We start from the raw sequence: 71,312 nt of genomic DNA on the forward strand, positions 1-71,312 counted from the left end.
AAAGATGGAAAGAGCTTTAGGATTTATCTAGTCAAACTCTCATTGTATAAAAGAAATGCTGTGGTGTTTGTCAGGATCACATAGTAATGAACTGTAATCATCACCACAGTACCTTGCACTGACATAAATATTTATCAGATACCCATTGTGTGGCAGACATTGGCCATTTCATCCAAGTTATAAACCCAACTATTATTCTGCTTTTTCTTGTTTTCTGGTACTTGAGCTCAAATTAGGGGACTTTTGCTCACCTACGTTGCTTACTCATGGATGGCCACTCTACCACATGAGCCACACCCCCTATGACTTTTGTTGGTTAGCTGAAATAGGATCTTGCTGATTTTTCTGCCAGGGATGGCTTTGAACCATTATGCTCCAGATCTCAACCTTTTAAGTAGCTTGTATAGGCATGAGCCACCCGCATTTGGCTCTAATTAACATTCTTGTTTCCTCCTGTCAATTTTGCTACTCAGATATTCCTCCGATAACACATCTCCTCCCCTTGTTCCCTATCTTTGCCCTTAGCTCCTAGTTCAGGTCATTTCATCTCTTATTGGGCCACAACGTCTTCTTAATTTGATTCTTGATCAAATTAAGATTTGATTTGCCTAAGATATATTTTTTGTAATGTAAGATACATTTTTGTAATATTTTGTAATGTTTGTAAATTAAAACCTATTCATCTCATTTCTCTTTAAAATCTAAGAGCCCATAGTATCTACTAGATAAAATCTATGCTCCTTAACTTGTTCTACAATGTTTTTCATGGTTTAGTGGCTCCAGGCTTCCCCTGTCACCTTCTGCCTCCTGCTTTGTGTCAGGCAATGCAGAGCTGTGTTCCATTCTGTGTTCAGATCGCAATGTTGTTCTTTTCTGTACTGGATCACCTTTTACCCTCTGCCAGAACCCTAACTCCCCTTCTCCCCTCACCTGCCTTGTCCTTTGGAAACAGAAGTATCCACTTCCTTGTCTTCAGGTTGCTTTGCTCTCTCCTTTAACAAATCAGTTCTTGATCTGTTTAATTTTCAGTTCTGGAAAATAAACTGAGGGCCTTGTACTCTATTGACTGCTTGAGCCATACCTCAAGTCTTCTGGCTTTTAACTTGTTTTTAAGTCTTTCCAGAACTTTGTCCAGGCTGACTTCAGCCATCATCTTTTTGTTTGTAGCCGGGATTACAATTGTGAGCCACTGTGCCCAGTAATAGGAGAAAATTCAAAACAATCTTTCTACAGGCAAATAGTAGAGTGCCAGCCCAACATAACATAGGTGTTTTTTTTATCACCTTATTATGGAGCAAGAATTGACTAAGGTCTTCTCATGTCTAGGAACATTATAAATATTCAAATACATAGAATATATTCCATGTTTAATATAGATACATATATTCTGTCTATTCAAATATATAAAATCCATAATACAATTGGATTGTTCACTTAAGAATTTCTGACCAGTGACCTGGCACAGAAGAGCATGCCTATCATCCCAGCTACACAGGAGTTATAAGTAGCATATGAAAAAATTGTTGATGACATCTTGAGGTAGAGACCAGATTGCATGCAGTAACTGAGCTCCCAGAGAACAGGAATGGTCAGGAGTTCCAATGTGGACCTCTCAGCTACCATCTTGGGAGGATTAATCCCAGATGGCACTGCTGAAATGACCCTTACTGTGAGCACTACTTCCTGACAGCCTACTCCCCTGTCTATCAGCCCTGGCCTTTCCTTTATCAGTCTCCTGACTGACTAATACAATGCTCTCTCAGGGACTCAGACAAAACCCTGAATCTTCTTTCCTTCTATGTCTTCCTCAAGTCCTCTCATCTCTTCTCTCAAACATTTCCTAACAAAGGCTGATTTCTCCCTCTTTATATATTAAGGGTATTGGCTAGGAAGTTTCTCCGAAAAAAAGCCTGTTTACAGGTGATTTTCCAGGCCATTCACAGATAAGACACAATGAGGCAATTTGCTATGTTCAGCTTTAAACCCACTGGCTGCTGATTTTCCCACTGAGGGGAGCTACAGCTTTATTTTGCATGGCAAAGATAGCGCTCTAATAAAAGAGATGCTGGATGGTATTTACTCTTATCAGGCTTTAAAACTTATTTCCACATCGTGACTGACTAGAAGCTACTCTGACAATAGTATGTCCACACTTCCTGCCTTCCACCTGGGTTGGTGCCTGTCTTCTGTGCTCTGTAATAAACAGAGTTGGGAAGGTACCTTGATCCCTGCACTCCCCATGCTGTGCAGCAATGATCGGTTTTTATGCCTATTTGTACCACAAATATGATGTTTTTGAGAGCCAGAGACTTACTCATCTTTGCATTCTGTACTAAACAACACTGTCTGGCATACCATAAATGCTCAATAAATTATTGCTTTACTATATTTTACTTTCCTTCCTTTGATGTCTGGAGAATGGACTCTTTTCCTCAACAAAGTGGCATCCAATTTAACCTTGAGTATTACTGCTGCAAATAGCATCTTTTCCTGATGTAAGGGATGGATGGAGTGCCGGGAATTACTCTGCAGACAGAAGATACATAGAATTATATCTAGCAAACCAACAGCCGATAGCTCAGACAGGCTAAGTGGCCAGCCAGAAGCTTGATGGCTTAGCATCAGCTGGAGGTCTCTGTTTACATGTCTGTTAAGAACCTGGGTATTTTCCATTCTCCTCCAGAGTCCTGGCTAATGAACACCTTGTGGAGATATCACGGGTCCTACAGTCTAGATTTTTAAAAATAAAAATAATAAGATAAAGTCTTAGGCATGTATGAAGTGTTTAGAATAGTGAGTCTTGTAGTCACTTTCATTTTTACACAGGAGATAAGACAGGCTGGTGTGCAAACTGGCACCTAGATATCTGTTTAATCTCTCTTCTTTGAATTGCAAACATTAGCAGGGGTTAGATCTCGTGGTGGTAAGGGACTTCCACTAGCAGGACATCTGCTGGAAATCTCATGCAGAACATCTGATGAATTCTTGCCTGCCCTTGCTGACAACTTAATCTCTCAGTAGATAGCAAAAAGCAATGAGGGAGAACTGCTCCTGCAGGCTTAATTATGACCAGTAAAGATGACCTAGATAAGGATATGTATTTCATAGAAAACTAGAAAGAAAGTAACTCTGCCATTCCTGAAAAAAAAAAAACTAACAAATGACAAGGTGGCCCATTAATACAAAAAAATAGAACAATTGTCTTGGTTTCTATTGGGAAACAGGTAATGTATGAATGCATTAATTAAAATATTTAGATTAGTGTGTCCCAGACTGTAGGAGAGCAGATTTCTAAAAGTCAGAACAAACGATGGTGATCTTTTGACCTTCGAAGCAAAATAATAATGGTGCTTAGCTCTCTAATGGGATGGGCACTTCTAAGAAATGAAATTCAAATAAAATAATCATGAGTTATCCTGACAAAAAGAGGAGAAGGCAGCTAACAAAACCCATGAGGTTTCATAAAGAGCTCTTTGATGAGCTCAGATTGAATAAAGACCTGTACAAAAGATATAAGGAAGGGAGCATAACTGAGAACAAACCTGGAAGTCCAGCTGATCCTGTAAGGACAATAACATCAGTGCTCAGAATTTACAGGGTTTACTGTCTGCCGGGACCTGCTGGCACTGTTATACATATTAACTCATTGGTTCCTCAGAAGAACAGAATAAAGGAGTATAATTGTTACCTCTTTGTTGTTGTTGTTGTTACATATTAAGGCTCTAGGAAACAAGCTAATTAAGTTACTAGTCCAGGGTTCTGTTTTGTTTTTTAATCAGTAACTGTCTTGAAATTTAAATCTAGATAAGCAATTCTGAGAGTTAACTCTCTTATTGCCTATGTTCTGGTTCTTTCAGGAGACTGTATGGCAGGTTCGAGTAGATTGCATAGGGCTTTTTTTTTTTTTTTTTTTTTTAGCAAAATAATAGTTGTGAGTAGCTTTTAAGGGAATCTTCCCTGTAGAAGGCAAAAGAGGAAATAATGGGGAAAATAAAGGTGATAAACTGAGGACAGGTGTCAGAGGAAAGGCAGCCCCATTGACTCTTATTTTGTTGTCATTTTCTCCCAAGAGGAGGTTTTTTTAACTTGGAAAAAGCAAGTTAAAAATTGCTGTAGATTTGAAGCCAAAATAGAAAGAATAAAGCTTCTAGTTGCTCCAAAATACTAGCTGTTCTGGGATTTTAGGAAAGTTTGGCCAGAAAGAATACAGGAGTCATTTTGTGATGAGATTGAAGTATAAAATAAGAGTGTCCAGGTAGGTGAGGGTATAAAGGGCTAATGGTCACAGAACCAGACACCTACAAGACCATCCAGTCTAGCTTGTTATCCCAACTTACCCATGTAGATCTAGATCTGAAGATGATGCTCAGTTCTGGTTATCATGTGTGATACCCAGTATATACCAACTATATTCTATTCATGTCAGAGAACTCAAAAGCAGTGGTGCTGAACAGCCACTGTGGTATGTGAAGACCTCTTGGTGGAAACAGCGCTGTCTCATATGAATGAATTTGTAAGGCACTTCACCTCTTCCTTTTGATCCCCAAAACACTCTTCAGCAGTACACATAGGTAGCCTGTGTGACAGAGGTTTACAGGAAATAACAAACATGTTGGCAGAACTGGAACTGAGTTGAAACCAATGGCTTTTCCCTCTATATCAAACTCCCTTGCACTAACTGTCTTCAAAGATCTGAAGGACCATCATACAGGAAGAGGGTTATATCTATTTACTTGGTTCTATCTGAACTCCCAAGTATATAGAGTTTTCTAGCATCCTGGTTCAGATGGAGCTGGAAGGATGACATGAAGTCACTCTACCAAGGAGAGGGATTTTAATTAGCAACATGACAAAAAGACATAAAAGGTTGATACAGGATTAACAATCATACCTTTCATCAGCTCATTAGAAATGGCAAACTGAATATCAAAGAAAGAATAGAATGAATAGCTCACCACTACATTCACCTTTCTGTTTTTACATTTTCCTGCAGATTGTTTTTTGTTTGTTTGTTTAAAGTCACCAACTGGCAACAATCCATAGACCATTATTTAAAAACACACACACACACATTAGGGAGTTTTAGCTGTTTTTTTTCTCTAATATAAAAGATATGGTATAACTTGAAGTCACATATTTTGGGTACTTAATTATACCTGTCTTATAATTTAACTAACCTCTTGAAAGTTTATCCAGTGCCAAGTAGTGCCAAGTGTGTTAGAATGTGTTATCTTCTTTACAGGTTAGTCACTTCTGTCCTCCAAATAACGATAGATAAATAGATAGATAGATAGATAAATAGATAGATAGATAGATAGGCAGACAGATACATACATACATATATATAACTAGATGAATAGATATTGATATATATCATATATTATATATGCATATATAATGTACATCAGACCCCAACATGAAGGTTAGGTGGCCAGATGTGCAGATTTGAGGGAATAATTGGGTCTTTGCAATTAGTTCCCTTGTAAATAAAATGCGAGAGATTCCATCATCCCTGTACCTTGTGTGGATACAGTTAGAGGATACCTGTTTATGACCCAGGAAACTGGGCCTTACCAGACAGACGATCAGCCAGCACCTCTATCTTGAACCTTTCAGTCTTGAGAGAAATGAAAAATAAATGTTTGCTGTTTAGGAACAACTCAGCATATAGTATTTAGTTATGGCATTCTGAACAGACTAGGACAAATCTGTACATGCCTTCTGTTATTAAATATTAATTAAAAAAACAGCTCAAGTGTCTTTATAGACTCCAAGTTCCTAGATGGCAGGATGTGGATTTTTAATTCCTGAATTCCACAGCAACAACACAGTACCTCTACTGTATTGAAAACGATTAGCAAGGGTCTATCCATGCCAATGATGTCAGATGATAAGGGCAAGGTTCACCAAAGCACACAGACAATATCTGTTGATAAGTTGATTCACAAATCAAATGACAGCATTTGGAATCTATATCCTGGGTAAAATAATGCTCTGTCTGAACTCATATGCTACCTGAACATTCAAACAGGCAGAAATCATCAGCAAGAAGAGTCTTGTGTGTGTGTGTGTGTGTGTGTGTGTGTGTGTGTGTGTGTGTGTGTGTATTTTCCTGACTGAAGCCAAAGAAGAAAGCTCTGATGTGTTGTTCTTCTCAGACTCTCCCTCCCTGCCAAGGAGAACAGCAAGAAACTAGCTTGTCCTTTATTTCCTGTGTTCTCAGAGCAGCTAGCAGTGCCTGTGGACTACCTAGCTGCCTAAATGACAAAACAGGCTCCCCTCTGGGTCTTCTCAAGCCCCTGCACCATTAAAAAGCTGTGGGGAAGAACCCACTGTGAGCCAAATAGTAGAAAGTTGATTCTGTAAGAAGAAGTAGAAGGATTTACGATAATACAGAGATGAAGGAAAGACTCTAAAGGGACCAGGAAGCTATTTGACTTCAAGGCTTAATTCACCTAACACTCATCATGGACCACTGTCCTTGTGCGGAAGGGTTTGCAGGGGGCGCATTGGTGTTTTCCTCACAGGGAAAAATGCATGTCACCTACTGAGTGAGAATGCCCAATCCATGCTGTTGTTACCTTCCCACAAACAGGACAGTTGTGATGAAGCAGTGTTGTGAAGGTTTAGGCCCAAGTGTGGCTGCCCTGGCCACCTTTCCCCCCCCCCCCCCCCCCCCGCCCCTCCGCCCCTCTCTTCTGGTGCTCAAGGTACCTGTGCTCCTTTAGGCAGTGCCCTTCCCACTGCATATTCTCTCTCTCTCTCTCCCCCCCCCCCCCTCTCTCTCTCTCTCTCTCTCTCTCACACACACACACACACACACACACACACACACACACACACACACACACGTGTCAGGCATCAGGCTGGGGGGACTGTGGGCGGGTGAGAAGGAAAGTGAGAAGAGCAGAATCTATCCATGACAACCTGAAGGTGGCAATAATCACATTCACTTGGAAAGTGCCTGAGAATGAACTGCATGTTCTTGTGTGGATATGTAAACATATGCAAATGTAGGTAAATAAAAGACCCTCTGAACCCTCTTCTCCATCTGCATATGGCCCCTTGTGGTGAAGCTAAAAGGAAGTGGACTAGAGTCCACTAAAGTGCTGGGTTCTGTTCAGTTCTCCCTTTGGGCTGAGGGGGTATAGTGTTGGCTTATTGTCTTGGGGATAAAGATGAGATCACAGTTAATGAATACATACTGGCTTGATTCTGTTTTCTCTGATGTAGTAAAAGGCAGGCTACAGGATCCCTGTCCCCTTCCTACTCCTATCCACCCTCACCTCCCCCAAACCCTGTGCTTGCTATCTTCCCCCTCCCCCCCTGCTTGCTATCCCCCACCCTCTCCCCCCTGCCCACACTAGGATGTGATGACAATATTAACGCATTCCTCTGGGTGTCACAAACAGGTGGGAACTGCCCTAGTCCCCCATGGTCTGTAAGATGAGAAGACTGGACCTGAATCACTTTAAGGTGTCTCCTAGAAGGTCCAATTGGAATGTCTTGAATTTATGCTGTGAAATGTAATACAGCTTTGCTGCTATGACTCAGGCACAGCTGCAGGAAAGAAGGAAAGAAAGAGTGAAGAGGACTTTGAAGCCTTTCTGGAAATCAGACCTTGGTTCAAATCTTAGATTTTTTTTCTTATGCTTGTTAATAGCTTGTATGTGGGGGGAAATGTCCTAACTTATTATCAGAAAGCCTTAGTTTTCTTTCCTATAAGAATAAGTGCCCCCTGAAAAAGCTAGCCTCTATCCTGGATACATACCCATAATGCACATAACCAACAATAGGATGTACTATGTGTCTACCTGATGGCTAAGCTGTAGAAATGGACAACCTGTAGACTTTGCTCCCGAGTCTCTTGGGAGTAGAAGTCACATACTCTGCTCAAGATGTTTTGGGAGCACAGAGCGGGCAGATGTAACTCATCCTCCCAGCTCAACAGACACAGAGGATGATTGCGATGAAAGAGACAAGCTAGTCTTCAAGAACAAGTTAGCATTGGCCATACAAAGGGGAGTCAGAGAGAGCTTTCTAGGACAAATGAGTTGCTCCCATCCAAAGACAGACAAGGGCCCCAGAGATGATGGCTTGCTTTGGGAGTATTTGTTCTTAATTACATCTGGAGCTTAGCTTACTTGGCAAGGTGGAAGAAGTAGATTCAGAGGAGGGGAAGGTGGACCTGGGGTACCATGCCAAGCTTTGACTTCACACGAGGATGGTTGGAAGAATGATATGGAGAGAATGACATGTTTTAAAGAATCTCCTTGACTACAGGTAGAACTGTTTTGGAAGTGAGTCAGGATGAAGCCTGGCAGGTTTTACAGGGGGCTGAACAATAGTAGCCTCCTCCTTTGTCCCGGAGAAGCTGTTGGATAATTCAAGTCCACATCTTCTGCCATTTCTTGGCACAGGTGTGACAAAGGTGTGTCAGTTTTTGCTGTGGCCCCATCTTTCCATGGGCCTCCGTTCATCTTCTTGTCTCTTCTCAGATAGCTGACTTGCTTCTGCTGCCCTTGTCCCTTCTCATGGCAAACTTCTGATACATTAACTTGAATGCTGTGTCTATTGTTGAACTCATTAGCCTCTTAGAGAGATTTCTAAGCTAAAAGGGGAACACAAGAGAGGGCAGGGTTTACTGGGGAGTGACAGATCTTACTAGGCACTTACAGGCACTTGAGAAGTGCAGAGATCTGTGCCACCAACTGCAGGTAACAACTGGCCATTGGCAATAAAGCAGCATGAACTCTTCTGAAAATCAGTGGTGCCCAGACACAGAGCTAAGAAGCAGGGTACCCTGTGTAGTGGTGCACTAGCCAGGGGAGAGCATGTTAGTTTGTCCTTGCTTCTAGGAGTACACACATAAGACCATGGACATTGAGACCCCATGTCTCAGTCTGTCTACAGCAGTGCTGCTGTGGCAGCATCTTCCTAAGATGTTTTCCTTTCCTAGAGGAATCTCTCCACCAGAGCAGAAGAGACAAACAGACAGACAGAGACAGAGACAGAGAGACAGAGAGAGAGATTGTGATCTCCATCACCACCATGAAGCCCTCACACTTCTGATGTTTGGGAAATGTTTAAGGAAGATCTACATTTACATTTCTGAGGTAAAGAGAGCCTGAGGGGAGGAGGAAGGAGGATGTGACTTTGTCACTTTTTCTTTTTCTTCCTTTCTTTCTTCCCTTCTTTCTTTCTTTCTTTTTTTTTTTCATTTTTGTTAATCATGGGGCTGGAACTCAGGGCCTGGGCATTGTCCCTGAGCACTCAAGGCTAGTACTCTACTACTTTGAGCCACAACACCACTTCTGGTCTTCTATTGGTTAAATAGAGATAAGAGTCTCTTGGGGACTTTCCTGCCCTGGCTGGCTTTGAACCGTAATTCTCAGATCTCAGCCTCCTGAGTAGTTAGGATTATAGGCGTGAACCACCAGCACCCAACTTTTTGTCACTTTTTCTAAAGCATGAGAAATAAATGTGCAAGGCCAGCTGCCAGTGCATTGTTATTTCTAAACCTCGAGATAGAAAGTGGATGGCAAGGAGACTGGGGAAGGAAATGTTCAGGAAGCCAGGGCTGAAGCAGAGCTGGGGCAGGGTGAGAGATGGAAGATGTTGAGTGGAGACCATACCCAGGTTGAATAGTCAACAAATTATGAAGTGCTTCAGAAACTTCAGAGTACAAAGAAATCACGTAGGATCTCATTCAAGCGCATATTGTGCTATGACAGTCAATCTGGAGTGGGATCTAAGTTTGCATTTCCTGCAGAGGATGCTGGTATTGCAATAGTCCTGTGGGCCCATGATGCCGTGCAGGCCCAACAACAAAGGTGGAAAGCTGACTCCCAGTGTCCTGCTCTTTTACAATTCTGTCTTGGTGAAATTTTACCTTATGTTTACGTCTCAAAAGGCCATAGGCATTTTCCCAATTGCCTACAGGGTGGACTCTTTTTTAAATCCTAATTACAGTGTATTTTCTTCCAGCTATAACTCATTTTACAGCTCCTACATCTGTCAGCTCATTTTATCTTTACATCAGACCTGTGAGCTAAGTAGGGCAAGTGTCATTACCTGCTTTTTCTCAGATGAGAAAATAAAAATCCTCAGAAAGCTGGTGAAATGCTATCACCTGATAGAATGCAGGGCCCAGGCCTCCCAGTGCTCTATTTGGACACCTAATGCTGATATGTTATGTGTTTTCTCGGGAACTGAAAAATGGCCTAGTATCCAGGAGAACTGGTTATCTGTTTTGTAAAAGTTGTGAATCCTTGAACTCCCTTTAAGTAATAGTAATAATAATAATAATGTAGGATAAATTTGGAAGGCAATTCCTGAGATCTCTCAAATATGTACATTGTATGGCATACATTATATGATGTGATATAGAGAGAGTGGTAATTGATTTGAAGTCAGGACCTCATGCTTGGTGGGCTAATTTAGTACCAATGCCTCCAACCCTGTATTTTGTTGGTTTTTTTTAAGATATGATCTCAAATACCTCTAGACTGTGATCTTCTTACTATAGGCTTCCTATGAGTTGTTGGAATGGCAGGTGCATGCCACCATGTCTAGCCTCCCTCTGGGGGTTTAAGTCTCATGTACTGTTCTGCTCTCTCTGGCCTGAAACCATGATCTTTTCAGTCTCTGCCTCCCATGCAGCTTAGGATGATAGGCATTATGGTTGAGAAGGTTCATGTTCATAGCCAGGCTGACCTCAAACCACAATCCTCCGGATCTTAACCTCCCCAGTAACTAGTATTACAGGAGTTAACTACCAGCACATAGCTGACACTTGTATTTTAAAGATCAATTTTAGAAGATATGTATTTAGACTCCTTTGCATTCTTTTTACAGGGCTCCTTCATTTCAGCAAATTCTGTGGACAAGCTTGGGTCTTGAAAACCAGTAGGTACTGAAGTGGCAGAGTCTGACCACTAGAGGGACCCCAGGTACCAGCTAGATTCTCTCTCTCTCTCTCTCTCTCTCTCTCTCTCTCTCTCTCTCTCTCTCTCTCTCTCTCTCTCTCTCTCTCTCTCTCTCTCTCTCTCTCTCTCTCTCTCAATTGGTGTCAGAAATGGAACCTCCCATCTTGGAAAATTCAAGTGCATTATCTATTATCTGGTAAGAAATCCTTAATTGTTCTACAAACCAGGTCATGCAAAGACCAAAGTATATGAGTCCTGCATCCAATGGATTTAAATCCAGAAACCAAGAAATTAATCAAGTAAGATGATCGAATCAAACTATGCATTCTCATCCAATTCTTTCAGTTAACATTGTCATAGGATTTCAGAGTTCTGGTACCAAATACTCTGACTCGGAATATCTTGGGTTCAGCCAAAGACTGTTGGAAATGTCCAGGTGGTTGTGTTGCGCTGGCGCTTGGAAGAAATTGAGAAAGCCTCTAGACCAGCTTCAGCTCAACCCAAAGCCCAGAACTGCCTTACTACCTTGTGTTTATGTGCTACTGTCCAGCCTCAGCTCAAATCTTTTACATAACTGTGAACTCATCATGCAGATTATTTCTGCTCTCTTTATGTCTCCTTCACATTTTCACCAGTTCTGTTCTCTCATAGCAACATTTGTAATTTGTATGTTTATTCCCTTCATCTCTGTTTTCCATGTTGACTTTTTACATTGTATGAGGCCACAGACCACATCTGATATATTCACCACAGTAAAACAAGAACACAGACCTTTGTAGAACATCATGTACTCCTGAATATATGAGTTGGGGAAACTCTTGTCTCCCTCTCACCTCCCCGTTCTCTCTCTCCCCCTCTCCCTCTCTTCCTCCTTCTCTCCCTCCTTTCTTTCCTTGCCCCCTTCTTCCTTCACACACGAGTATGACAACCTAACAGTCAGTGCAAATTAGTCACCCTGTTGTTTCTTACCAGCCTCCATTTCCACCTCTAACATTGCACATGTCTAATGCTTCTTTCAGAGCCCAGTTGCTCATTCATTCCAGCTAAATATTTTCTATACTTTTCCTGTGCACATCTTCTACCTACAACTGACTCCTCTCTCTCTTTCTTACTCTTTTCCTCTTTCTCTTTCCCTCTCCCCTACTCTCTTTTAACTCCTCCTTATAGAAGTAACACGGGCTCTAGATTGTCATCATTTTGCCTACCATCTTTTTGTTGTTGTTGCTGTTTCTTTGTGTGTGTGACAATCCTGGTGCTTAAACTCAGGACCTGGACATTGTCCTTCAGGGTTTTTGTTTTGTTTTGTTTTGCTTTTTGCTCAAGGCTAGCACTCTACCACTTGAGCCAGAGAAACACTTTTAACTTTGTTGTGTTGTTGGTTAATTGGGAATAAGAGTCTCACAGGTTTGCCTGACTAGGCTGGCTTTGAAATGTGATCCTCAGATCTCAGCCTCCTGAGTAGCTGGAATTACGGGCACTTCAGCTTTGCCCACCATCTTTTAAAAGCTTTGTGTTGTTAGTGATCCTGGCAACACAGGATTCCCAGAGCTGAGCCTCCATTGGGAATATGCCGTGTCAGGGTGGGAGTGGCCCTGGCCCTCCCCTGTCCTGTACTGCATCTCCTGATGCAGTCTGAGACTGCATTAGCGTTTTGGCTTCCACACACTTTATTGAATCATCATTAGCTTGTAGCCAAGTGAAACCTCTAAGTCTTTTTTTTTCTTTAAGTAAGAACTGTTGAGCCAAGTCTCCCCTAACCTATCTTGTACAAATTGATTTTCTTAAACGTAGCTTTTTTTGCATTCATCTCTATTAAATTTTATTTAATTTCTACAATTTTGCTAGCCTAATGACCTTCCCTCCTCTGGCTCCTTCCACACCCCCAAGTGCTCTCCACAGAACCTCCTGCCAATCAGTCCTGTCTGTGAAGTGAACCACCCTTCCCCAGGGACTGAAAGCTTCTGAGCTAATCACAGACAGCCCACTTCTTTTTGTTTTGTTTTAGTTTGTTTTTACCTCTTTCTCGGGTCATAGACAGGAGTGAGCCAACTAATTTGCACAGCACTTTCTCCTTAATGCTCCACACCCATTCCCTCTCCTCTGGGTAATTGACTTCCAGTGCATTGCCTTCCGGAATCTTCATCAATCACCTTGGATGACTTCCCTGCCTCTGTACCTAGGGAACATTCTTGGATATGGAGGTGAGATGGAGGCTGAGTAGGATTTTTGTTGCTTGGTCTTGAAGTTAGCAGCCATTGTCTAGGAAGACTTGGAGGGCTTTGGAGATGCTTGAGACCCAAATATTTTCAAGGTTGTTCAGCAGAAGACTGGGAAATCCTGAGATCCATGGAAGGAAGAAGGTAGATGGAGCCTCAGGGGTCCAGTGAGATGATGATGTCTATGATTTTGGACTTAGTATGCAAAAAAATTCTGTGACTGTTGTGAATTATGTGCAGTGCTTCGAAGGGTTAATCTGTTCAAATACCCAGAGCAGCAGAAAGATAAATTGCCACAAGGGGGCAACAGGACCCAAAGGGTGAAAGAAGAAAATGGAAAAGAGAGCTTCTGTTTTGAAGGGCGTGGGCTGGGAGATGCAGGAAGTTGAAATTAGAATGGAGTGGCAGAGGACCCTAAAACATAGACTGAAGTGACCTTTAGGCTCAAAGAAGCGTGAGCTCCTTTCTTAGAGTGATAAAGCCCGAGGACATGTTTAAGCTGTAGTTTTAATTCTGAGCCAATGGAAGACTTTGTCTTCTAGACTTTAGGGAGTGTCCTTTGACACACTTGCTTTTGAATCGCTTTTTGCCTTGCTGTCCCAAGCCCAGCTGTTGCTTTCCTTTCTCAAAGGAAAGAAAGCATTGTTTCTCCAACATGTGGCTCAGGCACATTGGTGAAATTGTCCCTCTGTTGGTCAAAACTTGACATGGAAAATTGACTCCCAGTTCTACAATGACCAAATGACCTGAAAGAGATGTCTTGAAGACTTAGGGGAAAATGTTGTAGTCTGTGCCAATTATTTGTCTGTTTTCCTTTATCCACTGGCATGTGAATCCTGCAGTATGCAAAAAAAAAAAAGCGCTTTATATATAAAATGAATTAATAAATTCAAGTATTTAATCAGTGTTTACTCAGCTCTGACTGTATGATGACCACAAAAAAGAAAGAAAGAAAGAAAAGATCTTCTGCTCTTGGAGCTTATATTGTCTGATAATGAAAGGAAGGGGTGGACAGGTAATGAATTTTTAAGCTAATAAGTGAATCACCAAGACAGTGCTGGCATGAGATGCATGCTACAACAAATATAGCCCAAGTGAACTGCTAGAGGAAAATGGGGTACGCAGAGAAGCCAGCACCACTTCCCATCAGATACCAGGGAAGGTCAGACTTTGATTTAATATTTGCACTGAGATTCCAAGGATAAGAAAGTATGAGTCATCACGCTAAGAACACAACAAAGAGAGTTCTGGGCAGAAGAGATGTCAAGTGAAAGGACTCTTAAAGTAGAGAAGAGATTTTCCCATCCATCTTTTCAGAGAAGAGAAAATCCCCCACGGGGAATAAAGCTTAGTGAACAGGGGGAGACAAAGCCACAGACTGATAATGGAAGGCCTACAAGTTGGTTCAGAGCACTTGGGATTAGCCCTAAGTGCAGCAGGGAGGAACTGAATGCCAAAGTTGAAGTGTAATATTCTTTTTTCTTTCAGAGAGATTCTATACCATTGGCTTGATTCCCTAAGTGATGTAGACCCTGCCCCCTTCCTTAGTAATAACTGATCTATCTGGAAGAAGAAGACAAAGAAAAAACCAGAAGGCTGGGCTCTGGCAGCTCATGTCTGTAATCCTAGCTACTTGGAAGGCTGAGATGTGAAGATCATGGTCCAAAGCCAGCCCAGGCAGGAAAGTCTAGGAGACACTTATCACCAATTAACCACCAGAAGTGGAATGTGCTGTGGCTCAAAGTGGTAGAGTACTAACCTTGAGCAAAACAAAAGCTCAGGGATGGTACCAGGCCCTGAGTTCAAGCCCCACCACTGACAAAGAAAGAAAGAAAGAATTGAGGGAGGGAGGGAGAGAGGGAGGGAGGGAGAGAGGGAGGAAAGGAAACTAGAAAAGCAAAGGATGACATTTGATCCTACATATGACGTCTTCTTCCAGGACTCAGAGAACTATGGGGGGGGGGGAGTGTTAATAATTATCTTTAAGCAAGAGCAGATTTGAGATATTATGTGGGAAATCCTATGGCATAGGCAACTTTAAATGCTTCCAGATGTGGTAGAAGCCTACCAAGATAAATGAGGCAGAATGGCAGGGATGGGGAAGTCAGGGCTCTCAGTTTGGAAATCAAGTTTATAAACAGCTGGACAATGAATAAGAAGACATCGTTGAGGATTGCAAGGACTTGGCCCTCTCAGGTACAAACAGTACCTAAAACATTTTCTCAAATTTAAGTGTGATGCTAATATATATCTCTAAGGCACAGTCTCCCGGTTTCCCTAAACATAGTGTCCAGAAGCAGTCGCCTGGAGATTCCCTCTTCCCTTCATCAAATGGGTTTAGGAGAACTAGTATGATACTTCTGCTGAACTGTCCTCTAACCACCCCCTTGCCTGCTCCACACCTAGATGTCTAAAGATGATTTGGAAGGACTTGGACTTGTTAATTAACCTAAACAGTCACATTCATCTGCAAGGTGCATTACTGTTAATTAAAACTGCGATTCTCCTTGTGCCCAGACGGCGGGCTGCTGTTGTCAGAATAATTAGATAGCATATGATGGTTTTCATGCAAATCCCTGGCAATTAGAGTTGGCAATGAATTGGATTTGAAATCCCAGGGAAGCTCTCCATCAGAATTCCTCCAAGAGTGGCTCCAGGAGGGAAGTAAGGGTAGAGAGGAGGGAGGATCGGGAAATGGGGGTGGGTGAAACAGGGTGGGGACCAGGCATCTGTTTCCTGGAATCCAGCAGTATTTAATGTGAACTGTCCAAATCCGGAGCACCAACGTGGTGTTTAAGCTTCCCTCTAGGAAAAAAAATCTTTCCTTAATATAAATTGACCCTCCCTAAGGCATCCAGTGTTTCCAAGAGCTTGTCTCTTTGACTCTCATCTTCCTGAGAGTTTTTGTTAGCCAGGAGGCCTTTGCTATATGAACTCATACAGAGTTAAAGTCTTTGCCAATACTGAGATTAAATTCTGAAGGTTCTAAGGAAATTGGATTTGTATTCCTGAAGAGTTGCAGAAAAGACACCCAATGCTGGCTACTGGAAGCATGGTTGGTGGCATACAGTGGGTTAAATGGACAGGATTAGTTGGTCCACCTTCCTCCCCTCCCCCAAGCTGTAAAGAAGGACTGAAGTCACAGTTCCATTTCAGGAAGCCCTATCCAGTTGCAGCACACATAATGACGGCAAAGGGCCACTCTTGTTGGGATTAGTGTGAAGCCAGCATTGGGAGCAAAGAAGGAGGAGATAAAAGTGAGGACATTTATCTCTAGCTCACTGTCCTCTTATCTGCTGCCAGCTTCTTCCTTGGCCTTTGCTCTGTGATAGATTTGAGAGTCTGGGGTTCTCCCCACCTGAAGAAAATGAGGAAGGGAAGCACGGGGTAAGCGGCAGATAGGACAACCCAAACGGTATTAAATTAAGGTTAGCACTTGCATCAGGTCCACAGTGGAAGATTCAAGGAGTCACAAACAGCTTCACCTCCCCCTCAACTAGGTCAGCCACTAAATCCAGTCCCTTGTAAGGGAGGAGAGCAACATCTGGTGGGATTTAGAAAGCAGTCAGGGCCCAGAGGGACGATTTTGAAAGGAGGTTGTACAGGGAATAAAAGAAAAACAAATAAACACCCACCCCCCCAAAAAATAAAAAAAACTGCTAGGACACATTCACCAACGGTGGTTGGAGACTTGAGCATAATTTAGAATTGTAAATGATTCCCTTTTTTTTCATTTTTTTTCTCTCTTTTCTGTTTTAGAATGTCTCCCGCGTCTCAGTCGGTTCCTAGATCCCGCCTTTCAATTTATAGGGCACCAATCAGAAGCTGAAGCTGGTGGTTGCTAAGAGACAAGAGGTGGGAGATTTAGAGGCTTTGTCAAGGCACCCACCCAGGAAAATTCCCTGAGCCTTTTGCACCCTCCTGCTTAAGGTGGCCCAAGACATCTCTGCTTCTCTCCCACACTCTCTCATTTATCCCAATCACAGAAACAGCTTATGGGAGAGCACAGGTAAGTTGACACAGATGCAGGGTACCTGCATAAGTTTCCCCAGCCTTCCACTGAGTTGGCAAAAGGACTCTTGTGACATTTTCATGTCAGAGGTGAGTTTGTAGTTGGCAGTAGTAGATGTGACCCCAATGAAGAGGGAGTCCTCATCACCCCTGCCATAATAAGCCGAATTAGGTCGGGTAGAGGTTGAGGAAAAACCTCCAATCAGGAGTAAGAAGCTCAAGGATTAGGGGCATATTTGAAGAGGAGAGAACCTAGACTATAGAAAAGAAAGTAGATGAAGAGCTTTGGATGGAAAAGGAAAGCCTACTTCAGGAGCCAGGAGGTTTGAAAGAGAAATTCAGGGAATCCTAAGCATAAGATGAATCCTTTAAGAGCCTCCCATTTAAGTTTCTCCACTCTTCAGGGACTGTGGATCTCTTCTTGCTTCTACTCATCTTATATAGAAAAGCCTAGGCACAAAAACTAGAGCAAAACAAACTTATGTGGCTAAGAAGTGAGACATCAATCCTGATTCCATGCCCTGAGAATAGGGATAGGTGCAGAATTACTTGAGGAAGAGGAGAGGCCCTGGGAGAGACCAGTGCAACACCCAGGTATGTGTGGTCTGACTGAGCTGCAAGCCCATGTACAGACGCATGCGTGCATCTAATGTAAAGTAGGTTCTAATCGACTGTGAGACAGATATATACACACATGAAGATATGTATACACACAGACACACAGACATACACACATACACACATGACATGAAACTCTTAAGAAGTTGGTTTTTAAATTACCTTGCTAAGTAACTTAGACCAAGAAATGTTCCCCAAGATGCTTTGCCCACATTTCTTCCCCCAGCCACCCTGATCTCAAAACAAAGCCAGTGAGAGGATTGGAGATAGAACACACAGGCAGCAGGGGGAGGAGGGGTTTAGACAGTTCAAGCAGGAGCAATTTATTGCTTTAGGCTTAATGGTCACTCTTTGTTTTCATTTTTGGGTACTTCTTCCTATCCTATTTTCTCCCTGCAACAGCCTCTTTCTTTAATTTATCTGTTTTAGCCATGTCTTCCTTCTGGTTGTTTTTTTTGGGGGGGGGCAAAGGGGGAAGGAGTTAGCTTCTTTCCCCAAGCAGTAATCTCACAGTTCTAGAGAACATCTGTGTGCCCTGAGGGTATTTATATGTCATCCACTTTCTCCCCAGGCCAGCTAAGAGAAACAGATGCTACCTGCAAAGTCTAGCATGAAAGGCCTTTCTCTCTCCATTCTCCTTTCTCTCCTCTCCATCCCTAGACAAAATAAGAAACCATTCACTTCATAAAAGCAATATACACTTTAATTCAGGTCGACAGGGAGGAAAAGAACTAGCATTTGCTTCCAAAGGGGTCCAGATGAGAAGATCCTCTTGCAGGGAGAGACATGGAGGGCAAGGAAGTTTGAGTGGCCTGGTGGCAGTACAAGGCCAGGAGCAGGGGCGTAGCCATGCAGTGTACTATGGCCATGGCTTCTGCCAGGTGTACCATCAGGTCTAGAACCTTCTGGGCCAAACACGTTGTCAACAGCAAGACTCTTGACCTCACTAGATAATCAAATCCCAGAACCACCCCATGAGGCCACCAGAAAATGAACCAGATCCACAGGATGTTGACCCAGGGGCCTGGGCCTCTGCCCAATGCTTTCTTCAGCCCCTTGACCCCCAACAAACACAGTGGCAATACAGTGAAGATGGCAAAACAGATCACACTATGTATGGATTGCAAAACCCCCACGCCCCTCCGGGAAACCAGTGGACAGAGACTGTCACTGGCCAGGGTGATGGGCAACCCTAAAAGGGCAGCTACTCCCCAAATTCCCACAGTGAGGCCCAAGGTGAGGCCTGGGATCTGGCTTACTCCCAGTTTGGGGCCCAGGCAGGCATGGCTCCCTATCACCAAAGCCTGGGCAAAGGCTGAGCTGTACCAGACCCAGGAGCCTACATGGCACAGAATGGTGCTGTGGGCACTATTTAGCCCTGGTGCCAGAATAGGCACTACAATGCTGAAGAGAGCACTGCCCACTGTCAACTGAGCTAGAAGGGGCCGGCCAGGGCAGAGCTGCCAGTGGGAAAGAGGTCGGAGAAGTGCAAAGAGCATAGCAACACTCGTCAGCACACCCAGGACACTGGCAAGGATGAAGAAGGGCAGTGAGGAGTCATCCAGTAGGCTACAGGAATGGCAGGGGGCCGCTGAATCCAGCATCTCCAAGTCTTCAAGGGACTGGTAAGAGTCGTTCTCTTCATAGCTGTAATTCCAGAAGTCTTCAAAAGTAAACTGACTTATGTTCTTGTCCATTGAAGTGGAGGGCTTCACCTGGAGGACATACCCAGAGAGGACGAGCAGAAAAGCTAGTAATCCCCTGACCAGCCCCCTTGGGTGGAGGCTGGTTGGGAGGGTAGGGCATAGGGAAAGCTTGGGTTGAGAGATCAAGGGAGCTGCAGAAGATGGTGTGATATAGGAGGGGAATGGTGGAGAAGGACAGGCCAGAGAGGCTGAGGAGGTGGCGTGCAGTTAGAGTCACAAAGAAGCCAGGACAGGTGTTGTGAGAGGCCTAAGAAGCAGAATGGCAGGGTTGGGTTTAAGGAGGCACCTGCATGGAACTTGCAGTGAAGGAACAGTAGAGTGGGGAAAAGTGGAGAAAAGGGGGAAAGATGTTTGAAAGGGAGAACAAAGGAGTGGAGGAAGGGATACAACCAGAATAAAGACCAGAAGAGTAATGGGAAGGGTAATAGGGGCAAAAAGGGAAGGGGTGACGTATGGTTCCCACACTCACCGGGTAAAGACAGTTCCCCATGGTGCTGCAGGCTCTGGGCAGGCTGAGAGAACGGCCAAGACAAGCTGACAGCAGCTGTGTGTCCGAGATAAGTGTCTGGGGCTAATGAAGGCCCTCAGGCTCTGGGAAGGGCCAGGGAGGACTGGCTCAGGAAGTTTTACCCCCCACGCCTACAGCCTGCCTAAGCCTCAGGCAGACATGAGGGCACTGGCCAAGGACTTCCTGTTTGGAGGTGAGTTTGCCGGGTCCTGCTGGTCTCAGGAAAGGAACAAGGTGAAGACAAGGATGGGCATTTCCCCAAAGGTAGAAAGGAAGAAACCAGGGGCTTTCCAGCAAGTGGGGATTCTTGGAGCACAAGGAAGGAAAAGGGTCAGGGGTGACTTGGGAGGCAGAGGTTAAGAGAAGCACTGGGAAATTGGAGTGCAAAGGCAGCTGATAATTCTTACCGCTCTCCATCCCTTTGAGCAGGATCCAGGGAAAGAGTTCAAAAGCCACTCTCGTTTGTGGCAAAGGGTGTTCATGGTGCTTGTGGTTGGATCTACCCAGCTTGAGGATTGTGCGTGCTGTGGGGAGACTTTGTGTGTATCAGAGTGAGTGGGAGAAGGTACCTGTTTCTCCATGTGCATGTGTTGTGTATCAGTGTTTGCACATGAGCGGTAGCTGCTAGGTGGTGTCTGGGTGGGTGCATTCTTATCTGGAGGTATGGGGATGTCAGGCAGGGAGGGAGGGAGGAAGGGAGGGGGGAGGGCTGTCAAGGCTGCATTATGACGCTACTTCAGGGAGAGTTTGGGCATTTGCCTCACTACCTATGGGCTCAGTGAATGCATATCCCGTACCACGCAGAGCACATGGTCTGACACATTTAAAGTAGGCTCTGGGGGACAATGGGACAGCATATTTTAAAATGGGACTATTGCCCAAGGGGTAATCCCTATTCATATTTCTGTTGGGAGACATAAAGGCTCAGGAACTGCTTCACTGGCCTGGCATCTTAGTCATAGGAGAATGTCTTCTAGTGATTGGAGCTGTTTTGGTTTGGTTTTTTCCCTCTGGCCAGTATAAAGGGTATGGAACCCCCAGGTGGGCTTTCCTAAGCCAAAGCACCTTCTCCTTGAAGGCCCTTCACCCAGCTGCTTTCCCAGGAGCTCTGCTGTTTCCTCACATCCCCCCTCTCTGCCTCTCATTTAGTTTTTTCATTTGGGGAAATGTAGCCTGGATCTGAGGAGAATTGAACCAGAGGGTCCAAGTCAGCACAAGGAGACAGAGAGAGTTGGAGTTCATTCAGACAACCATGGGTGCATTAGCACCAAGTGTGTTAAGTGCCTTCTGTATAGTTCATTTAGGAGCACTAAGGCAAAGCACTTAGATTAAGGTCCAAAGGATGGGTACCCTGTAGAAACTCACTCCCTTCTCTTTGGGGGCATCAGCTCAAGTACGGGGTTCAAACATGAGGGGGGGCTAGAAAGAATTCGGCCGAGTTATGGTCGCTCTTTCCTTGCTGGATGAGCCGGGTTTGTCACCTCCATCTCCATCTTAGTCTTAGCATGGGCCAGCACCGCCATCAGGCTGGATGCCCCACCACAAACACTCGGGCCCCACATCCAGCTGTTTGATGGAGTGAAGCATGGCAAGAACGCAACACCCCTTGAGTGCCGAGGGCAAGGGGGAGCAGAGAGGCCCCTTAGATCCAGGCAGGCCAGCAGCAGCCGTGAGAGCAGGAGAAAGGAGGCAGCCGAACCACACGGATAATCCAGATATATTGAGGGTGGCCCCTCTGAGATTAGCACAGGAGAGTTAGAAAGATTATAAAGATACACGATCCCCTCCCTGCTCCCATCCCCCACCCCTTACCCACAGACAGACACACACATCACAACAGCCCCAGCCCCACCCCCCGCCCCCAGTACAAATATGGCTTCTGTGTAATATGGACAGAGTAGAGTGGTTCAGCTCGAAGAGGAAAAGTTGTTTTCCCTAAAGCGGGTGCTGGGAGACAAGGAGCCCAAACAGGCCTGGAACCCAACAGCTCCCTTTCAGCTGTAAAAGGAGGGGAGGGGGGGTCCTGGCTTAGGTGAGGGGCTGTCTGTGGTGTCCACGGCCCAAGCCAGGAGCTGGAAGATTCATAAAGGTATTACCTGAACTGAAGGATTGGGCAGCCCTGTTGGGCTGCAGCTGCCCCATTTCGTACAAATGCCTGTTGTCAGAGCAGGGAGGACATGCTGGAGGAGGGGGATGCCGGGAGCATCCTGGGTCTGAGCTGGCCAGGAAAGGGAGGGTGAGCCACCTCATCTCCATAGCAACCAGCTGGGCCAAAAGAAGGAAGACAGAAAACCAAAAAGCAGAGATGGACAAGACCCAGCCTTCTACTCTCTGGGCATAGGTGATGGGAATGGAGAGTCAGTGCCGGGGAGAGGCCTGGAGGCTGCATAGCAAAGGCTTGGTGCACTGACTCCACAGCTTGGAGATGGGAGGTAGAGGGAGGGGCTGAGAGAGCTGTGTTTCACCAAGGTATGAAATGCACAGCTGGGCAAAAACACACCCGTGGGATTTCTTTTGATCAGGGTGGACATTGGAAATGGCATGGGAAAAATTAGGATAGAGCAGTGTCCCAGATGAGGTACAAACCCTGACTAGGAAGCCTCCACTTCCAGGGCCCTCTTTTGCACATCCCACACCCCATCCACCTGCCCAGGACCTCTGGGCCCTTGATCATCCTCTTCCTATACTTTTCATTCACATAGATCTACACACACAGGTGCACACACATGCCCACGTAACACACACTGACACACACACACACATACACGCAGAGTTCACATTATTCCCTTAGTTTTGGGCAGGAAACAGCTCAGTGCAGTGAAGCTCCGTTTAGTATTTTTGTTGTTATGTCTGCCTGGCTGCTGAGGGAGGAAGGACTCGAGGGTGGCGGAGGGAAGGGGCAGGGGCACAGGGTGGCACAAGGTGGAGGAGTCGTTGCTGAGCAGTGCCATGAGAGGAGTGGTTGCCGTGCAACAGTCCAGGGGCTTGGGTAAGAGTGAGGGGTCCCTCAGCGGGGGAAGCAGATGCAGTTGACGCCCCAGAGCGAACTCTCCCACGGCTGCTGGAACTAGGAGGGTGAGCTGAGCTCTTCTGGTCCCCAAGAGCAGTTGTTGTGCACACTGCCTGTCTTCGATCACCATAGGGAGGCAATCGGTGGATGGGGCCATCTTCCATCCTCCTTCCTCTCCAAACTTACCCTTCCTGGGAGGAACCCGTGTTCCTCTCCATGGTGAAGCCCTTGGTCCCCCTAGAGCTGCATACCACCTGCAGGTCCCATCTCCTGGGGAGACCTTCCTGTCACTCCCTTCTTCCCATTGTGAGGGAAGAGGAGTTCAGAGTGAGTGAGACCCTTGCTCCTGCCTGTGGCTTGCAGTGTGTGGCTGGTCCCTGTTCCCATCCCTGGGTTACTGCATTAACCTAGGAAGCTGCTTTGCCGACTGTCGAGTATTGAAGAAAGGCTGGGGAGAACCTTCACCTGCAAGCCAACCCTGCTCTGTACTCCTTGGACCCCTCCAACCCTCATTTCCCTCCTCACATTCTAGATTTTGTTGTTGTTGTTGTTTTCTTTCCTCACCCCAGGGCCCCTGCCTCTCCAGCCTGGAGACGGAATTTGATTTGGGATTGTTACAAAAATAATAATAACCCAAACGCAGAGAAGCCACGGAAAGGGCTGAGGGCAACCCTCCCCTCCCCCCCCCCGCCCTCCTCCCCCCATTCCAAACCGAGTACAAAACCGCACCCAAAGCAGACATTCTGTACAGGGGGGGCTGGGTGGGCTGGGGAGCAAGCGGGAGGGGCGGCCCTGGGGTCCGCTCTGTACAAGTCCGGGTTGGTGATGTCCCCAGCAGTCCCCACGGGGCCCCTGGGGGAGGGCAGCAGGAGGTGGATGAGTGCCCCTAGATGAAATACTCCTTCTTGTCATCTCCGCCTGACTGCCCGCCTTCTGCATTGATGATGGCCGTGTCAGCATCCGGGGCATCGTCTGAGCCCTTGGCCTCGTGTGTCAGGTAGGTTCCTGTGGAGAGACAGAGGCTCCATCTTTCAGAAGCAGCCTTTACCCACTTCCCTGCCACCCACTCGCACCTTGCTCATGGAGATTTGCTCTTGCAGTACAGCTTTCTTCCACCCCACACTACCTAATTTGCATTCTGCTGCCAATGTCTCTCACCTGACCACACCCCCATGCATAATGAATCCCACCCTTCATCAGAATCGCATCTATAATATGGGCAAGGAGGGGATGGGGAGAGATGGGCGTGTACTCATGCACAAGCAAGTGCAATGCAGCAAAGAGCAGCCTGAGCAGCTAGGCTATTGACTGGAAGCACTCACAGAGAAGGGCACCTTTGAGGAAGGAATGAGAGAAACAACATAGATACAGAAAGGAAGGGTAGACATAAACAGGAGAGAGAGAGAAAGAGATGGTGTGGGAATGAGAAGTGGAGAGACCAGAGAAGGAAATAAAACAGGCTAAACAGACGGAAAGAACGATAGTACAGGAAGCAATGGGCTGGAGACTCATTTCGGGAGCTTTCTGCCTTACAGCAGAGACCTGAAGGCAGAGCAGCATGAGCAGCTGAAGGAGTGGGAAGACTTGATTTTACTTGGATGATCACCGAGTGATCAGGCTTGGCTGTGGGGTTGGTGGTGCTCAGTGATCACAGGGTTGGCACTGAAGGGGTTGGCTGTGTGTTTTCTTTCTCTCTCTTTCTCTCCTTCCTTCCTTCCTTCCTTGCTTGCTTCCTTCCTTCCTTGCTTCCTTCCTTGCTTCCTTCCTTGCTTCCTTGCTTCCTTCCTTCCTTCCTTCCATACTCCAAGGGTCAGACTAAATCTCCAGAGGCCTTTCATGCAAGCCTTCTTTCTTCCTGCCCCTGATTGATGGCTCTACCCACCCACTTGATGCCTCTGACCTTTGTGTCGGATCAAGTAGTGGCCAAGGAAGATGAGCAGGATGAGTAGCAGGAAGACAACAAAAGCCACAATTCCACCAATGATGGCGTGGTAGGTGCTGGAGAACGAGGGCACCGGACTGGGGTCTGGAAGAAGAGGAGAGGATGCATGGTCAACTCTGGGGAGAGCCCTCATCTAGGATTCTGGCTTGGCCCTGGATCATTTCACACAGCAGAGAACAGGTACTAACATAGGAAAATGGGACAGCAGCACTCCGCAAAGGGAGCATGTCCTTAGTAGACTGTGCTCTGCTCCCGAACGTGGTAATTGTTCAGACGAATTGATATATTCATGCATCCTAAACAAATTGCCTCTCACTCAACTATCCATGTTGATTTCTTGACACCAGAGCTTGACTTCCATTTAAAACAATCACTTAATACCTGTAACCAGTATCCCTCCCCTCCTCCCTCCCTCTTACTCATGGGTGATCAGAATGTTCCTTTCCTATTTTACTCTCCCTCTTATTCTCTCCTCTGTTGGGTATTCTGGGCTTGTTCCTCTAGGAGGTAGCTAAGTTTATTTATCAATTGCCCTGAGAGCAGGTAGAGAAGGAGTTGAGAAAAGCCAATGAGACCATAATTAAAACTCAGATAATGCCTTACCAAAAATAAATACATAAATGCTAGACCACGATGCTCAGTGTCAGCTCCTCTGAGAACAAAGTGACAGAAGGCTAGGAAATAGGAAATCAGAACCTTCTCCAGACTGAACCTAAAAGTGCCTCCTCCAGCCCTGCCTTCAGAGTGCTCAGTCATTATTAGTTTTATTAATTATTATTAGTTTTTCTTCCTTTAGTTTCCTGGTCTACCTAAACTCTCTTGAGCACTTCTTCTTTTTATTACCGTATTTTCTTCTGGTGGGAAAGATTCGTAATAGATCAACAAAACCAAATCCTCTAGCCTATCCCAACAAGGATGCCCGACCTCTGACAACATCTAAAAGTTTGTGTACCAGGACTGACTTGCTTCCTCCCATGTTGGTGGTTATCTCTGGATATATAGCATCTGTCTTAGTGATAGTGAATAAACCCCACAGCACAATTTAGACCAGATGTGACCAGCAGATCTCCAACCATAGTCAGGGGCCCAGATAGCCAAGAATAAGTCACAGGCCCAGGACACAGTTCTCCAAAATGACATTACTTCTAGACATAACTCCCACCCATGGGAGAACTACCGTTTTTCCTTGGACTCAGCTTGAGTCTTGATGTCTCATTGACTTCTTCTGTAATTTTTTTCCTTTCTACCTTATGTTTCCTTAGGTTGACTGGGCCAGCTTTTTAGCTTCTTTCCTCTCTACGCCTTATTTGAAAAGAAAACATTTGTGCTTCGGGATTTTTTTTACACTCTGCTTGACAGGGAGGGAAAAGTTATCCCTGGCACCCCAACAATAGCAGATCTTGGAGGAAGCCCAGTACGTTCATCCCCTGTCAGTCTCCCTCCTGGGGAGTATTTAAGATTGAGTCCACTTTGAAAATTAAATCTATATAATTATTGCACAGCCTAAGGAAATGGAAATCCCTTAGAAAGACACAATCTTCTACTGCCAAAATGACCTCGGGGCTCATCAATTACAAGCCCCTGTCTCTAGGTGGAAGTACTTTAATTTTATTCTGGGCAGGTTTTCACTCAGTATATTCCTGGAATAGGATGCAGTCATACCTTCCACCACTAGAGGACAGCATTGGTAACCAACACAAACAGGACTCCTCTGCTTGGCTTTTTAGTACCAGGCAGAGGGGAGATCAGCAAGATCACAACCAGAGGGCATAAAAACTTTCTCTAATTGCCAATCACCATCAGAGTTAATCTGGAAAGATCTGGAAGCAGAAACCAGACCTCGGTGCTTTGTCATTGTTCCTGGCATCTTACAATAGCCTTGTTTATTGTGCCAAGATGGCTTCCACATGCTGAGGTTGAATCCTAGAGTCAGAATCGCCAATCTAAACATTCTGGTCTTAAGCACAGACCTCTTATCCTTAGAGCCTGGCTGTTTCCTCTACCCCAACGCACTGTCATAAAGGACATTTCAAGTAAAGAAGCCTCTGAAGTTCTTGTGACAAGGTACTTCCCCTTTGTGGCAGGACCCTGATACCACTGGGCTCTTCAACAAGAACAACAACAAAAAAATCTCTGCTAACTCTTCATAAATGGCCTTTGTGCTGAACAGTCACTTCTCCACAAGCTCGGTTTTGTGGTTATGGCTTTAAGAACTTCTGAGGAGCATCTTCTGCTTCCTCGGGAAAGAATAGCACAGAAGAGGCAGTGTTCATGTCTCAGCAAAGTGCAGGCTTGGACCCAGTACAGTGTGTAGAAGGTCTTCAGAAAAGAAATTGACAGCAGCAGCATGAGTGCCATATGGAGGAGGAACAGCCCTTCAGCAAGGGAAATGCCTGTACATCATCCTCATGATGGTCCAGAGCCGCTAAATGCTTATTATTAATACTTGTTGTGAGGTAACTGCAAGAGACAAGAGATGGTGCTGGCAGAGCCCTTCTTCTAGACAAAGGCAACGGGAACCCACTTGCTATTGATTCTCCATTATTACATGTCCTAGAGTGAGTCTAGGCCAAAGTGCTCCAGCCTCCCGTAGTGGGCACTTTCCCTATGTTCCACATCCAGTCCTGGTAGGGGAGTTCCACTAGGACGTGGGGAGAGGGTATGGGATGGATGGGGAAGGGAGATGCTGTACCAGGAGACCTGGGAGGCTCACCGTTGACATTGAGGGTGAAGTAGGCAGTGTAGCTGCCCATGTTGCTGATGGCCGTGCAACCATAGGTGCCGCTGTCACTCTTGTTGAGGAACGGGAAGAGGAGGGCGCTTTCTTGGGTCATCTTCAAGGGTGGTTCGCTGCCCTCCTTCACCCATAGGTACTGCTGGGGGCTATTGAGGTAGAAAAATCAAAAGTGTTCAGGAAAGTATAGGCCAGAGCTCTAGGAAACAAAAGCAAGAAAGCAAGAAAGCAAGAAAGAAAGCAAGAAAGCAAGAAAGCAAGAAAGAAAGGAAGGAAGGAAGGAAGGAAGGAAGGAAGGAAGGAAGGAAGGAAGAAAGAAGGAAAGATAGAAAGAAGGAAAGAAGGAAAGAAAGAAAACTAGAAACCTCAAGAAGTTATAAGAGCCAGAGATACTAAGTATCCCAGGGAGAACTCATGCTGGAGAAGGTAGAGATTTCTTAATATCTATCTTGCTGCAAGTTTGCACTTTTGGGGAACCAAAGGGGTTAAGCTAGGGAGTGTCCTTGCTCACTTCTGCTGCTTTGCAGAAGACATAAAGTCTGAGCATCACTGGACATAGTCAGGAGTGGGAAGTTCAGCTCAGCCAGCACAGAGGAGACAGAAACTGAAGCCAGCACAGAGCAAATGTTCAGTGAAGATGACAATCTGAGAGTACTGAAGGTGTATTAGAGGCCAGCAAGTGAAATTTCTCACGTCGGATTGCCACGGCCTTCGCAGTGTAGCATCAGCTTCTGACCTTCACGGGGATGTGGCGGGTCTGGCCTGATCATGGCAGTTGGTGTGTCTGTGGAAAAGAAAATGGCATCAGGACAATGCTTAAGAGATCTGTAACATCTTGAAATCACCAACTAACACACTGCAGCTTCTACTCCAAAATGTCTCAGGAGCTCAAAATATGAACAAATATGTTCCTTCCTTTCCCTCCCTCCCTGCCCCCCCCCCCCAGCTCTGGAGAGCAAAGATGGTGAGTGTTATCAACTGGTTGTATTGTAACCTCTTAGTAATAGAATTCTGGGAAATCTGTCCTTGGTGGGGCCCATAGGATGGCTTAACAGAGCTTAGAAGTGGTTCCCTGAGGCCTAGCAAATGACCTGGCACACAGACAGTGCTTAATACAGATTTTTAATGGAACAAAGAAACCTGAACTTGACATTTACTGAGTTCACAACATCTCAGGTCTGTCTACTCTGCAAGGGAGCTTACAACTAGAAGCAGCTCTTGAACACAAAACAGCACTTTGAATGGCCAATGCAAACATGAAATGAGAGCTTTGAAATGGCAAGAGAAGGGGGTGTCATATTCTGGCTGAAAAATTTGAAAAAATAAAATAAGCCCTGACACAATATAGATAAGCTCTGAGAAGGAAGAATGGCATCTGCCATTGATGCCAAAGGGCTGTTTCTGAGGCTGGGTCCAGATGGTAGCTTAAAACAATATAACCAGATGCTGGTTTAGAACAGCAGATAAAGAGGCTGTGCTGCCCCTCAGGGTAGAGCCAACCTTAACAACCAGCTAATGAACGCACTGCAGTCGAATCATACAGGACAAAGAGTCAGACCAGGTGAGAGAATGGCTATTCTGGGCCTACACAGCCATAGAAATCTCTAACACAGTGCCTGGACTGGCTGACTGTTGACTGACTGCTGATCCTAGGTGGGCCAAAAGGGACCCCAGAGAATAATTGGTAGATGGATTGGTGCCTGCCAGAGGATACTTTGGGGCTCTGACAAGGAAGTGCCTTTTTTTAGCCCTAGTCATGTACCAAGGCTCAAAGGCAATCAATCAAGGCCAGGGGTCTTGAGATCAGAACTCATCATTAGAGAAACACCTCATAGCAATATACAACTTTGAAGTTTACAGAATTCTTTTATATAGATCATTACATGTATCCTGGGGACAACTCAGTGTAGTACATTGAAATCACAGAGAGATTCAATGCTTTGGTCAAGGTAATACAACCATCAATGCTGGCTTTGTGGCTAGAATGTAGGCTGTCTGCTCCTAGTTGACTGGCTACAAAATTGAGAGTGGGACTGCCCAAACCTACCCCATATTCAAATTTGAATAACAGGCCTAGCCATTGATTAAATAGCCTTAGAGTTAGGAATGTGATCGGCCTGGGTCTTCCATACGAAGGAGAATAAAAAGTAGTTAGTTTTGAAACCCAGCCAACCCTTTGACAAATTCAGGCAACAAATTCTTTATTTTCTAATTCTATCCTCTGTCTCTGGGCTTTATTTCTTTTTCTTTGGTTCCCTCACCCAGATGGGTACTTTTTCATAATTTCCAAATTGTACCAGATGAAGTGTTTCAAAGTTTCCCGACTTCCTTCAGAAATTTGTTGTTGAGGGCTGGGAAGGTGGCTCAGTGGTAGAGTGCTTGCCTTGCATGCATGAGGCCCTGGGTTCGATTCTTCAGCACCACATAAGCAGAAAAAGCCGGAAGTGGCACTGTGGCTCAAGTGGTAGAGTGTTAACCTTGAGCTGAAGAGCTGAGGGACAGTGCCCAGGCCCAGAGTTCAGGCTCACAACCGACAAAAAAAAAAGAAAAGAAAAGAAAAAAGAAAAAGAAAGAAATTTGTTGTTGTTTTGGTTTGTTTATGTTAAAGGCAGAGACAAAGGTTTGAAAGAAAGGTTGAAAAAAGTGCTGACAGTGGATATTTCAGATTTGGTGAAAATTCCAGGAAAAATCAGGGAGCTTGATCCAGGTACTGGTACCTCACGCCTGTAATCCCAACTATTCAAGGGCTGAGATCTGAGGATCTGTGGTTCAAAGCCAGCCCAGGCAGGAAAGTCTGTGACACTCTTATCTCCAATTAAGCATCCCAAAAAGCTGGAAGTGGAGCTATGGCTTAAGTGGTAGAGTGCTAGCCTTGAGCACAAAAGCCCAGGGACATAGCCCAGGTCCTGAGTTCAAATCCTCTGACCCATACAAAAACAAACAAACAAATAAATAACATCATGGATCTTGGAGAAATAAAGGAGAGTCAAGTAGGGAAAAGACCTAGGAAGATGTGATGATGTCAGAAGAATTGTATCCTAAGGTCATGGAATCATAGACGGAAAAGAAGCCTTGGTGAGCTTCATGTTCATCTGTCTCACTTCACTAATAAAGGACTCAAAGTCAGTGGGAGAAATGGATTGTCTTCACATCACAAGCTAGTAGCTGGTGGAATACAGAGTAGAAACTATATCCTGGGACTCTGAATTTGCTCTACTTACCACTATAATTTAGAATCTAGCTACATTCCACTGGTGTAGCCCAGAGGTTGCTAAACTTATCCCCTGGGCCAAATTATATCAGCTATAAGCTTGTGTAAATAAAGTTTTATTGGAACACAGCCCAGTTCATTTGTTTACATATATTGTCTCTGACTGCTCTCCTAAAACACACACAGAGTTAAATATTTGAAAGTGAGACTATATGGCTCTCCAAGCCTATAACATTTACTACTTGGAGAGTTGAAGATGGTCTGGGGGCATGGTTCTAGTAGTAAAATGTCTGCCTAGAGAGAACTGGGCATAAAACATCAGTTTGAATGGTCAGTCTAAACATATCTGAACTTTGAAACAGAGGTGGAGGTCATATTTTCATCAAGGAAAGAAGAGAGGAGAGGAGAGGAGAGGAAACGAGAAGAAAGGCGAGGAGACGAGAGAAGAGGAAAGCAATAAGAACAGAAAGAAAAGAGAAGAAAAATGAAATAAAGATAAGGAAAAATGAGAAGTACAAAATGTCATGTCAAAAACGAGCTTTACAATGTCAGTGGGGGGGGAGGGGGGGAAGGATTGGGTGGGGGGGAGGGGGGAGGCTGGGAAGGGAGGTGAAGGGTAAACAAAGGAGGAGGCTGCAATGCTTGGTAAGAAATGTATGCATTATCCTGCCCATGTAATTGTAACCCCTCTGTACAGTATGTTCTCAAATAAAATAAAATAAAATTTTAAAAAAATAATAATCTTGTACATGGATTTTTTCCATTATTTTTTAAACTATAGCTTTGTTTTTCTTCCACCACTGTGTAAACCCAATTTATCATGAACAGTAATAATAATACAATGAAGTCTGTTAAATAAATTAAGAGAATATGGGTAAAAAAAAAAAAAGAAAAGAAAAAAGAGAATAAAGGAAACCCTTGGGCTTCTGTGGGATTCCTGCCATGGACAGGGGTTGGTCAGAAGGATGCTGCAAGGAAACAATGTCATCTGACGTTGATACCAAAGGCTGATTAGGAGGCTGAGTTGAGACAGTGGCTTAGAACAATACAACCAGATGCTGACTTAGATTAGCTCTAAGTCTCACTTTTATCCTGCTCACTTATTTGTGCACACTGGTTCATGTGCAGTCAACTGCGTTTTTCCTTCTCCCACTGCCCATCTTATATCTTATCCTTTTGATCCCCAAGCCCAGGACATACATAAGACTTCAATACGCTGAGCGGTGGATCTGTCAGCTCCTTTTAGAGATTCGTGGTTCACAGAGCACACGATATTTGCTCCATCATCCTCCCGGGTAACCTGGAATGTCACTGAGCTGCTCACAGTGAAGGTTTTCCCATTGGGATCTTCCTGTATTCGGGTTGGTTCTCCTGTGGTGCAAAAACAGACAGAAACACACACACACACACACACACACACACACACACACACACGGATGGACACAAAGTGAGTCTTCACATGCAGAGATTGTGTGGGCCCCACTGTAGACACAGATGGTAAATTTCAACCTCAACAAATTTAGAAAATTGTAAAATGGATTTGTACATACAAGAAAAATGTAGGCCCTGGCACACACCAGTGTACACAAAGTCTCCATCATTCACTTTCTACTTCTGTACCATGTAACCCTTTTTCCCAGAACCACCTCCTCCTGTGACCTGGGGGCAAGGGGTCCTCACCGTGGAGCTCTTGGTCACCCTTCCTCCAGGTGAGCTGGGCTGCAGGTTTGCTTCCAGAAGACTGACAGTTCAGAGTGGTTGTTTCCTTTTCTCGTAATGATGATTTGTAGCCAGTGATGATGGGCTTCTGTGGGATTCCTGCCATAGACAGGGGTTGGTCAAGATAGAAAAGGAGAGGCACCATGAGTCACATTTCAGCTTCAGAGATGCCTCCCTAAGCATTGGGATGCCTGAGTTCTGCATTAGTATGGAAAGATGAGTTAGAAGACTAGAGAAACAGCTCTCTCTTTGATCTCCTTCTTGAGCAACAGAAGGGAAGACCAAAGGGAAATGGTGTGAGAGTAGGAAAATATACATTACCTGAGCCCGGAGATCTGACTGGACTTCCCAGGTAAGAACCTGGATGGCTCAAAATAGTGTGAATCTCAGGGAAGCAAAGAAGGAAGTTGAAATGCAAAATGAAAATGTAAGTGTCTAGGCAACAGAAGAACCTTGTCTTGGAAGATGTAATTACACATTGCGTACAAATGCCATGTTTCCCTTCACATGATTTTTGGAGCTAAGTAAAGTAAGCATTATCATTCTTTCTTATATTAGAAAGCTTAGGCTCAAAGTAAAGGGTCTCTCACAGATCCACCAGGAAGTATAACAGGAAGGTTTTGAACTTGGTTCTCTTTGCATTTTTATCCCACAACAAGGAAACACGGACCTAACTTTCACCCCTCAAATCTTGGAGGCTTGCCTGGCTCTGTGTGAGGTTTCAGAGGTCAACTGGGGAGGTTTTTGCTTGCAAAGGAGCATGTTGTGGAGATGCAGGGTGGGGGATTGGGAGCCTCACCGAGTACAGTGACAAGAGACTTGGCAGTCCTCACAGGCATGGTGAAGATGGAGCAGGTGTATTCACCCTCGTCTGCCAGGGCCACGTTGCTGATGCTGATGCTGAGCTCATGGGGCGTAGAACTAACCAGCTGAATCCGATTGTCACGAAGGGCTGGGGGAAATTAGAGAGAATTGGAAGCTAGGTTTCTGTTGGCAATTTTCATGTTTCATTTCTAATCCCAGGCTAAATGTCTTTGTGGAGGGAAGGAGGTGAGGAAGGGATCTGGGTAGGTGGCAAAACATTGCTCCTGATTTTGAGCAATTATTAGGTCATTCCATGGTTGTTCTGGACCATTATCAATAGCAACAGCAGAGATGGTCTAAAGTAATGGATCATGTATACTTTCTTGTAAGCTACCCAGGCAACCGGACATCACCTGCCTGTTTGGGGCTTCTGTAAGGGTGTAAGCTACTCCAGTATCCTATCAGACTATTCAGGACCTAAGTCAGAGCTGTAGAACTGAAGTTTCTCCGGAATCAGCTGAGGAGCCTATGGCTCATTGCCTCCTCAAATAGCATAGCTCAATGTTCCTCAGTCTGCACCACAGAGAGCGTTTGTTCCCTCTTAATTTCTATAGGACCCTCCCTTCTTTTTGCTCTTGCAGCCCATGGTTCCCAGGGAGACAGGGTAACTCGTGAGCCACTACCTCTCTTCTCCCCGAAGTAGAGAGTCTGCTGCGCAGGGTTAGACCACTGCAAGGAGGAGTCCTCGTGATCTTTCACTTGGCACTTGAGCACCACTGTGCCGCCAGCCACCACTGTTTCATCGGATGTCCAGGGCTGACTATCTGCAGGAGTAGAGCAGGGTTAGTTTCCTGAGGAGTGTCAGAATGTCTACCCATTTCTAGGCCAAAGCCCATCTCATCTAATTCAGACGATCCAAGGCTTGGGTCTCTGTGTACTCTTAGGACTGGATAGGGAAGGAACAGGGAGGGTGTGGTGGTGGTGGTGGTGGGTGGTGGTGGAAGGAAGACAGCCTTGATTTTTCTCTTCTTTTGAATATACATTTTTTTAAAAAGTAATAAAGACATTTACTTGTTGCATGTTTGCTGAATGAACTGACAGGGCCACAAACACTGGGAGGAATAAAAGCACCCCAGATCTGCACACACTACTCCACATGTATCTTCTTCTGAGATGGTTCTGACCATGCATCCTTGAGAACATACATTCAAATCTGGCATTCTTTACGTTCCTGACACAATCTGCATATCTATCTAGGTAGATAGATAAATATGTATATGCATACATATGTGTATAATATGTATATATGTATACAAATACGTATCTATCTATCTATGAGCAAAAATCTGGGAGAAGCGGTCATTGACTTATTATCCCAAAGCTAAAATGGATAAGGAAAGGCCAAATCAGCACTTGGTGTACATTCCTTTATGCAAAACGTAGCTAATAAAACAGCAAAACAAAATAAAGGAAAACATTTGACACACATTTAAATTCCTCTCACAAGAACTTCCCTCTGAACATCAAGTCCCTTACCATATTTCCTTAGAGTTAATACCTCCCACCTCCCAGCACACAGACCCAAATCACCAGCCTGATATCACTTTAAGGAGAGAAGGATTCATGCTTTCTTTTCGATGTGCTAGAAACACGTTTTCTAACCCCCTCTCCTTGGTCAAATCAAACAAAACCAGAAAGGACTTACAAGGCATCTGGATAAGCTACTTGAATCCCACATGTGCCTTCTCCTCAGGTCTGGCTTTGAGATCCTCAGACTCTGACACCTGTGTTTCCCCCGCCCCACCGCATCCAATATTGCTCCAACTTCCCCCACAGCATGGATCCTGATTCCCAATATTGATTCCTTCATCTTCAGACTGACTTGCAGTGACCCAACAGCACTGACCTCCACAGAAACTAATCTAAAATAAACACCTTCAGCCCTGATTCTGCAACATCCACAGGCTGCTCTACGGCACTGAATTACTTAACCAGCGCTGTTCACGTCTGAATAGGAAAACTCAGAAACTTACTCCTGGTCTTTCCCTTATTGAATACTTTAAAACCAATCTCGTGCTCCCCTTGGCACTGACCTCATCCCTGTCCTGTCTGCTTATTTCTTCCTTCCTCCATCACTAGAATTCCATTTCCAAGAAATACACCCTGGGTTCTTCTATCAGAGAGGAGGCCCTGAGGTGCGTGTGCTGGAGCGTTCAATATTCAGGGTGCTTGTTTCCAAATTGGAGTACAAAGCCTCATTGTTCACTCTACTGTGGAATGGTATAAGTCAGAACTGCAGGAGACCTTAAGGCTGATGGAATCCAATCGCTTCATTTTAAAGATGTAGGCAGTGAGGCAACAGAGGTGAAATGACTGAGACCATTCCACTAATTCTTCTGAGGATAGGAATTCCCTTCTTCTGTTTCCCACACACTGGCATTTTTCAGGGGATAGCTTCTTCCAGCAGTCAGGTAACTTTTGAGAATTAAAACCATGGTTTGAGATTAATTTGCCAGTCAACTGATCTGACTGAGAAAATTCCGGATGTGATAGTTTCTTAAAATGTTTCGATGAAAGGTTTGGGAAATCTTTTATTTACCATAACCATATGCCAATTCCTGACCAACAACTCCTATGTCCCTGACTCCTTATGAAGAATTCTTCCTTCAGCCTGTCTGTCCAGGATGTCTTTGTCCTGAGTGATATATTCCCATGGAAGCATTTATTTTTGGAAAGAGGTGCAAGGTTACAGAGGTCTCTGTACCAGAGTGAGCGAAGAAGAAGGTGTGTAGGTGTAAGGGACATTGATGATGTACTACTAAGAGCTAAATGTCAAATGGAAAGGAGAAAAGCTGAGTGGTGATGAGGGGAGTGAGGGTGTTGGTGAAGGCAGCATGAGTGGAAAATGATGTGAGAATGGGGGGAGGATCTGAGGGACATTCAGATGAGAGGCCTGGATTCTCACCTTGACTGGGCAGCATGTCAGGGCTGCTCCAGACTGTGGAGCTGATGGCCTCGTCCAGTGGAGCCAGAGTTCCCAGCTCCAAATCCTGCTCCTGCCAGTAGCCTGGGGAGAGAATCTCCATCAAGGATGAGCCCTGCATACACTGCTACAGTTGGGGAATACACTTTCATTGTGGAGGGGAAGGGAAGGGAAGGGAGGGGAGAGGAGGGTGTGGGACAGGCTAGCTCCCTATGTCAAGTTAGATTCTCCAGGATACCTAAGAGAAAGAGGGGAGGCATTAACTAGAGTCCTGATAAAGGTAGCGATTTATCCTCTGAAGGGCAAATTAAAGGAGGATACTACACTTTAGCAATCACATAATGTTAGAGCCAAAGAGATGTAGAGAACCAAAGGTCCAAATCTCACATTTCACAGATGAAGACAATGAAGACCAAAAAGACTGAAAGTGAGTACAGAAAAATAAAAGGAAACCAAAGATTCTTCATTCCTTCGGTTATGCCTTATTGTGCACTACAATATATTTAGGTTTAATAATTGCACAATTGTCCCCCATGTAATCCTTCCTTACTAAATCTATAAAACAAGTATTCTAGCATTATCATCCATGTTTTGCAGACGGAAGCAGAATGAAGGGACTCTCCTAAGGTCACACAAGACTAGAAATTAAACACCTGATTCCAGATTCAAGCTCCTATTTGTGTTCCTAGGCATGGCGGAGAGATCAAAGTTAGAGCCTTAGGTCACACCTTCCTGGATGTTACTTTTCTTGGGGTGCTCAGATTCAGTAAGGGTTTCTACTAAACAGCCTACCCCTCAGCTCGTTAACTTTGATCCCTTTGGGCAGAAAAACAGTTCTCCTTTCCTCTTCTTCTGGGGGCCTGAGTCCTTGCTCTCTTCCCACAGGGTAACCCCTAAACCCTCTTGCAAACTGTAGTCCTGGTCAGGGCCCTATTTCCCCAACCAAATCTAAGGAGGTAGAGGGACAAAGAAACAGGCTACGCAAATCTTTTCAGGATCTCCCGCCGAGAGCCCTGCAGTAGCCAATCACGTGGCACAATCCAGTGAGGTCAGCCGCTGCTGAGCAGAACCTGGAGCAGCAAGTTTCCCCTGGACCAGACCCAGAGGTCCCTGCCGAACTTCTGCGGTGGTCCCTGCAGTGAGCCCCAGCATACTCCAGAACCCAGAAAGCAGGAAGGGGGGGGGAGGGGAGAAAGCGGGGGCGGGGAGCCGAAGCAGGGGGGTCCTGGGTGAGAGAGAGGGGCAGGTGGATCAGTGGAGAGGGGTTAAAAAGAAGTGTAGCTGAGCTTTATATCCTGAGGGGAGGAGGGGGACACAATGCTGATCAGGACCAGAGAGGGAATGGCTGAATCCGAAGAAAAAAGGAAAGAAGAAGAGTAAGGAGAAAGAAGACAGGGATAGTGGAGAAAGAGAGGGAGGAAAAGAAGGAGGAAAGGGATGGAGGAGTCCTAGCAAAAGGTATAGCTGTAATAGAAAACTGCAGAGATTCCGGCCTCCGTGGAAGCAGCTCCCCTTTCCCAGGCTCCTGATGGGTCTCTCCTGGGAGATTTGAGAAATTACTCTGTTCTGCCCAATTGGGGAGAGAGAGCTAAGCAGAGAAGCCCGGAAACACTGTGTTAGGCAGAGAGAAGGAGGGGGGCCAGAAAGGTTGATGAAGATAGGCTGATAAAGGGGAGGAGGAGAGAAGAAAAGAAAGAGGACCAAAGAAGGGACCAGAATCGTGCATATCAGTAGCAATGCTGTCTCTGAGTGTCGAGCCTCTCCCCTGCCACTCCTATGGACATCAAGGATGGAGACCATCAGAAGTTGGTGAGTGTTTCTTCATCTTTTTCAGATTGTGTGCTTGTGGGTTTTCTGCACTCACACACAGGAGGAGAGGGCATTGGCTGTGGAGTTGTGCAGTTGAGGCACAGGATGGTGGAAGGGCAGAGAGAATGTTGGGCAAAGGGTTCCATGCTTGCTCTCAGAACATTAGTACTCAGCACACAAAATGAGCACCTCAAGGTGGCCTTTGCTCAAAGGAGCAGTGGAAATCACTTCTGCATACCTCCTCACATCAGACTTTCAGTCTGCAGAGAGGGCTTCAAGATTTACTTTCAGAGATAAAGCAACCAGCTAGAATCACCTTTTAAGATGAGGGTGCAGAGAGGCCGGATGGTTCGCCTAAGGTCCTCTCCCAATGGCACACATGGCACACCACCTCCCAATAATCGTTCCCCTCCCTGGGGACTGCTCTCAAAGCTTTGCCATCAGTGTCCTGTCTCTTGGAGCACTACATCACACTGCATTGTGATGGTCTTCTTCGGTTATCAGTTTCTTCATCTACACTGAGCTGGCTGGAGAGCAGGAGCCTTTACCCTTTTCATCTTTGTCATCTTTGTGTCTTTACTACCTAGCCCACAGTGGGCTCTAGGTGCGTATCATTGACTTGGGTAAGTCATTCAGCTACATTTGGTCCTGTGCTATATATTTTTGTTAATCAGGCAGAGCCTGTCTTCTGTCCAACAAAATGGATTCTGGCGTCACTCTCCTGCTCCTTGGTTCATCTGTGATTTTTGCTGCATCCCTTCTCAGTTGCTTTTCTCCTCCCTCTCCTCCTGCAATTCTGCTGTCATTTTTTTTTCTGTATAGGACAAATAAGGAAGATGGTGAGGTACATCATTCAACCCAAACAATTGTTCAGATGAGGAGTCTGGTCGCAATTAACCGCCAACAAATCGTATATTTGGGATATGCATGATCTATTGTCTTCTGTAGGTTGGTGGAGAATTCATGTTGGTTTGTAGTGTTTTAAGATATTGTTTAAGAGGTGGCTGGGATTATTTTCCCCTCTAAGGGTGATATTTCTTCCTTTAATTTGATATTGTACTTAGGATCTTAGGCTCTCCTCTTGAGAACTATCTGTTTATGTGCCTGAAAATTTCCTTGCTTTTTAAAAATGCAATCACTACATACACCTGTAGTGATAAATTCTGAATGACCACTCCCTTGGGAATGACAAGTGGTTATAATACTATGCACAGAGCATGATAACTAGCAGAAATTATAGCTACTTGATAAAAGGCTGTACCTTTGGGGGATTCATATTGTGCCAATCATTTATGACATCAGTCTGATTTTCTTCAAACAGTTCAGACAAGAAAAGGAGGGAAGCTTGGGAATTTCTGAATGGGCCACATGTACTCTGGAGTGGAATTCACAAGAATTCTGCTTAAGATCCTTGGAAGGAGCTACTGGCAATGCTAGCAAGACTGAGATGGCAAACCCATTAGTGAGAGAAAACCCTTGTTAGCCCAGGTAGAGCTTCAGTTATATTGGTCTCAGTTTATTTGCTTAGAAAATTTTCCTGACTCTCCATTGTCTGCTGATAATATTCAGAATTGTTAGCCTGTCCTTCTAGGTCCTGTATGATTTGATGCCAACCTACCTTTCAACTGTGGTTTGCTTCACTTTCACTTACCCATATTCCAGACATATGAGCTATTTAGATTCCTCTACAAACCTTTGCTTTCCTCTGTCCATTCTGTCCATTTTTATTTCTTGGGAAGTACTCTGTGTATTACATTTGCTGGACAAATGCTCTGTCACTTCAGCCATGCACCTAGCCCTTTATTTTTTTAATTACTCTTCATAAGGTCTTGCTTTTCTTTTCTTGCCCATGCTGTCTTAAGCGATAATCCTTCCAATTCCTAACCTCACAAGTGACCATAATTACAGATGCATGTCAATGTACCTGCCCTCCATTCCCTTATCTATAATAACTCCGTTAATAATTCTGTCCACCCATCTTCACAGGTCTCAATCACATCAGTCCTTAATTTCTACTTTTATAGCACCTCTCTGAAAAAGTCTTCCTTGGTGATCCTAGTCATAAGTACTTCCTATTCCTGAAGTTACAACATTTTCCTTAAATCACACGCCACTTTCCACTTTGTGCTACAAGTGTTGTTTCCCTCCTAAATTGTAAAGATATTGTAAGCAGGATTGATGTCTGCTTCGTTTTTGTATCTAATGCTACCCCTAATACAGCATAGTGCCATACAATGTGCGTAATAAACATTTATGAAGTGAATCAAACACTGAGCATCATCTATTAAAAAAAGAATCTACCAATATCGAGGAGAGATCAAATCATCCAAGATAGGAAAAATAGGCCAAGAAGATGGCAGGCTACCTAGAGATAGATGGTTTACCATCTACAAGCCAGAGAGACTTGATATTTATAAACTTTCTATATGTAAAATCCAAGTTCAATGTTCCATATGCATAATCGTAGACACGTTTTCATTAGGTATTATAACACATAGGATCAAGCTCAGTTAAGGAACTTATCCATATGACAAGTTTCCTATGTCTGGGATAAGACAGCCTTTAAACTTGAGTTGCTGTGACTAAAGCCCAGATTTTACTGTATCTTTGTAAGAAGCTGCTGCCGTTGCTTCAGAAGTATGTATTTTGTGTTGTGTGGCTGTAAGGGCATGGATAGATAGATTGCTCTTGTTGCTATAGTTGACTAGGTGGGGTTGGCTAACTCAAATAATATGCACAGTACTCACCTGCAGAATGATAAAAATAACAGAGTAGCGAGTTAGAAGTGGGTGGTTGTGCTGATGGAGGTGCTGTGATGTGTACCAACTGAATTGCATTTTTAATTGGATTTCTGAATGTGTTTTTATCTATACTTCAGGGCCTATTTTGTGTACCCCTAAGTGCCTTACAATGTGGGACTCTTTAGTTAACCAAGCTACAGATATGTTTATTTAAAATGAACAAAATCACTTCATGTTGCCCTAGCATTCTAGAAACTAGGCTAAAAATTAAAAGGTTATCTTCTTATTGATTCTCAATTGCTCTGAGGATTGCCTAATTCTTGTTTTATTTACCCATGAATTCTGGTATCTTTGGGATTCCAGGATACTAGAATATCTGAAAGACAGAGTATTCCTTTCACCCACTGATTTCCTTCAGATTGATTGTTCATATTAAGAGTAGCAGAGGTGGGAATTGGAGACTCACCACCATGGCTCTTCAAAGCATGCATTGACACCTGCGATTCAGTGCTCATTGCAAGCACAGGGTCTCACACTTAGTAAGTGCTCAATAAATATTTATTGAATAATTGAGTGCCTCAAATGAATACAAATGTATTATATCTGTTATTTAAGTGTCTCTCATAAGAAAGTCTATGTGTGGATCTGTTAGCATCACCCTTGATCGCCTGGTTTACGTGTCTTCCTTTCCATTCGCTATCTGTTTTGTGGTTTTATAATGGACTGGCCATAGGTCTATCAGCAGGGTCATGTGTACACATTTGGGACAAAGGGTTGGAGACCTCTTCCAGAATTGCTGCTGGTCTTACCAGTGCTAGGGTCTGGAGCTCCACTTCCCTGACTGTGGAGAAAACCAGCTTCCCTGAGTAACAGTTGATGATGATGGTGATGGTGGTGATGATAGTGATGATGGTGGTGGTGGTAATGATGATGATGATCATGGTGATGATGGTGGTGGTGGTGGTGATGACTCAGCATTTCTCTGACTCCAGAGTTAAAAATACTGTTCATCCCAGCCTACTTGTTATTCCTCACGACTACCATGACAAGTGGGTGGAGGAGTGTTATCTCCGAGGGGAAAACACACTGGGGGCTGTGGCCTAAAATACTAGAGGCACCCACTTTTAGAATGGTGTACCCAACATTAGGAAGCTCACTGCTAAGCTCTCTGACCAGATCTTCTTACTGTAACCTATCCCTGGCTCTAAGTTCTTAGGGAATTCTTAGACATATTTGGGCTACCCATGGGAGAAAATGGCCATGGTTTAAGCAGACTCAGAACTCAGCACCTAGAGCTTTTCTTTCTGCTCACAGCCATAGTTTTTCTTTGACAGTGAATGCCTGATTGTGCCTTTAGACCCACTCCGTCTAAATCCTGATTTAGATGATAACTCCAAGATTTGGGGGAGTCACTTTGACTTTAGATCAAAGAAAAAAGAAAAAAAAGTTCAGATCCCAAAGGGCTCTCTACACTTTACTTCCTAGATCTGCTCTTTGGCCGGCACCATTGTGCCTCATTTACGCAAATCTCTATCGTTGACTCGTCTAGGACCTTGTGTCAAGAGTCTCCAACTTTCCATCTTCCACACTTTTCTAATGTTGCTTCTTCTCCCTTGAATTTCTTGTTACCTAATGTCTGCAGCATTGCAACACAGCCAGAGGGGTGGCCGGGCCCTTTCAGAGGTACAGGTGATTCTGCCATCAGTGCCCCTTTGTCTTTTCAGGTACATCTCCTTCTATCTGTGGTGCTCCTCAGGGATGAGACTGCCTTCCCTGGGCAGCAGCAAGTCCAGATAACCTTTCCTGAGCTTGGGCATGCTCCAGTTCACATTCATTTCCCAACGTCAAAGCTCAATCAAATTTCTTCTCTGCCTCTGTGATCTAGGCCCCTTCCCTTTCCACATTTTTTTCCCCTGTGTGGGCTACCAAGACAGACCTTGCTCCTTCTCATTCTTCCCTGTGTTGTTGCTGTTGTCCAGTTTTTCCTCTCAGAGTCTTGTTTATCAAAAGGCCTGCCTCTCGGGCCTGCAATCACTAATATTACTCTCTCAGGGCTTTGCTTTGCTCTCCAAAGAGGCATGTTAAAGAGAAGTGGAAATAGATGGTCAGCAGGGGTGGGAAATAGAGTCTTCACTGTAGGAAATCCCTATGATGCTAATTAACCTCTTAGCTTGGTAAAGCCTGGACCAGAGATCTAGGGTTTGTAGAACAAATGTCTCACATTTTTAGATTATTCAGGGGTTTTGTTTTAGAAGAACTCAGTCTGGGCACAGGCAAGTTTTACTATGTACATGACAGACAACTTTTAGTTCAATGCTCAGCTAGTTGAGAAAGGAAGACATTTGTTTCCTGGGTGTGGGATAGTTTGAGGCTGGGCTTTTCTAGGGGAGATGAGGAAGGCATCTTGGGAGTAGTTGGCTAGGTTGCCTGGGGGTAGATGTGAGGAAGTGACTGTTACAAAGAAAGCTTACCTTGGTATTAACTTGGGTCTTACTTTAAAAAAACAAATAAAACAATTTTTAAAGTCATTCAGAAACATTTTCCACATCCAATTGTTTAAAAAAAAAGTATCACACACTATAGTGCTGTGAAGAAATATGTTTTATATGCTACCTAAAGCCCTACAGTGAATTTGTAGGCTTGGTCATTTTCTACTGACCCCTAATGGCCAGAGGCAGTTATTCCGAAGATCTTTGATTCTACCAGCCAGAATGGAAATAATGTCTTTTCTGCTTCTCTGTTGCCAAAGTTCAATAATTCTTCCTTCTTTGGGTTCTACTTCATTGCCTAAAATAGTTTTTTTAAAATAATTATTGGAGACGTAGACCTTTAGAGTTGACACAATTTTAAGTAGCAGTCAGTTCAACATTCTTGTGGTTTTGTGTATTTGTGCCCCACCCCCAATGTTGAGAAGCAAAACACTGAGTCACACACCCCAGATTAACTCTCTTCTTTAATGGGGAGAAAGCAAAGATCAAAGAGGTTTAGGACATCAGTGTAGTCACCCAGGCATTTGGTGAGGACTAATATAATTTCATATCATTTTTGTGGACTAGCAAATTCAAAAGTAAAGTTTCCATTGATTTGAATTTTCCGTCTAGCGATATCTATCTCTCCTTCCTGCTTATCTCTCAGTATGTGATACTGAAGAACCTTAGGACCCTAAAACTCAAGGGAAGGAAGTCTACCAAATACCAAGAGAAGTTGGAGAAGTTGTGGTAAAATTATAGGAAGGGGGTCCTGAAGATGGGTCACGAAGCACAACTTCATAAATGTCAGATCTTACCAGCAGGTTCTAGTTCTCATGAAAAGAGGGGCTGAAGGGAAGAAACTACTGTCATTTCCCTATGAGTGAAAGTGAATAACTGTGAGGACAGGATCCGTGTGTGTGCACGTGTGTGTGTGTGTGTGTGTGTGTGTGCGTGTGTGCACGTGTACTCATGCTCATGTGCCTGGCCTGTGTGTGTTCCTCCTGGAGCATGTCCCCCTAGAGAGACCTGGGAATGCTAACTTGATTTTGAAGTAGGAACCAGGGTCTAGATGAGATGAGAGAAATAGCAGAAGAGCCTGTCTTATTCTTGAACTAGAAAGAAAAAAAAAAAAAAAACTCTGAAGGCAGAAGTGGGCTTGTGGTAGGCTGGGGAAGGAGGGGAGTGCTCAGAGACTTAGTTAAGATTCTGTGGAGCAGAGACTGGGAAGTGGGTGGTAGAGAAGGAGGTGGGGACAGCTGTTGCTTTGATTTGCTATTGAGTCAGTGTTCTCAGTGCATTAGCACTGGGAGGGAGCCCTGGGCTGGCCCCCAATCAAAACAAGCCCCTCTGTAGCCAATACTGGGTTGTGGCAAGGAAAACTGCAGTTGAAACACAAAACAGAGGGGTATCTGATCCCAAATAGCCCCTTCCTAGCCTCAGCTCTTTCCTTCTGGGACAGGACTATGTGCGCTCAACAAGCATCTAGCACTCGGTACTAAAGGCTGGGAGGAGACACAGCCCAAGGGATGGCTAAGTGACACCTCTCTGTGCACATGTCATCTCTTACTGGGATGATAATGACCTTGAGCCATTTTAGGAGTATCTGTTCACCTCATCTTCTCATCCTCTTCTCACTATGATCACGTACTTTGGAAATCAGGGCAGGGCTGCCTTGGGTTCTGCATTCTACTACAACTGAAAATCAGGAGGAGGATAGGTTTTGTTTGAATTCTTTGCTCTCTCCTTAAACTAAAGTGGGAGGATTTTATACCCTTAAAGGTAAACGTGCCACTTTAATAACATACCCAATATAACTAAGGGGGAAAAGATCCCATCTTAAAAAAGTATTTAGGAAAAGAAACATAACAGAGTTAGACAAGAAATTAATTAAGCTCATTGGAAGGGTAAGAGATGACAGACTGGGAATGGGGGCCTAACAGTTCAGAAATTCAAGGAGAAATAAAGAACAGATTTCCCAAGGCTGTAAAATCTCTATCCAGGTCCCAACACCTTGCCCTTGCTCACTTGTCCTCATCTTAGTGTCTGAGTACCTGTTTGAATGCACGGACAGTTTCCTTTTCTAAACAGGCTTCATCTATCTCCTTCGCTCTTTATGCAGCACTTTCGATCTTTCAGGTTGATGGCTGGGTGTGGTGGGGTTACAGTGCTGCAAACAAGTTTAATTTGTTAGAAGGCAGGCTAGTTCTGATTTTCCTGACTTGTTTTTACTGTTTCCCTTCACTGGATGATCAGAGTCAAGGTGTGGATGACAGGTTCAGGGCAATGCGTAAGAGCGTTACTTGAAGAAGAATGTGTTCTGCTCCACACACCCACACGATCATAGTTTCCCTGATTCCCTCAAGCCTCACTGAGATTTTAGTCTCTCCCCTTCATTTCTCTTGCTTTAGAAAAATAATCTGTGTTTTAAAAGAGTGATGGAAACGTTATTCACATTAGTCTTACTTTGTGCCTTCTTGGGAATTTAACTCTCCCATGAAACAGACACCTTTTTCCAAGTCTACAGATCTCACAATCCCCCAAATGGCAAATAGTACTGTTTTGACAGAAATATCTCTTCTTCTCTTCTTAAGCCTTCATTGAATGTCTCATCTTTGATGTGGGTACACACTTTTTTGTGTTCCCTAAGATGCATGCATATTCCAACCTGGTTATCCTTCTTCTCTCCTTCAGCATGTGCCCTTCAACACACACACACACACACACACACACACACACACACACACACACACACACACACACCACTATGATCTTCATTATTCATAGCCTTGCTTTTGTTTTTTCCAACATAAATACACAGCTTTATTATGACCCAGATACAGAGTCCTTTTCACATGCCCATATTAATGAGAATCCTCTTATTCCAGAAAACCATATGGTATAAACTAAGAGATTCTCCCCAAAGCAGAATTTAGACTCTTTCTTCTGCTCAAACTCCCCAGGAGAGGGCCAGAATTCTCTCCTCCCCAGGGCTGAGGCTCAGTCCATCTGTCACTGACATTGGACTCCAAGGCTTGGAAACCAGAAAAGAGTTGGCATCCTGCAGCAGTTGAGGATAAAGGAAAATATGGGAAGCTTGGGGGCTTAGTGGTGCTGTATTATTTTATATTTGGGTGAGATTATGGGATAGAGATGGAAGGGGAAACATAAAATGTGTTTGAAAAGATTTCATCCTTATAAAGTACAAGAACTAGTTAGAACTTGTGAATGCTATTGCCCCACTGTAATTCCTGCATTTGCTGTATGACAAATGGTTCGGAACAGATGGTAAAACTGGCCCCTTATTTTATCATCATGGAAGAACTCAGTCCCAGGCGCTTTAAAAACTGAACACGATAAATCCTGTTACCTGTCATTGATGTACTTATTACAGTCTTACTAAGAAGTATCAGGTATTTAAATCAGGGACTTAATAACCTAGTTCACTTTCAGGAGCTTTTTATCCTGTCTGAGAATTTGGATGGGTTCTTGAATCAGAACTGGAAGCAGAGAGCCAGGGGATAGAAGATAAACAATAAACATATATAAAAGGGACCTGCATATGCTAAGAAAGTCCCTATTGGACATACTAGTCTCCCAGCCTACTTTGCCAAATTCAGCACTTTATGAAGAAAGGGCAGACACAAGTAATGGCTATCTTGGAGATAAATGGCCAAGACATTGTTTTCATTTTTCCTTTTCCCTCAGGCAAGGTGATGCACCTAACCTTCTTGACCCTAAGCTAGAAGTAAATGAGCTAAAAATGGGCTTGTAATTAGCAATCAATATACAATTAATGTAAGTCTGGCTAGATGAAGGAAAATAAATCATTGGAGAATACAAAATTTTGTTATTTAAAAAAAAACATGCAACTTTTCTTATTTTTATTTTCCTGGAGAAAAAAAAATGGAGAGAGAAGACAGGTTTGAAAAATTCCACAGATAAGAATTCACACACAGGGGCATTGAAACAGTTGGAATCTCTGCATTTGTACCCTTCCTGAAATATGTCTGCTCTTCACCAGAACAGGGGGCTTAGGGAAAGGAGGAGATGGGAGATACTCCAGCTGTTCCTGTAACCCCAATTCGGTCTTGCAGAAGGTTCGCTCATAGAGATAAATCACCCTCATTACCTGTCCTTGAGGAATGAAGCTTCTCCTTGTTTCAAATGAGGAAATGAAGGAGGGAGCCTGGAAACTCATTAGGGAAGCCTGCCTTCCACCTAGACTCTGCTCTAGGTCACTCATAAGTATAACTATTAAATGAACTATCATGCAGAAATTGACATGAGGTAGTTTACACGTAAGGGAAAGTAGTTTGTGGAGTTCTGGTGTGATTAAGGAGCAGCCTAGTTAGTCTAAGACTGACTAGGGCTGAACATTCTTTGATCTTTACCATACTTGATGTCATCAGTGTATTAGCAGATACCCTGAGAGAAGAGAAGAGCAAAAGTAGCAAGTGAAAAATAAGATGCATCTACTGAGATATGATGAGAAACCGGTCTCTGGTGTAGGCAAGTTACATTTAAGAGAATTGGTTCTGCATAAGATATCTATAAAGGTAAGGAAATGAGTTGGGTTCTACTATTTGTTTTCTATGCCTCACAAATATTGGATTCCTCTTATCTATTCAGGTTACCCATGATTACATATTGTCTTTGCATTTGCTAAGGTTGAAGGAAAAAGGAAAAGAAGCACCATGACAGAAGTTAAATGGGCTGTCAAGTTCAGAGTGTTGTTGAGGTTGCATGCTTATGAACTGAGTAGGAATCATCTTACACTTCATATCTGTGGTATATCATGTATGAGCAACATTATCTCAACCTAGTACATGACTGCATGTAGTTCATTTTTCTATTTATGAAGCCAGACATAGTAAAACATGAGACCATTCAAGGTCACTGTAGATCCCAATTTCCTGAGCATCTCTAAATGCACTTCTTTCTTTTTTTCCCCTAAGAATTGTTCTTCTGTCACCTTCCTTCAATGGACTATGAAGCCACAAGGGCTCATCAGATTTACATCTCAGGGTTTGTTCTTTGTAGTAGATCAGAGACCTTGTGTGTGTGTGTGTGTGTGTGTGTGTGTGTGTGTGTGTGTGTGTGTTTGTGTGTGTGTGTGTGTGTGTGTGTGTGTTGTGCATCAGAGAGGGAATTTTCAGCCCTGTGCTGAGGGCTGCACTGTTAGGGAGTAAAGTAGATTCTGAAGCTTGGAGGTAGAGCAGGACCATGGAGAGCAACAAGAAGAGCCTGGAGTGTCCCTGTCAGGGGCTAGCACCATGGAGAGCTCAAAGCACAGGTAGTTCTACAAAGAGCAGGGGAAGTGGAATCATAGGTTCAAGCAGCCAACTCTCGTAAACACCAACTTTAAAACAATGCACAACTTGTAATCATGCTACAGTCATCACTGAAGAACTCCTGAGAGGCTCTGTCTGAACTGGGCATACACATGCCCAAGAGACTGTGTTAAAATCTGAGGACCATCACCAGAGTTAGTTTGTAGCTCTATAATAGATATCATACCTAGGTACCTAAAATATCTCCATCACTATATGGAGAGGGTTTTTATTTGCTACAACTTATTATCAATAAAATTAACCTTATCTTCTGTTGGAGGAAACAGCACAAAGAGCCTATGCCCCCTCTCAGACACACTAGATCACTAGAAGCCAAAATGTGTTTTTATGACTAGATATGTTATCAGATGTATCCAAGTTCTCTGATACACTAAAAATTGTTATAAATAGCCTATACTCGTTCATACATGGGGAAAAGGTAGGAGATCATATCTCAGAAGGGGATTGTCCTCAGGACTTCAAGTCCTTCACATTAGTTGGGAAATGTGGTCACTGTCTTTCATACCTAGGGAAGTGATTCTTTCCCCAAATGATTCTTTCTTCAATACTTGCTGCTTCAATGAATATGTAAGTGTTCACAGCCTCTATTGTGCAAAGCTCAACAGCTTCATGCGTTTACAACCCTTGAGAGCTTGGGGTCTCAGTAACAGATGAGGTAAATTCCCTTGCAACATGTAAGAGAATGATTGGGTTTGTACTTGCATAGTTACAAAACTTCTGAGCATTGAGAGCACTTAGCATTACTACTGATCCTAGAAGCAGACATAGGTCCAAGTCCTGTTCTTTTCTCTTTTATAATGACAAAGTATCCCTACATTGGCTTTCTTCTTAGAGACTTGAATTTTTCCTAGTGGCTTGCCCCTCCAGGGTATTTTTGTAATCTTCTCTCTCCTTCCCTCCCTCTTCACCCCTTTTTCTCCTTCTTTCTTTTTGCCCTTCATTCCCTCTGCTTCTTTTCTTCTATCCCTTCTCCCTTCTCTCTCTCTCCCTCTCCCTCTTTCTTTCCTTCTCACTCTGTTTTATAAGCATTCCCATGGGGCTTGCTATTCTCAGAGCCTATTGGTGAACCTCTAGGACATGACCCTGTTCAGGAAACAAAATGTTCTAGTATATTGGCCTTTAGCCAGTGGCTAAACAGGAAACATCAAATCTAACAAGAAAAGTGAAGGGAGACGATAGAGGGCTAGGGAGTAGCTCAGTGGTTGCCTATCAGGCATGAGGCCCTGGGTTTGGTTTGATCTTCAGCACAAACTTTCTAGTACCCTGGATTTTTAAATTCAGTCACCAGTAGGGGCAGTCTCAGACCACAACTTGCATTCAGGAAGAATCTGGAGCCTAGATTAACCATCCTTAGATGAAGTTTAATTACTGAGAATTAGAGGACAAAAAAGGTATTGTTGAACCAGCAAACAGTATCACAAGAATAGAAAAGAGTAAAGAATGTGACAATGCATTTTTCTCTGGTGACAACTGTGAAGATATTTTCCCCCTAACTTGTGACCTAAGGAAAAACAAATTTTTATCCCATTTTACATATTGTTTGGACTACAAGAGACAGTATAGTAACCACACAGAGTATTAAAATCAAATCTAAGGATTTACAGAACAATGGCACAACTACCCACTCTGCCATTTCAAAGTGACCAGAACATCAAAAAGATGCCATCTGTGGAATTTGATGGCTGCAGAAGAGTGAGTCACCCACTCCAAGTGAATCCTGAACATCCCTAGCAAGACACTCTTGAAATGAGGATTGGGTTTTCTTTCTTCCTCTGTTGGACGAGGACAGGATTTTGGACTGTGCAGCAGAACCCCAGGATTATAGGGGAGGATTATAGGAAGAATAAGAGCAATTCTCCTGGGATCTGTTTTATTTATATGATAAAGGAGTTCAAAGGTTTTAGTAAAAACCAACAATGCTGCCCAGACTTGGGGGAGGGGTGGTGTTTAATAAGGAACGTTTGGCCTAACTGCTGAGGAGGCATTTGACATGCCTTAGATTGGGCCCCACATCAGACAGACTGGTTCTTCATGGAAATAACTAAACTCTACTATTCCCACGGCTCTTTCTTAAAAAAAAAAATTTTCCCTCAACTTCTCTGTGCCAGAATGCACACTATCTTAAGGGAGAGCATATCCTTCCCAAGAGTTATAGCTGCAAACTAGGAAGAGAACAGGAACAGGGTGAATAGAACAGTTAAAGCTGTAACAAGGAACAGAAAAGGGAGGTAGTAGATCTGCCAAACATATCCATGGACAGCACTGTAGAGAATGACTGCTCGATTTCTCTGGCACATTGGGTATGATCTCTACCCTGGGCACCTAGCCAAGAGGCTGCAGAATGGATAGCAGTGGACCGAAGGTCATTGGGAAAGAGCAGATAGACATGTATGGGTTAGTAAAGTGCAAGGTTAGATGGCTGTAATCTGGTCTGAAGCAAACCAAGACTGTCCATCCATCTGTTTCTACAGTGGGACAAATTGCAGAGTTCTAGAAATAACTTGAAGGAAGAACCCAAAAGAGGCTGGTCACAATGTCAAAAGTCAAGCTGCTCACCAGAGAGATGACCACAGGGTGCATTAGGTTCTTAGGCCTTTTATCCTTTGAAGATAGAGTTGCCAACTTCTGCCAGTACCAGTAGAGAAATAAAAGGGTGGACAGGTGGCAAATTCCAGAGCTTGTAGCCATGGTACTTGTAGCCAGATTCAGATAGCAATTGCTTGCCCTTTTCCAGCTTCTCAATCCCTGTTCAGCCTTGTGAAGCTTAAAAAATGTATGCTGTCCTCAAGGGAGCCGTGAACAGAAGCAGTATATGGAGTTTATTTTTCTTTTTCTAAGTGGAAAGGGGTGCCTTACTACAATACCCAGGACTATTCAAGCATCCGTGTATTAGGGTTGTTGGTCTTTCAACCTTTGCACCACAAACATTACCTATGAGAGAAATACTACCTACCTCCCTGCCCACAGGCCCCAGTCCAACTCAGGGGTACTAGACACACTTCTGCATGACCCTGGTAAGAATCATCCTCAGAATGCCATTCCTAAGCACTGAGTCTATGTTCCTTCCTCCCTCCATCAAAGCTGGCCTTCTCAGATCCAGAAATCAAGAACAAAACTCATTTGACATAAAAGTTCTTGTGGTGTTACATCTTATATGTCAGTCCATTCAGAGCCACTGCACACTAGACCAGTATCCAGTATCTGTGGGCAAGATGCTCTGCAGGAAAATGATTCTTTGGAAAGGGAACTCTAACTGCCCTCTCCTTCCTTACCCATTTATCTTAAATTCCCCACTCAGAAGTTAGAGAACAGAACTGTTCTCTGTTTCTCTCCTTTAAGCCTGATTAGAGTTGAACCTTAAGAAAGATCAGCACAGTTAGGAAAGGAAGACCTGATTAGTTCACAGATTTACCCTAGCCTCTCATGTTGACATCCTAGCATAGAAGAGCCTGACGCTCTCTCTGGGGTGACACTTTTTTTTTCTCTTTTCAGGTCTCAACCTGATGCCTTTAGTTTCCATTGCCAAACAGTTGTAGTTTGGGTGACACCTGCCTCTTTAACTCAGCTGACAGGATAGGAAGGCCAGGGGCCAAGGCTAAAAGTCAAGGCCTCCTAGGAGAGTTGTTACTGAGGCACAAACACCCCGCAGCCTGTCTGTGCTTTGCGCTTAGCTTGCTCTTCCCCTGGGACTGGCTCATCTCTGCGAGTAGGGTCACCAGCACACTCCTCTGGGGAAGGGGATTCCATGCAGGGGAGAGGAGTGGCCGATATCTGTGTGGTGATGGGTAGAAACTCCCCTTTGGGAGTGTGATGAGTGGATAGTGGAAGGAGATCTCCAGCCAACTGTAACAAGGGGGATCCCCAGGGTTCCCATAGGGACCCCAAGGGGAAGTTCCTTTATTAAAGTGGAGAGAGGGCCTGGGGAGGAGGTCAGGCAAGGTGGAGCTCTAATTCTCCCAGCACCCTGGCTTCTTGCCTGCTTTCCTCCGACGAAATGCTCTACATCATCCTCCTTGGTTCCAGCCCCTCCCCTCCCCACCCCGCCCCGCCCCGCCCGGTGCCCATCCCTGCTGGCCACTGGGTCCATCGCCCAGGAGCCGCCTCCCCTTTCTCCTCCCCTGCGGTTCTTTCTGTTTTTCGTTGGCATCTGGCCGGGCATAGCAACCACCCTCCTTCCAGCTCTCCCCACTTCCCTTTTTGCTCGCTGAGGTCCGGTTCCCGCGTCCCCTCCCCCACCCCAGCCCACCTCCAAAGGAGGAGGAGGGAGACGGGAGGACAAGGGGGGTGGATGCATTCCTTCAGTCCCTTCGCAGACAGCCCTCTGGGGACCCGGAGCTTCGAGCTAGGGCTCCATTCCTGGTCTCCCCGACAGTCTGCCCCATATGCCGCCCCATTACCCGCCAGCAGCCTTCTCAAAGGCGAAGGTGCCGCCACAGCGCTGACCTACATAGCCTGGCCTGGGGAGGGGGGTGGGGGGGCGCTTTCCCAAGCCCCCTCAGCCCGGCCCCGCCTCCCGCCCTCCCCCCACTCCCTTCCTCTCGACCAATACAAACCCAAGAAGGGTTGAGTTGCAGACTGGAGGCAAAGGAGGTTAGGTCTGCTACCCCACCCCAAATGTGAAGAAATGAATGTTCAGCCTCAGGAAAGCTTCAGGTTGCCCATGTGTCCCCCTCCCCAAATACCTTAAGCTTCCCTTTTGCCCAATCTGCACCCCTTCCCTCTCCCACTGGGTTTCTCTTAGATTTTGGCACCTATTGGGGGTTCATCTAAACTGGGGGCCCCTCCGCCCTGTGTTGTTGTTTTGCTTCCAAGAGAAGCCCCCTTCTTTGCCCACGCCCCCCTCGACAGCCTCACCCAAGCTCCCTTCGCTGCCCACTCGGGGCTCCGCCGCGCGCGGGTGGAGGACGGGCGAGCGGGGGAGCAGAAATGTTTGCATACAGCAGTTTGAGGGGAATGCTGGCTACCCAACCTCTACAGACAGACAGACACAAACACCCGACACACGCCCTGACTGAAACAGCGACACATCTCACTCCGCCCCCAACACACACCGACACAGACATACACACAGATACACACATATAGACACCAACACAGTCGCGCACACCCAGACAGACAGACACACACACACAAACACACACACATGCACACGCGCACGCACGCACGCACGCACTCACGGACATCAACACATCCAGACCCCGGCGGCTGTTCCTAATAGACATCAACCCTGAGAGAACCAGACTTCTGGTGCACGCGCGCGCGCGCGCACACACACACACACACACACACACACATACACACAAGCGCGCGCGAGAGCACGCGCACAACCGACGGTGCACACCGGAGGGTGCACACCCCGGCACACCCCACGGTCCTCAGAGACAGACACAAGGGTATTCCAGCGGCTGGAGACTTGAATCCCCCGGTTCCAAACAAAGCCAACCGGCTCCCCGGCGCCCACCCGCGCCCGGTCCGATCCCTCCCCGCCGCCCCCTCCCGCACTCACCGTCCTGGGAGAGGTTGGCCCCGCCGGGCGCCCAGCGGCTGGCGAGGAGCAGGAGCAGGGGCAGGGCGGAGGGAGCCCCCATCGCGCTTCCCGGCCGGCTCCCTGGCTGGGCGCTGGCGACCCTGGGTCTCCAGGGGCTGGGGCTGGGGAGACGGGAGGGGGGCGGGGGGAGACGATGTCGCTGTCCAAAAGGGCGCCCCCGAGCCGCTTCCAAGCCCGGGGCCGAGGCGGGGACCGGGAGGGAGCCGGAGCTGCTGCAGTCGCGGGGATTAAATAGGGCGCTCGGAGCAAACCATTCGGTTGGAGGCGGAGGGGGGGTGGCGGGGGGCTGGGCTGGTCGCGGGGGGGACCAGCTGCCGCATTCCCCACTCCCCCCCTGCCTCCCCCACCCTCTCCGCACATTCATGGTGCCTTCCATCTTCTCCCCCGGGAGCTCCGCCAGCGCGGCTCGGGTGTGGAGCCCGGGGAGGGAGCTGGCTCAGCCGTGGGACCCCGTGCGCACCCCTCTTCGGCTTGGGGTGAAGGGAGGCATTTGGGCAGGGCGGTGGGCCAGCTGGCGCGAGTGGCCACTGCAGGCCCGGGCAAGGGTGTGTCTGCTAGCCGGAGATCTCCCAGCCCCGCCTTCTCCTTAGGCAACTGGGGATCCCCCCCAAACTCGTGTCCCATTCCTACTAACAATAATGGGCCCGGGGGGTAACTCCCTAGTGGGTAACTAGTTACCCTTACCATTTTCCTAAAACAGGAATGGACCCAGTTCCTCTGACTCCAGGGATCTGGCCAGCAACAATTTGCGGCCCCAGATGTTCTCCCTTGAAAAGCATCTTCCAGCAGACATCCTCTCACCCCGCCCACCCAGAAGCAATCTCTCTCTCTCATTAAATCCTCTGTCAAAGAATTATCTTAGACTCTAGCCCCAAAAACATCCTATAAAGCAACTTAGTTTCTTTTTCACTAACTCTTCTTTACATTCCTTTCCTTCCCCCCCCCATATGTATGTGTGTGTGCATACATACATACATTTATATGTATTTATTTTATTTTGCTTAGACTTCCAGATGATCTTGTCTTTCTTTCTCGAGTTTTAGTTAAGATTCCTGGGGAAATGTCAGATCCACAGACCCTCTTAATGTGCCTGTGACTAATGCAGCTTATATCCCTGAGGCTAGATAGAAGATGGATGAGAGAGGCCAGGGGTGTTTGCACTTGCTCTTGGCTCAAGAGTCCCAAGTCCCTAGTGTTTGCTGTTCTTTGTGATTGAATGTCAGCAGGAAGTGTTCTGTTTGGTAGTCTTAGAAAAGGATCTGAGTTCATTTTCTTGAAACTTAACGTTAGAGAATAAGTTTCTAAGTGTTAGAATTCTAGAATAAAAGACATTTCAATATATGAAAAGTTTTTAGAAAATATTTAATTGAACGCTTTAATTATATGGGTGCAACTGAGCTACCCCAGGTATGAGAGTTAGGGGCAGAAGACCAGTGTCAGGTAGGGCATGGAACAGTGAGGTTTTACATGGTCATCCAATCCTTTGAGATTCATGTTTTGCCCTAGATGGGAAATTTGGATGACAGCCTCATAAAACCTGGGCCAGTTCCTTCCTGTGTTGGTGATTGTGCCACCTACCCAGTGCTAATGCTTAATGTTCAGATACTCTTGTCTTCTTGAAGACAAGGTTTCCTTTCTTTCAGTGGTAGTGACCATGTCTCCATTACCAAGGACCTCAAAGACAAGGATGTGGAAAATATTTTATAATGGTGATTTTATAATGGTTATTTTATAATGGTGATTCCTAGTATGAATGATAATGATGGAGAAGTAGAAAGAAAACATTCTTCCATGAGATCTTTTAGAATAGTCAGGATAGTGTCTTACTGTTTTTGTTTAGAGTTTCTGGAGAAGAACTCTGACTACCCCTTTTACATTTCTTGAAGGTTTGAGTAGTTATTTCTTGGCCTTCTTCAGCTGTTTGAGTTGCCTGATTTGACTTATCTCAGTTAGCTTTCTGGGATTCCCTGCCATCTTGCAATCTCTGAGAAGGGACCGTTCGGATCATAATGTAAGGGATACAGAGACCTCGATATAAAGGAAAGAAGAGATTGGGCTGGAGAGTAGGGTCAAGAGAGAGGTGAGGGGAATATTTCTGACACAGATGGTATGAGTTTGGCATGAGGCTGGTCATGCTGACAGAAGGCATGGAAGCAGTAGGGTTTTTTTTTTTTTGTTTTTTTTTTTTAAGATCCCCTTCAGTAGGAAGGATCGGGCTCTTCTAGTAAATGAGTCTTGATGGATAAAGAGCATTATGTTTGGAGCTAATAGCTGAACCCTTAGAAATCATCTGAGTAGGATTAAGAGAGGATAGGTTATGGGAAGTGTGCGAGTGGGGATGGGTGAGCTGTAGGACAGGATGTGGGATTAAGTCCTCCAAGTCCTCTAATCATCCCTTCCATCTGCAGTTCCCCAGTGATCCTCTTCTGCCTGCCCCCTTTAATTCAGTAAGGATTGTTTGGTCTGGGCCCTACCCTGTCATGTCACCGTTTGGAAAGTTATCAAGGGCAGAAAGGAAGGAGGGAAACTGTTTTGGAAACTATTAAGGCTAGCAAATGAGACTGTGGAATGAATGCTCTTTTCCTACTGGCTCCTCTCCCCTCTTCTGCATCATCAGCATCAGTTTGGCAGCAAGTTAGGTCCTGGGAATAGGAAACAGTGGTTGGCTTTTAGAATTATAGAATAAAAGAGTACTAGATTTGTAAGGACTTTCAGGATTATCTAACTACTAACAGACCCCATTGAACAGATGAGGAAAGCAAAGTTCAGATTTGAGGTGACTTGCTCTGTTACCAGTACTGGATGGGTGGGGCAGATAGTGCCCTTTGGAGGCAAGAAGAGTATGAAGGAGAATAGTTTCAAGTATTTTTGAGCAAAGTCCAGTTTGAGGAATTCCTCACTGCTTGTGGATCTCAGACTAGGAATGTTTCTTCTACAAAATATGGCTGTCCCATGTGGAATTACGCCTCGCTTATATGCCTTCTACAAGAATTCTCTCCATGAAAAGATAGATTAAATGAAAGGATCCCTGTTTATTTTGATGGTTACTTTCCCCTCCAAAATGCCTGGGTGCAAAATATGCATTTCCCAAAGATTCGTACAAAGTCTGGAGTAGGTTGTTAGTGGGATTACAGAAGAACTGGCAGCTTTCGTAGCAATGGGGGAGGGGAGGCGGAGAAGGGGAGTGGAGAAAAGGCGGATTTGGCCTCCTGGATGCCCCTGTCCACTCAGCAACAGCCTGGATAGCTGGGGGTGTGGAATGTGGTGCTGGCACCGGTGCTGGGCTAGACACAGCTGTGTGGGCCCTGGGCATTCCTTTCCCCACGCAGCTTCTGCTGAGAGGGGAGGGAAGGAACTCAGCCTCTGTGGGGTGAATTTTCCATATTCATCTGGAGAGGGTTGAGTGCACCTGTGGGAAAAACCTCAAGAGACTCAGCCCCCTTTAGATCTTGCTTAACACTGGTCCCCTTCTATTCCATAGGACTTTTGATTATCAGGAGGTTCCCACATTGCTTCTTCAATTTTCCACCCAACTAAACCAGTATTCTTCATACTGCTGCCTACTTCTATTAGCCAGCTTTAATTAACGCCATCCTTAATAATAACCCAAGTACGTATTTTAATTCTAACCATAATTGGATTCTAATTTCAATCCTAACCTTAATCTATTACAGATTCTAATTACAAATCCTTATACCAACCACAATATTATTGCCATTTTAGCCAGCATCTTAATTTTAACCAGTTTTAAACCAGTAACTTGTGTACAAATGCACACGATAACGGGTTGTATTTGTTGAGAACTCATCTTGTGACTGGGTACTTGTGCTGGGTACTTTTCATACATAGTACCTCTTATAAATAGCAGAAGTAACACTAGTAGAACTGAGACTCTTAGTTCACTGACTACTATAGGAAAGGGAGCAAAGTTATGATACAATTATGTAATTTGCATAGAGTGGATCTGAATCTAGATTGACTTGACCTATAAGTCTACACTCACTCCTCTGAACTTCCTACAAGTGTTTTTTTTCCTTTTTTGCATATTTCATCTCACATTTTGCATTTTATTTAGTATTTTATTCTAATATCTTAATACCGACTGGAATAACTTCTAAAGTCCTGAGTTTCAGAGCATATTATTATTATTAGTTTTCTTAAAACAAAAACTGTACTGGCATAAAATAGGTATAACAAACAAAAAGCTCCAGATTTTCCTGACTAGAAACCCCACTGACAATTCAAAACATTAATTTATTGATAAAACGTTTGAACTATAGAAAGGAAGACACTGCAGAGCAAAGCCTCCTCTCTTTTCCAGAGTAGCCATATTGCACAACCCCAGGGGGCATCACTGTGATTGGAGCTGTGCAGTGTGGCAGCACCACCTCCCACAGCTTTCCAGAAAAGCAGATGAAGTCAAGGTAAATAGCTACCAAATTAAATCACCCTATGTATGTATATGACTTAGGCATGGCAATCAGCCACGCTTTGAATTTATAATTAGCAATAACTATTCAGGGATGGACTCTGCTAAGGGCTTTGTATTTCTTGTGCATTTTAATATTCACAGGCTCTCTGTGCAGGGTGCATTACCCCTGTTACAGATGAGAACAGTGAGGCTCAAGAAGGCAGGATGGCCGGCATAGGAGGAATGGGAGTTCCAGGCTCCAAAGCCTACACTTTAAACCACTGCACTTAGCCAAGGAGGCTTTTCAAGGAAGAGGTCATTTGTGTTTGGTTCTGAAGGTGAGAAGGGGAGTTGCTTGATATTAGATAAGAGGATGACCTATGAGGCTGAAGATGGACTCAGATCAATATGGGAGGAGACAATGCCAGGCAGAAGGGATCCAGATAACTAGATTACAGAGACAAGTGAGTAAAAGGTGAGAGAGCAATAGGGAAATAGAACAGATGTGAACAGAGACTGGGGGCGGGGGGATCTTTTTGTGTGTGATAAATTCAAGCAAAAATAAAATCATGTAATAAATATGGTGTCACTCTTACTACAGCTAGCGGCTGATTGATGTATTATGAAAAGACAGTAGACACATATAATCATCCACAAACAAAAATGCACATTTTCAGTTACATGGGAATCTGTAGCCATGCCAGTGAAATACCTGAATATTGCTCACCTTGTATTCTGTGCTCCAGTGATACCAATTGGCTTGCAATTTCCCCAAACACAGTATGTTGTTTCATGCCTCAGTGTCTTTGCACATACCATTTCCTATACCTGGATTGCCCATTTCATTAAACCTGGCGGGAATTGTGCTTGTATTTATCCATCCAAACTTCGATTAGGTGTTACCACCTTCGTGTAGCCTTCTACCTGGAGGTAATCATTTCTTGCTAGAAGGTACCACTTGCACTAAATATATACCCCAAAATTTTTTCCCACAAGGTTGCAATGAGTTGTCCATGATCTCCTTCTCTAAATTTACCATTTTTGAGGCAGGAATGATGTTTTCTAAGTCTTAGTTCCCCTGCTTGGTATAGAAACTAAAACATAGTTGGTGATCTGCATTAAACTAGAATAATATGTCAATATAACAGCTTGATGCACTGTTGCTTTCTATAAAAATATGGATATTTCCATATATTCATGACATAGTCTCTGCAGGTATGCATGCACATATTCACATAGATAGTAGTACGTCAGAAATAACATGACTGATTGTAATGTGCACCTACAAGCATTTTTATCCACCTAGTCAAGATACATGTTATAATTCTTGGAATTGGTTCTAAAGAATTTCATGATCCTTTGTCAGTTTGGGAAAATATTCATCTTTTGAGGATAGCTTTTAGTTTTGAAAGTAGCCAAATGTCTTTGGGATCCATACTTGATTGATAAATTAGTGGTACATAGAGAGTAATACAAAAAATAAGATTTGGTTGGAAAGTACTAAATGGCTAATAGATTGACTTACATGTTGATTTCTAGGCCATATCCATATCCTAAATAACAATTCTGGGTCATTTCTTCGCTAAAGCATTCTGATCTATTTGTAAGCATAAACCAAATCAAGCAAAAGTCTTATCATTTTATAATCACATCTGGTGAACAAGCATATTGTTTGTAAGAAAAAAACAAAAAATTAAGTTCAAAATGACTTGCCAATTATTCATTGATTTGCTTATAGTTTCCCAAATTTCTGTGTCATACAACATGCTATTTGAAATTGGTTAGCTGTTTTGATCTCATTGTTTTGCTGCAGCCTATTAAAAACTCTATAAACTCTCAGATATTATTTTTTCTATCACAAAATAAAATGCTCGATGGATCCTCTTAGGCCATTCCCAATTCCCAGTCCACTTTTGAGCCTTACGTTATCTGTGAGAAATAATGTCGGGGCAAGCAATAGGATAATACACAAGGATGCAAATACTTGATAATTGCAACCAATCTAACAGTAATGGTTTGCTTTTAGAATCATAAAGTGGGAGTAAATGTTAAAAGTGATACTACAAAATGTCAGTGTCTTATCTTAATCACTTGAGAATACAAAGATACATAACTAATGAAACTTACCTTCAAAGGAGCTCATAGTGAAGTGGGGGACGATAGGCTTATAAACACATAATTACTATACTATATGAAAATTTGACAATGAGTTTTCTCTGTAAGGCACAGTGGAGCAGCAAGAAGATAGAGATTAAATTTATGGAAAAACATTAAGACTAAGAGTTGCTTAGGTATAGAATAGGGTGTAAGACAGTATGAAAGAGGGAATATTGTATGTAAAACCAGTAAAGCAGGTAGCAGCATGGTTGTGGCTAGACTGTGAAGGGAATTCATGCTGGAGATGCCTCTTTGTTCTGCAGACAGGAGTCACTGAGGGGTATAAGCAGAGATGTGTAGTGCCAGATTTGCATTTTACAGCGATAACTCTGGCAGTGGTGGATGGATAGATAGGAGGATTCACATCATTTGGTGCAGAAACCCGATTCTTTGGGGAACCACACATACAGTGTCATAATGTTGAATACAACCCATTGAGTGTGGTCTTGTCTTAGATCCAGTGAGGAAGGTAGAGATAACAGCCAAAATTGTGTTACTGGACCCAGATGCCAAAACATAGTAGAGATGGTGCTGTAGGCATTGGACATTGGTACACAACAACTTAAGTTTTGTAGAGTAAGGGGTTGTGGTCAACTCTCCCAACTTGCCAGGAGTGTTTGGTATTTTCCAGGACTTTTTTTACTGCTAAAAATTGGGAAGGTTCACAGACAAAAACGTTTGGTCACCTCAGACAGTTCTTGGCAGAAACAGCCTTCACTCAGTATCACCTGTTACTTAGGACCATCTCCCTGACAACCAGCTGGGGTCATCTCCAAGACAGACAGAGGAGAAAGAAAAGGGAGTTATTTTCTGTTTTAGGGGACAGTGGAGGTGGGAAGGAGTAGGAGGTGATAAGTTGGAATTGCTCGGCCAATTGAATGGGAAGAGCGAGCAGAAAACCTAAGTAGGAGAAAGAGAAGGGGGGCGGTTGGCTTGTGGTCCAGGATTCTACCTTCTTTCTCTAAGATTTTGAGTTTTTATTTTTTTAATATATAGTAAGGAACATTGTAAGCTCAAGCTTTGCAAAGGAGGAATGATATATTTAGCTTTTCATTCACACATAAGTCTCATATACGTATGCATATATTTATTCATTCAACATCTGGGATGCCTACTCTGGCACTTTACATATGCTACGTTATTTAGTCTTGATGCTCAGCCCTATGACTTGAGTATAGTACTATTCCTATTTTAACAAATGAAGAATATGAGTCTCAATAAATTTGGTAGCTTCCTATTAATTGGAGGATCTGTGGTCTCTAAAGTCTCTGATCATCCCAGCAAACCAGCATACACCTATCCACATCTGATCCAAAGCGTTACTTGGAGATAGCTGTTAAAAATAATGCCGGTGTCTAGGACATTCTTGATCCATAGGTTAATGATAAAGATTCCTGACCTTTGTGCCAACAAATGCTTTTTGGCGATTTCTATACCCTGACAATCCTAAGACTGGCTGCAGCCTGTATCACCTGACAAAGACATTATTGATTCCTGAGAGAACCATGAAAATACCTCATTAGAACACAGTCATGTTAAGATTTCAGAAAAAAAACCCACTACCAAGTCTTTCAAAAAACATTGTTTTCTTGTCTTTCTCTGCAGTGATTGCTAACCTCGTGTAGGTCTCGCACTTCATGCAACCTCATGACCACATTCTGCCCTTTTGTGTCTCTAGACACCAAGTTCATGCTCACCCCACACCTTTGCACTGGCTCATCTTTCTGCACTGGAACACGTCTCCTCTATTTCTTCCTATCCCCTAGCAATCATTTGTCCAGCTCTCTTAATAACATATCTTTCATTTTTCTATTATCTATATTCTTTTTCCCAAGATGTAAATTCCACGAGAGAAGAAATCTTGTCCATTGTGATGCAAGTTGTGTTGTCAGAAACTTAAAGGAGATTGTCATAGCAACAATAACCAGGTATCAGTGCTTAGTAAATGTTGGCTGAATGAATGCATGAAACACAGTATGTCTACTCACTGCTTTTGGACAAGAGTGTTAAATTCTTCAGCTTTTCACGGTTGGGTTTTACACCCAAGGTCTGTTGTCTTAGGTCCAAAGTAAACCTGTCTTTGCCAGCTAAAGCCTTTCCTTCTGGTTTATGAAAAAAGACATCTCATTCTTTTTACTAGCCACTGTGGAATGACCCTCTAGAGGCTTTAAACTGTTATTAAATTGCTCCTCAACCTCTTGAACGTTAGGTGAACTGTCCCAGTTTTTAACTTCTGCCAGTTCTTTGATCCTTCCAGAACCTCTTGTTTGGTCTCTTTCTCTTGTATTGTTGGGTTCAGGACAATTCCCAGTAGGTAAGTAAGGCCATGGCTGATGGTTGTAGGGTTGAACATGAGGAGTCATTCCAGGCCCTCTTATATGTTCTTTGCAATTCTTTATTTTTAAACTGTCTTCTTTGGGACTCATGGTCAATGTTTGCTTGTTCTAAGGTTGTTTAAGCACTAAGATTCAGAGCTTGCTACCTGCCACTATAGTAGTATTCTCTTGACAGGTGATACCCGCTGCAGGTTTCCAGCAACTCCAGGGTGCTCTCGTGTCCTGGTGTGTCCCCGTGCACCTGTCAGACAGATAATTTTTGCTGCCATTCCTATGGTTAAGTCAAAAATGGGAGGAGATATGCTTAGAGTATTCTCACTAGCTTCATGTGAAGCTATGGTTAGTTTTCTAAGTTTAGAGATGAATGAGTGTCCTTTAAGAAGGCTAATCAGGGTTTGGCTTCAGATGCAAGGAAACACTCATACACATTGGAAGGCAGTGTGAGAAAGCATGAGTTAGACTCACCTGAGGCCTCAATGCCAGTTGTAGAACCAAGAGGAAATGAACTCAATTCTGATATCTTGTATTCTCTCCCTCCCTCCCTCCCTCTCTCCCTCCCTCCCTCTCTTCCTTCCTTCCTTCCTTCCTCCCTTCCTTCCTTCCTTCCTTTCTCCCTCCCTCCCTCCCTCCCTTCCTTCCTTCCTTCCTTCCTTCCTTCCTTCCTTCCTTCCTTCCTTCCTTCTTCCTTCCTTCCTCAGGGCCTTTTGCTTACCAGGTAAGTACTTTGCCCCTGGAGGCAGGCCCTCAGTACTAGTACCAGTACCTTATTTGTGATGTCTTTTTATTTGTTAGATATTTGGCTTTATTATTGCCTAGTTTATGGCTTTGTTGTAAAGATGACTAAGTGAGGGTCTTTGTGTAAAAGTCCTAGCATAGAACTCAATACAAGTTAGTTACCTTTCTCTGTGTTTCCATCTAGGAACTGATGTGTTAGGGCTATTTCTCTGAATGCATTGTAGACTCCTGCCCTGTTCTCATTGTTTGAATATAAAGCACTCTGTGAATCTACAGATTTTCAGTCTGGATCATGTCTTCACTTTTCCACAGGCCTCATCAGTATAACCTGCTCTCTGCTACCCTCGTGTGGCCACCCTGACCCCTCAACATTTCTGATCCTCGGCCTCCTCGGTGTGGTAGCTTTGCTGTAATGCAAGGCCATCTCAGATCCTTGGCAGACCTAGTCTCAGCTCTTCTGAGTTTTGAATGCATATGTGAACCATGTTTGGCTTAATTTGTGTTCATGTCTTGGGTATCTCAGGCCTTTCAACTTCCCTCAGTTCTTTCCACTAAGTGCCTCATCTGTGAGCAGTCCTGTGTATAACCCACACAGCACATAGAAAGTTTGGACCCAGTGAAGTCTTGTCAGAATTTCGTTGCCTTGTTCTCTGTCCCAACATGCTGAAAAAGCAGTATATCTTGCTATCGTTTTATCATTCATAGAAACCCTCTCTTTTCCTGGATTTCCTCAAATTCAGATCCTTCAAGTTGATACAGAAAACACACCTACTCATGCCTTATTAAGGGCAGTGGTGGACTTTGAGTAGACTTAAAATGTCTGGGCTAAGGAGTATGTGTGGTTTGCTTTCTCCCTCTCCCAATGCTATGCTATTCACAGTATAGGGAATAAAAAGCTATTGAATAGAGTGTGTACATTCGTTTGAAAAACTTTGAAGATGAGAATAAAGGGAAATAAGTTCTTTAAAATGCTGTCCTGGGAATTGAACTCAGGGCCTTGTACTTACCAGGCAAGCATCTATCACTGAGCTATGTGGTGAACTCATGAAGACCTTTATCTTTAATCCAACATCAGATGAAAAAAATGTTGTAGCAGTATGAATGAATTGTCACTTAAATATTAATACACAGATTCACAATGGTAAAGATGCGTTAATTATTAATTTGTAAGTTCAACACAATACTATACTAAATTTCAATAAGCTATCTTATAGAAGTTGGTCAGTTTGTTTTACCATTCTCTTGGAAGAGAAAGTTAAGACTAAGATTAAGGGTTAAGAGGGGTTTTGACCTATGCTCAGCCACTTTAAAATTACAATCATTAAAAAATTGAGAAGACACAGTATAGTTACAAACCAACTTGGAAATTTACTGTCTGAAAAATGCAGCAGGCTTCATTATATAATTCATTTGTAGTCAGAAACTGAAAGTTTGACTGTTTAATGTGATTGGAGTAATTGCATATTAACTTGTCAGTTGGATTCTCATAGGTCTAGCCTTCCATATGCCATATACAGCAATATGTGAACTCATGCTAAATTTTATAAATAAAACACCAAAATATCTTTTAAATTGTAGAAAAGTACCAGTAAATGGAGACATGCTAGGGAGGAGGGCAAAAAAAAAAGAAGGAGGGGATATGAATGGAGGGCAGGAGAGCAAGCAAATGCAGTCATTATATTTAATGTGCATTATATAAAAATTGAACTACATAACGAGGGTAGGGATGAGGGGGGAAAGAAGGAGAACAAGGGGACGGATGACATTGGTCAAGATGTGTTGTACTCATAGCCTGACTTATGGAATTGAAACCTCTTTGTATAACTACTTAAGGAAAATATGGAGTATATCTGGGAGGGGGAAAGACCTTAAGTAAGACAAAAACTCCAGATTCTATAAGAGGAAGGACTTTCAGGACTTGCTGCAAGGTCTCTTACATGCATATCATTGTAGACACTACACGTAAAATGTAAAAGCAAGTTACAGACTGGAGAATTTTTATTTACAACACACATACTAAGGTGTTAAAGATGATCATAAGCAAACTGTCCAACAAGTAGACATAGAAAGGCAAGCAATCCAATAGAAAACTGGGCAAAAGGCATGAATAAGACTTCTTTGGAAAAATGCAGTTGCCCAAATAAATACCTGAAAAGATGACTACCTGCATTTGGAATTTGAGAAATATAAATGAAAAAACACTGAAGACACCCTAGGTTGTTAAAAAGCAATGAAGCAACCTACCAAATTGTGCAAAAAATAAAATGATGGATAATATTCAGTGTTGGCAAGTGTTTGGGGAAATAGGTATCTTCATATATTATGAGTGAGAATGTAAATATGGAAAGGTGTATTTTTGAGAAAATCTTGCAGGATGTATTCAAATTAAAAATAGAAATACCAGAGGTGCCATTTTCACAAATGGTGCAGTAGATCTGTTCACACAGGAGCCCGTGATTCATGCCCAGTTGTGTACATCGCATCATCTTTTACAGTAGTGAGAAATTGAAAACCACCCAAATATCCATCAATAGTGAACTGGTGAAATAAATAAAGCTTTGACATTCTTTGTAATAACACATTACAGTTAAACAGATTAAAGTAAATTTATATGAACCAATGTGGAACAATACTCAAGATGTATTGTTGAAATACAAAGTAATACATATATCGTTATCACTTTCCTGTGAAATGAAAAATGTCTCAGTGATGTATGTATACATGTTATAGTTTGTATACATTTGAATGTATAGTCAAGAAAAATGAAGAGCTATTTCTTGTGTGGCTATGTAACCTCAGGCAAGATGTGTAACCATTTTAGCATTTTATTTTTCATGGAAACTAGAGACAGTAATTGAACACATACCTTACATTTGTAGGATGCAAAGATTAAGTAAGCAGCCATTTAAAGTGATTTGAATAGTGCCTGGCACACAGTAGGTACTTGATTAGTATTCCTATTATCCAGAGCCATATTGAATTTGGAAAATTATTTCTAATAATAACTATTATTAAGAGTGAAGAATAAGGATTAAAGAGGTATAAGGAGGAATGAAATTGTTTATATTATATACTTGATCTTCTTATAATAGTGTGCATATGCATGGATTGCTTAAATAAATTAAATTTGAAAGCTTATCCTCAGAAGATCAATTAAAAAGTGATTGTGGAAATAGTTCTGAGCTAGGGAAGTCGCATTAAGTATGGAAGGAAGAGTCATGTTTGGTTCTGGTTCTGGAAATCAAAAAAGAGTAAATGGAACCAGCTCTCAGTTCTGGCATTTGAGTGACTTAGAAGATGCTAAATTCTGGAGAGAAGTGTGAGAGTCAGGGGACACCACTGGGTGTGTGGTATTTTGGAATAGAAGGACATTAGTGTTGTATAGTTCAGGAGTCTGTAGCAGAATGCCATAGAATGAAAAGCTTGACTATCGGGTATTTACTTTTCAGAATTTTGTAGTCTGCAGCACTGTGATCAAGGTGCTGGCTAATTAAGTTTCTAATGTGGGCCTTCTTCCTTTTTGGGAATGGCTGCTTTCTTACTGTGTCCTCTCAGAATGGAGAAAGATTATCTCTCTTGGGACTGTTCTTATGAGGATTTCTGAGGGCTCTGCTCTTGTGATCTGACCTAATTACAGCCCAAACACTATTACACTGGGGATTAGGGGTTTGACATATGAATTTAGGGAGAACATAAATATTCAAGCCATAATAATTAGCTTTGTTTTAAAGTACATAGTGTTGGAAGAGTTTAAGTTTAAATCATCTAGCAGGAAATAGTACAGTGTCGGTGAAAACAAGCTGTAGAGAAAGGTATACATTCTGCTATGTCTCATTTTAAGACTTCTCATGTAATATTCCACTCTAAAAATCAGAATTGTGGTATTTGGGAGTGATCTAGCATTGAAAAAGATGGAGACTTATTCCAGTAGTGTTGCTTGATTATCCACTTTTAAAGTAAACATATATTGAACAAGCACCATGTGTGCCAGGCACTTCTCAGGCTGTCAAGGGTGGAAAGAAATCAAGTTGCTTACCTTCTGGTAGGCGACAGACATCCACACATTAATTACAACGTGGTATGCTCAGGGCTCAGTGGCCATATGCACAGGGAACAGCCATGGTACAAGGTTGGCCATGAGCCAGTCTGTGTGGGGTTGTGGTAGGCATCAAGGAAGAGGGTAGAGAAAACGAGTTGAGCCTCAAGGACAGGAACAGTGGTTTATTGGGTCAGATGTAGAGTGAGGAGAAGAGAATGGCATTCCAGAAGGAGGAATATCATTGCATACCAAAGCATGGAGATAGGAAAGTAGAATCTTTTCTCTCCCTCTGGTTAAAAGAACCTGTAAATATTTTGGCCCTGCCTATCAGGAGATAAGGGCCGAAGGTAGGGACACCAGTAAATAAAGTTAAAAAGATAGACAAAAATAAAATCATTCATTTCTAGGCCAAAGATAAGTGAAGCACGCTGAGTGTTACGTTCAAGAAAAATCACAATTGCTGTGTTAGCGAAGTGGCAGATGGGATGGTTGCTAAGTGAGGGGTTATTAAAATATTTAAATAGTGCTGCTATTGAGAGTGAACTGTCCCAACTAGGCCAAAAGCCATGGGAAGGGAAAGTGAGGGAATTCTTTTGAACCCTTTTTAAAGGGGTACAGTGGATATACCAGAGTAGCTGATTTGGAACATAAGAACAAAGAGGAGTCTTGTCAAAATTCAGGGTTCTATCTTTCAGTGACTAGATGGCCAGTTTTGTCTCCCCAGTACTACATTTAGCAAATCCATCTTCTTTTCAGATTTTATTGCAGCTAGTCTGGCTACTGAGGTTGAGATCGCCTTTATAACTTTTTGTTGTTTTTCTTTTTGTGTGGGTCCTGGGGCTCAAACTCAGAGCCCGGGTGCTGTTCCTGAGCTTTTTGTTGAAAGCTAGTGCTCTACCATGAGTCACAGCTCCAGTTCCAGTTATTTTTGGTGGTTCATTGGAGTCTCATGGACTTCCTTTCTGAGGCTGACTTCGAACCAAAATATCCACCTCAAAATTTAAAAAAAGATGGCGTTGGGAAAGAGATTCTGGGCACATGTGTGTTGTGTGGTGAGGACGAAAGAAGGACTGAGGAAGAAAGACATTCTAGGAAGAGGGGACAGCGTAAAAAAACTATAGCCAAAGACCACCAGGTAAGAAACTCTGAAGGTGGGGCCTGGGAAGGTGGCTCAGTGGTAGAGCGCTTGCCTTGCATGCTTGAGGCTCTGAGTTCGATTCCTCAGCACCACATAAGCAGAAAAAAAAGTCGTAAGTGGCCCTGTGGCTCAAGTGGTAGAGCGCTAGCCTTGAGCTGAAGAGCTGAGGGACAGCACCCAGGCCCAGAGTTCAGGCCCCCTAAGACTGGACCCCCCCCAAAAAAAAAGAAATTCTGAAGGTGGATGTGCTGCCGAAGTCCAAAGGCAGGAAGTGACAGAGTAAGTGGCTGTAAAGATCAGATAATGAAGCTCTTCCTATGACATGCTAAAGATTTTAATCCTGCAGAAGAAGCAGAGGTAGTGTAGGGCTTTCAGTGAGGAAGAAGGATAATCTTATTTGTATTTTAGATAGAGCACTCCAGCTGCTGTGTGGTGGTTGGATCACTTCAAGAGAGCACAGCCAGGGAGGTTTTGGGTTTTGTAGTAGTCAAAGTAAGTTATAGCAGGGTCCCCCCACCTCCCAGGCCGTGCGGGAGGAGGCGGGGGTGGGGGGGGGGGGGGGGGTGTAGCGGGGAGGGGGGAGGGGGAGAGGGGGGAAGGGGGAGGGGAGCCTTTTTTATTTTGAGGTGGGTATTTTTTGTTTTGTTTCTCATTTTTGCACAAGTTACCAGTTGTTGTTATTCAAACCACTATTTAGGTGTGCAGTTCCAGTGAAATCCTAGAAGTCTCTGGCTAGATTATCTAACTCCCTCCCTTTTGTTTTTGTAGCATGCTGAATGTGTCTATAGAGTTAAACTTTTGTTTTTTGATTTTTTTTTCCTGTTTCTGGCTGGGACTTTATCAAGTGGAGATGTGATAGCATTATGATCCATCATCAATGCCTAGTCCAAATCTTGGTAAATAATAGGTATTTATAGAGTTATGAGAATAAATAAGTGGATAATTATTAGGTGTATGGTACTACCGTTAACTAAGTTAGTGGGCTATGAAGAGCAGGTTTATGGGGAAATGTAAGCTCAGAGTTGTTCTGTTTGCTCTTGAGATTCAGTGAGGTAAGTAGGGATGATAATCTAAAGGCAGCTGAGGTGGATTTCAGGTGCCATGTCTGGTTTTAAGGCATGAGCATTGATGTTTTCAGTTCTTAATTGATAGCATGTGTAATGAGCCATTTAAGATTATGCAGAGAAACAGAAAGAGGAGAACTTAGGTACATCTAGGGCAGTTTTTGACCACAACACAAATGTTGTGCATTTTTAGTATGCCCTAGAACATACATGCTGCATGGGCACTGGCTGACCTCTAGAGGAACATGAACTACAGGCTCTGTCCCCAGGTATTAGTAGATGAGAACAGGACTAACTGACTAGAAGTAGTCAGGCCACTGGAAGGAGTGTGTCCTTGAAGAGGATCCTGGGATCCTCTCTCCTTCCACTTTTACTTCTGGGCTCATGATGTTAAGTAGTTATGCTCCCCACCATTGCTGCCTAGCACTTGCACCAAAGATCTAAAGCAACAATTCTGTCTGATCTTGGATTAGAACCCATAAAATTATAATCCAAATATACATCATTTTTCTTTATAAGTGAATTATCTCAGATATTTTGTCCCAGTGATTGAATGTGGAATAACCCATTGCTCATATATACATCTTATGTCTACCAGAAACAGAAATCTCAGGGAAAAAAATACATGGTTTTATCAAAAGGTGAGCTCCTTTGTTATTCTCCTTTTATCCTGTTCTTTTCTTTTCAATGAATATGGTAACAATCTGCTAACACTATGGTTTACAACACAGCTCTTTGGAAAACCAATAGTTAAGCAGGAAGTGGAGGGTCTAAGGAAAGAGGCTGAAAAGAGAAGCAGCTGAGAAATAGGAAGCCAGTAAGATGAAAGCAAGCAGGTGTTACAGAAACCAGAGCAGTATTTTTAAGAATGAAGCTGTGGTCACAAGTGGGTCATGCTAGAGGTAGCTGAAATACGACTATTGGATTGAACTATTAGGGAAGCATTAGTAACTGGAACAAGGACACTCTAACAGTAGCTAAAGCTGAAGTCAACAGAAGAGCAAGTAAGGGGAAGAAGAAGGATCCTGAGGGTAAAACCTAGACTGTCAGGTACTAGTCGGGTAAGGATCTGTCTATCCTTTACCACATTTGTTCCTTTGAATGACCTTAGTTCTAAGGTAG

At 43.9% G+C, this 71,312-nt stretch overlaps 2 protein-coding genes across 3 annotated transcripts; both read right to left on the bottom strand.

Annotated features, from left to right (window-relative positions):
* Nucleotides 1-18,458: 18,458 nt before the first annotated feature.
* Nucleotides 18,459-20,443, bottom strand: Ackr1 (atypical chemokine receptor 1 (Duffy blood group)). Its single transcript, XM_042681843.1, has 2 exons — nt 19,949-20,443; nt 18,459-19,488 (listed from the first exon to the last, which is right to left on the bottom strand). The coding sequence occupies exons 1-2, from the start codon at nt 19,967-19,969 to the stop codon at nt 18,505-18,507; spliced, it is 1,005 nt and encodes a 334-aa protein (XP_042537777.1). The 5' UTR covers nt 19,970-20,443; the 3' UTR covers nt 18,459-18,504.
* Nucleotides 20,444-22,749: 2,306 nt separating this feature from the next.
* On the bottom strand, nt 22,750-54,511 carry Cadm3 (cell adhesion molecule 3). 2 transcript variants are annotated; one of them, XM_042682323.1, is made up of 10 exons: nt 54,269-54,489; nt 36,373-36,474; nt 34,091-34,231; nt 33,403-33,555; nt 32,565-32,702; nt 32,085-32,255; nt 28,367-28,457; nt 27,653-27,822; nt 24,898-25,023; nt 23,705-24,002 (listed from the first exon to the last, which is right to left on the bottom strand). In XM_042682323.1, exons 1-10 carry the CDS (start codon nt 54,348-54,350, stop codon nt 23,884-23,886), a joined length of 1,293 nt encoding a protein of 430 aa, XP_042538257.1. In that variant the 5' UTR covers nt 54,351-54,489; the 3' UTR covers nt 23,705-23,883. The 2 variants fall into 2 exon arrangements, with proteins under 2 accessions (XP_042538258.1, XP_042538257.1); XM_042682324.1 differs by lacking the exon at nt 36,373-36,474 and having other exon boundaries at nt 22,750-24,002; nt 54,269-54,511.
* Nucleotides 54,512-71,312: the final 16,801 nt, after the last annotated feature.

This window comes from Dipodomys spectabilis, unplaced genomic scaffold (genome assembly GCF_019054845.1).
Source record: "Dipodomys spectabilis isolate Male_0828 unplaced genomic scaffold, ASM1905484v1 ptg000069l, whole genome shotgun sequence".
In the NCBI taxonomy this organism is placed as follows: Eukaryota; Metazoa; Chordata; class Mammalia; order Rodentia; family Heteromyidae; genus Dipodomys; species Dipodomys spectabilis.

What these genes read in the sequence shown, in the direction of transcription:
- Ackr1 (XM_042681843.1), bottom strand. Translation starts at nt 19,969, where the DNA reads ATGGGGAACTGTCTTTACCCG. An exon ending in TGGGGAACTGTCTTTACCCG is followed by an intron (nt 19,489 to 19,948) that starts GTGAGTGTGGGA and finishes TATGTCCTCCAG; the next exon opens with GTGAAGCCCTCCACTTCAAT.
- Cadm3 (XM_042682323.1), bottom strand. Translation starts at nt 54,350, where the DNA reads ATGGGGGCTCCCTCCGCCCTGCCCCTGCTCCTGCTCCTCGCCAGCCGC. An exon ending in CTACTTCGGGGAGAAGAGAG is followed by an intron (nt 33,556 to 34,090) that starts GTAGTGGCTCAC and finishes AATTTCCCCCAG; the next exon opens with CCCTTCGTGACAATCGGATT. An exon ending in CTTCACCCTCAATGTCAACG is followed by an intron (nt 25,024 to 27,652) that starts GTGAGCCTCCCA and finishes CTCTTCTTCCAG; the next exon opens with ACCCCAGTCCGGTGCCCTCG.